Here is a 55,157-nt window from a genome sequence, read left to right as displayed (position 1 = left end):
TTGAGTATAAATGATGAGGAACTGGGTTGATATAAGGTTAGATCTTAAGTTAAGTTTGTAGTTCTCTGAGTAATCCTGTGTTTGTCACCGAAAGTCATTATTGACCGTTCGGTTTTCCTTTGAGCATTCGGTCTGTACTGGATCCTTCCTTTGGGGAGAATTTCAGTTGATGACTGATCGGTTTTATCTTAATATACTTGTAAATAAGTGTTGGGTCTAAGTGTAGTTGTCCCTTCTTATTTGGTAATAAGTCTAGGACAATATTCAATATTACTTAAGCATATATTAGTATATTTATCCTCCATTAAAAACAAGTTATTTGTATCTATATTATATATATACAAAACCTTTATTCTATAAGTTCAGTAGTGCTTGGTCATAAATCAGGCGCTCGGTCTCGTTAAATAATCTACTATTACTATTTTGGAATAAGAGTATTCGGCTAAACTCAATAGTGTTCGATCTCTACAGTGCTCGGTCTCAGAGTAGCACTCGGTCTCTTCAATGTTAGTCTCAAACCAAAAAGCTAAGTATTATTAGTGTTCGGTATCATACTAGCTCTCAGCTTCTTCATAGTATCTAGTCTGTTACTAGTATTCGGTGTCAAACAGTATTGGTCATAATAAATGGTGTTCGGCTTAGAGTCTTAGTATTCGGCCTATGCTTAGTAGTATTCGGTTTACACTATTAAGAGTGTTATTCCATTCGGTCTCTTTCATAATCATGATAAAAAACTCTTTCGGTTATGTTCTGTGTATAAGTGGAAGACCGCTCGGTCATACACTAAGTGTCCAACTGTTTTAGTTTAGATAGTATTCAAAATGTTCAATTTTGGTTTCAGATGAGATCTATTTGTAATTGGTTCGGTTTAATTATATTATGGAATATGAATGGAATGGTTTTGAAATGAAAGAGTATTCCAGGGAGGAATATCTCATGAGTGGTTATGGAATGGTAGAGTATGAATGTGGTTATGCTTAGCTGACGGTTATCCTGATATTCTGTGATTACTCATTCTCAAGTAGAGAGGAGTAAGTCATGTGTGAGAATGACAGAAGGTCCTAGTCCATAAGGTGAACTTGGACGGAACGAACTAACCTCGGATGACAGCTGTTGAGGGCATCCCAGCTATTACATCACCCGGATGCAAAAACGTCGTAGTTACACAAAATTCATACAGTTCGCACAGTCAGAGTAAAGTGGTCGGTCATTGCATGCTTTGACTTGAAATTTTGATTGGAAGTGTATGATTGGATGTTACATGATTGTATATTGAATTATGTTAGATTTATGTGAAGTATAGGTTTTACTGAATTAATTAAATTATACAAGCTTACCCTATTTTTTCCTATCTTGTCTGTATTGTCGTTCGGTTGTCTGTTCCTGTTGCAATGATCATCTTGTGGATGTGAGCAGAAGGAGAAGAACTGTTGGAAGAGACTTTGGTAGAAGTGGAAGTGAAAGTGAAACCCTAGGACCGTTCGGTCGTTAGGTTGGGTTTTATTTTGAAACACCGCTCGGTGTAAGCTTAGTTTCATAACCGTTCGGTCTAGACTTTGGTGGTGATTTTTGTAAATCTTAAATTTTGTAATATTTTGTAAGGCTGTTCGGCCATGAGTGTATACTCCCTTTTTGAACTTATATGTACTATTGTTAATATGTGAGTATTCTATGATATAGTTTTATACTGTATTTTTGGGATGTTACACTTATCCAGAAGATTTAATTTTGTTGAAAAAATAATAATAAAAAGTATGATTAAGATTTAATAAGTGAACACGTGGTCTAGACCGGTATATCTCAACTTTAAAAAATATTATTTTTTTAAATTATTTAAATAAACCTATTTTCAATTTAATTCTTAGATCAAATTTATTTTATGCTCACACCTTTCCGAAATTATCTAAATGAACTTTATCTTCATTTAATTTCTAAATTAAAGTCGAATTCTTAAATATGAATAATACTATTAGATTTGTTTTTCAAAATTCAAAAGAAAAATTAAAATACCATGTCAGAGTTTGATCTGGAGGATCGAATCAAAATCTCTAACGTACCACTTGCGCTGGAAATTCAAATAGAATTTGATTATTGAAAAACCTAATTTTGACATATTTTTCCAAATTTACTTTCAAAAATTGGAAAGAAAAGAAAGTGAAATATTCAGAGTTCTTTCGATTCATCAAAACTGAATTCTAATAACGACAATATTAAAATGAAATTAATTTATTTGGATAAAAATATATTTAAATGAGTTTATCGTGGAAACAAATTAATTAAATACACAAAGAGAATAAGAGCATATACCAAAAAGATACCTATAGACTAGAGACTAGAAAATTGGAATTAAAAGAGAAAAAAAATATTCTAAATTCAGAAGTTACAATTATTTTTATAAGTATTAGTGTTTTGATAAAGTAATTAATTAAAGAAGGAAAAGGTGATAAAAAATCATAAAATAACAAATAATAAAATTAAATGACATTCATGATGGTGCTATTTTTAATAAGGTAAAACTTAATAATTTCTAATATATATACATGTAATAAAATGAGAAAAAAGTATAAAGATAATGATTTGTTTCTCCTATCAAACTTCAAACCTACACTTTTGTACTATTAGGATGACAATTGATATAGTGAATGGCGATTTGAATTTTTTATCTGTATTTTGAGATAAAAAAAAGTTATGTTTATTTTTATCTTAATTTTTATATCAAATTAATATGAAATCAATATGAAGTTTTTTTCTTATTTTTATTTCAACGAAGAATGACTATATTTGTATACATGTCCATATTCCTTTATTATTTTAAATATTAACTAAATAATATTTTATAAAAATAAAAATTATGATAAATAAAATATGATTTTATCACATATTAATACATAATTTTAATGCCAAATATCAAGAAAAAATTATAATTATATAAATAAAACTATCAAATAACAATTCAATTATAAGCTTAATTAACTTTGTTTTATTAGTTTATTTTACGCAAAAAAATTACGCATAATAAAATTATAAAAATGAATTTATTTTTAACTTTTAACTATTATTATGAATACATTTTTAATAATTATTATAATATTTTTATTTAATAATTGATTCTATTTTTATTATAATAATTACCATAAGATAAAAAAGTCAACACACACACACACACACATATATATATATATATATAATAATATCGTTATTATATTTATTTTATTAACCATAATATGAAATGTTATTAACAAATATTATTAATATTATTTCAAAATATATAGGAGATATACCCGGGTGCTCAACCTAACCCAAATTTGAATTTAAATTCTCACATGAAATCATTAATAATGACCATTTTGCCTCCTGGAATATTACTCTTCCTCTCATTCACTACAAAATTATATTATGTCTTATAACCTTCCTTTGAAGTTTCCTCTCTCATTACCTCCTTCTACAGTGATACAATATTTCAAAGTTATATAGAATCCCTAGTTCGATTTAATCACAGGACATTTTATATCTATTACAACTTAAAGTATAATTATCGGTAAAAGAGGTTAAAAAGTAGACTTTAAGCCTAATTCAACCCACAAAAATGACTTATAAAATGAGGTTTGCATCCATTTATATTTTCTAAATTGACATTATCTCTAGTCGATGTGAGACTTTCAACACACTCTCTCACGTTCGAGGTATAAACATCTCAGCGCGAGACTAAACATTAATGGATGGTCCAATAGCGACCCGATAACGGGTGGAACAATATGCCCAACAAACAACAAATATCGTTAGGATAAGCTCTAACCATAGCTCTGATATCATCTTAAGAGGTGGACTTTAAACCTAACTCAATTTCACAAAAGTGACTTGTAAGGTAACATTTGCATCCACTTATATATTCTAAATTGACCTTAGTAAACATGAGACTTCTAACAAAAGACTTATTAATTGTATAAACTAGTAGAACTCTCTTTAAACTTCTATCTCATTTGTATCTCCTAGTAAATTGTAAAACAAAAACATTTTGAATTGTTAATAATTGTATATTCTTCCTTTTGAGATTAACCGTATAAATATTCTATATAGTTAAACACCCTTTATCATCCCATAAATATTTGAAAAAGAAGATGAATAGAAGTTGATTAGTTTAATGGTGGATTAATTGGCCAGATAGATGCAAACCAACTATGATATCTATTTATTTATATTGTTTTTGGACCGACTTGAATTAATCCGTTAAAGGTGTCATCAAATGAAAATTTAAACAATTTTTTCTGTCTGTTTATTCAACTTTAAACATTCAGCATAGGCTCTTATTTTCTAAAATAGCGTTGAAGTTCTCTCAAACCTCTTACTTACTATGGGAATATCAGAACAATATTCACATTCTTAAATAAGATTATAAACTCCTTAGACAACCTTGATTCGGTGATTTTAGAACAAACATGAAAAGGTTCTTATTACATGACAACATCCGATTGCTGATCCTTTGTTTAAGATGAATGGTATCAAAGTTCCTATTTAAAGACAATTCATGACTTTGTTCCTAACGTTATTTAGTATTCTTTGACTGTTTCAAATTTGAGCTATCACCCTTTTGTTTTGGTAGTAAAATATTGTAAACAAAAATAAAATTCAAAACTGTTAACCTATACACTCACGTATATATAAATTAAACAAAAAAGTATATAACAAATTTAGTTTTTTTTTTTTGAAGTTAGGGTAGGTACCCTTGAATGGCTCCATCTAACGTGAAATAAATGTTGAACTGGTATATAATAAGGCTCAACAAAATGAAAGAATGGCCATGAAAGTTTCTCGTACGATCCAATCTGGAACCTGAGATATCAAACATGATTGAAGTTTTTAGGTAAGAAATTAATGTTTTAGGGTTGACAAGAGCACTACTATCCTAAATCCTAAATGAGATCTCATCAGCCTCAGTATTTACTTAAAGTCATTCTTTACATTGCAACTCATCACATGAAAACCAAAGAGAAATTTATTTATCAGGCACTATATAATCAATTCATACACATGTTTTAATATAATATTTTAGTTGATATATAATTTAAATATACATTTCATATTATATATGATTTTCCTTTGCTCACTATAAAGTTTTATAATGTAATAAATAGGAGTGCATTGAATTGCAGGTGCATATACCAAAATAAGTAAAAACATTTCCGTTGCAATCCTTTATTATAGGTTTAAAATATAGAAAATTGAGACTTCCGTTGGCATCCTTTCTTATAGGTTGAATAACGGTAGTATAATACATTTTTACATTTATTTAATACATAGTAAAAGATAAAATAATTATCAAAGCATAAATTTTTGTATATTTTCGAAACAGAAGAAAGTAAAAAATAAATAAAAATAGTATTAAATAAATATAAAATAATTAGGTGTCAAAATTTTAAACATGCATGTAAAGTGGTAAAAGTGTGTAAAAGTTTGATTTGCATTGTTTTGGTGAAAAATTGAAAGAAGGAAAAACATGAATGAGGAGCGAATGAGAAGCCATGCATACACTCTTTCTTTCCTTTCGCCGCCGGACCGTTTCTGCCCTTCGTTTCCTTCCAAGTTCTAAACACATTCTACAATCCTCATCACTCGTTACTCTTTATTTCAAACTAATTTATATTATTACAATCAAATTTTACTTTTTAATTAAATCTCTAATTTAGGATAACACGTTTTTCCTAATTAAATTTTACTTTTTTTAAAAACTTAAAATATTTAAATTCCACCAACCTCAACGTAATTTACCAGCTAACTCTGTCACATATAGTTCAAATTTGCAATGTGAACATACTACGTGAGTGAATTCTTAATACTGTTCACTCAAATTAACGATAATTATACAATTGAATCAATTTTATATAAAATAAAAATCTAATTGAGAAGAAAAATAACTAAAAGACTTATTCAAAACATTTTAACAAAAATAAAAACCTGAGAATTATTATAATCAAATTTATCATAACCTTTCATTATTATTATTATTTTAACTCTTCTTCTTATTTTAATTTCAATAAATCACTTAAATTCCTTTTTCACACAATAATAATTAATATTAACGATATACAATAAATTTCAATTAAAATAAATCTGTTTGTCACACAGACTAAAATACTAGTAAAAATACAAATGACCTAAAATAAAATCATGTAAGAACTGAATTGATCCATGTTAATAACATAAAACAAGAAAGAAAGAGTGAGGAAGGAAATAATGTTGGTTAAGAATTAATTATGCAAATCAAACTCACTTTTAATTATTATCCTACTAAATTGTTTAACTAGATTAAACTAGTTATGAGGGTTACTCTTTATACCACCTCACATTGCTCCTTGCATAAACATATTTTTTTTTAAATTTCAAAACTATCCTTCATATTTTAAAATATCCTACACCCCACCTCTTTTCTTAAACGGATGTCGACATCCGTTGAAGAAAAAATTCTTCAACGAATGTGCGACATCCGTTGAGTTTTTTTCATTTTTTTTTAGGTTTTAATATTTTAATTTATTGTATTTTAAATTAATGTATAAGTATTATTTAATTTTTTTAAATTTATTAAATAATTATTTATAAATTAATTTAATTTAATTTAATAAAATAATAATTATTAATTTAATTTATGTATTATTATTTAAATAATAATTAAAATATTTTTAAAATTTTTATTAAAACGGATGTGCCACATCCGTTGAAGATTTTTTTTTTAAAATAAAAACAATAAACTAAAATATAAAATATGTAAACGGATGTCAACATCCGTTAAAGGTGAAACAGATGTTGACATCCGTTTTAGAGCAAGGGCAAAATAGGTATGAGGTGGTGCAGGAAGCATTCGGTGGTGGTGGAGGGAGCAACTGTCACTAGTTATTTATTATGTCATCTTAATGTTGAAATGTTTCATCTATGAGAGAGTATTCGAGCCCAATATGACGGTGACATAAAAATGGTCCCAAATTGGAAGGATGGATTCTTCTTGCACCCACAAATTTCTTCCTGCACCCCAAACTTTTCCATATCTCTAAATTATCTATATAAACTTTTAGGATTTGACTTTGACTAGGATTTAAAACCTGTTTGAGACCCTTCGACATTGTCTCTCCTTCACCTACACCTTCGTTTCATTTGCGCTCAAATAAATACTTCGAAATGAAAAAAAAGTTTAATTATTTGACATATCCCAATTTTGGGTGGAAATATCAAATTAATCCTCTTCTTTTTCGACATTCCAATTGAGTCCTTAATTTGTAAAAAATTGTATCAATTAGACTTTTACCGTTAAATTGGACCTCACGACGTTAATGTATACTTAACGTGGCACGATAGACTATATTTTTAATTGATGTGGCTGAATGATGTTGATTTGAGTTATTTTAAAATTTAAAAATTGAGAAAAATTTTGGACCTTCTTTACAACATCATCATCTTCAGTAATTTCTTCTCAACGATCCTTACTTGTATGCTCCATCATATTATCATCGTAATCATCATCCATTCTCCTATTATCCTTATTCCAACATCTTGAATCTCGACCATGTCCTCCAGAGGCATGCCCAAAGTTAAGGACTTTGTTTTTCTGTATCTGAGGTACATTTGTAAGAAAATCAGAATCGCTCCTTAAATCAACACCGTCATCGCTATTGTTACTTACTTCTACAACATTAATTGACAATTTTTAAAAGCCAGAAACAAACTAAGATAAAAAAATAACAAGAATAAAATGAACTTTGAAGCTGAAGCAACAACAAACATTTGATTATAATAGATGAAACCAAGAACTCAAGCCCAAGCAACCGTTGATGTGGTGCAGATCGTGGGCCCCCATTCTCACCCTAAGCCTTTCCATTCCCAATTGCCTTTGCTGAGTCATACCATAACAATGATGCACACACACCATTTTTGTTTCTCTCTCTACCCACCACCACTTACCCAGATGCTCATTTTCCTCTAAGATTCAAACTTCCACATTTTGGTGTGCTGAGATGTTGTAGATTTCAAGTGGGTAGAAGGTTAAGAGGAGTGTGAAACAAGCGATGGAAGACCAAACTTGATTTTCTTGGTGCTTTGGAAAAACAAAAATAGGCGATGAAGGTTGGGTGAAGATGATGATGGTGATTTGGTTTCGCAGCGGCGATTTTTGCACGAGTTGCGTTTTTGTGTTGTGGTTGCAGGTGGTGGCTAATGGCGGCATGGTGGCCTCAGAGAGGAGATTATGTGGCAGCGACGCATAGTGTTGAGAAGGTTAATGATTGATGAGAGGTGAAACCAACAATTCCTCTAATTTTTTAATTCAAAAATTAAAAATTACACGTCACAATAATCTAATTACCATATATACAATGCCACGTCATTTTAAATATTACTGTCGACATGTCACGTAAGTCTTCTTAAACGGCGTTTGACGGCAAGCCTCTATTTGATTCAATTTTTTAAAAAATAAGGACCCAATTGAGACATCGAATAAGTAGGGGACCTATTTGAGATTCTGGATGAAGAAAAGGTATCTACCAAAATATTAAACCTAAAAAAAAAACATCTAAAATCGAATTTTGAAATATGATTTCTGAAAATTTAGAATTTCAAAATTGGATGATATCTACAATTAGATTTTAAAATTTAGTTTTCAAAAATTTAAAATCAGATTTTGAAATTTAATTTAAGAAAATTCATAATCAGATTTTGAAATATTAGAAAATCTAAAATTGGGTTTCAAAATCCAAGAAAATTTAGATTCAAATTTCGAAATTTGAAAAAATTATAATCAAATTTCAAAATTTGAGAAAATATAAAATTAAATTTCAGAAAAACTAGAATTGAATTTCGAAATTCATTTTCTAAAAATACAAAATTGGATTTTGAAATTTGAGAAAATCTGGAATCAGATTTCAAAATTTGAAAAATTAAAAATCAAATTTTAAAATTCCGAAAAATTCAAAATTGGATTTAAGAAAATTCATAACTAGATTTTTAAATTTAGAAAATTCCAAAATTGGATTTTGAAATCCATGAATATATAATTTGTAGGGTTATAATAGATATCACAGTGAAATTTTGAAGTGCAGGAAGAAAGCCCCAATTTCAAGGGACATAGACCGAGCCCAATCTGGAGCAGGGCTTAGGGCTTGGCCCATTTGTTTGTAATAATTTCAGATTTATTGTCATGTGAATATATTTTGGGCTGCGTGATTTAAATTCTAAAATATAATTTTACATTACAGATAAAATTATTTCAAACTTCATAAATTCAAAATATTAAAAATATAGTAATTCAAAATATAGTTTTAAATTGATTATAAATTTTCATACTTTTTTTTCCGTATAAGGTAGTTGAAGAAGGTATTAAAGTATGAATGTACAGAGAAAAGTCCAAATTCTGTAATACAGCAAAGTAAAGAAAACGAAAGGACTAAAATTTATTTCGTGTAGTCAATTTATACCCAAACTGAAAATTGTAATTAAGAATTAAATTTGCCATAAACAGAAAAAAAAATGGAGGAAAACCAAAGTGATATTAGCTATAATTGAGATGTTACAAATATAATTAAGTTACCATTTATTGCTCATCAGTAATTGATGTGAATTGAACCTTAATGAGACTGTTTTTTGTGTTATGTTTCTTTAAGTCTTGATTTTTTTAACTCCTAAATAATGGCTAGATATCCCATTAACACTTATATTTTTTTCTCTATTATTTTTCGTTATAAATTATCATTGATTAAATTTATTAAAAGTTATAAAATCATGAATGGCTAATCAAATAAGGAGAGAAAAAATCACTAATATGAATCTTTTATATAATTAATTAAAAATAAAGCAATTTTTAATGGTATTATTATATAAAGCACTCACTAGTTGTAGTATAAATACATGCCCCACTATTTATCACATAGAAAAAATAATTACCAAGGGTAACTTATAGTTTTTTCTATTAGTAGAGCCTTTCTATTACTATCTGTACTAGGTAAATTTCTACATTAAATATAATTATAGAACATTTTCAACAGTCCTGTACAATTAACGTACATTTTTAATTTTTAATAACAATAATACAACACTTCAATGATAAGAAAAAAAAAAGAATTGCAACAAGTATTGAACTCCATAATTAACACATTGAGATGAATGATAATATAAGAAAATGAGAGTGAAGAGTGTTATTATTATTTGCAGATGATACTCATGTCCCTGTGGAAGAGCAATGGGAACTAAACAATAACAACAACAATGTTCCAAACGATGATGTTATGTAATAATTATGTCTGAAAAACATGATACGGGGAAACTTTTGTGCTGGATATAGCTTATTCTCAGGGTTGTTGCATGAAGAAGTTTATATCATTCGCTATATTTTCAGCATCTGCAGCAGCTCCATAGAAACCTCTTCTTGATAGGCCAACACAGTACAAACCATTATTTCCCTTCCAATGCCTGGGGTATTTTGGCTTTGGAAGACCATCATCATTCAGAAGGTAATCATCATTCTGCACAAACATAATTTAATTTCTTAAACACAATAATTATATTTCAAATTTTTAATCTTAGCTATTAAAAATTTATCATATTTAGTTGGTGTAAAACTTTCGACATAATTTTTATCTTTTTCTTTTCATACAATTAATTACTAATTACTTCTTACCTTGAGCCACTTGTTGGTTGATCTCTTGAAGCCTGTGCAGAAAACAATGGAGTCAAATGGGTGTAACTCTCCATTCTTAAATAGGACATCCTTGCCTCTTACGCTTTCTATTTCTGCTGCCAAAACCTACATATATCACACAATATACAGAATGCTGCTTCGTCACGTCACAGGAAACAAACATTATGGTGTAAAATTGCAGGAAAACATCATGTGATGCAATCCAAGGAAATGAAACAGTTCACCTAACTATAAGGTGTATAATATAAGAATGTATTTGATATGCATGGAATAGAAGAACAATGAAAAAAAAAACAAATGATTGTAGAAAAACAACACTAAAAACCTTCCCTATTCTGCTGATTATTGGATTATTGGTCTAATTGAACATTTTAATAAAATATATTAATAAATATGAAAGTCACAAAAATAGGAGTGGTTTAAAGAATTAAAGAAAGTTGGCAAACCATGTATGCAGGTATTTGACAATTTTAAACTTTGAATGTTTATGGATTCGTTTCAAGGTTCCTATCTATAACACGTACCTTTAATTCTTGAGATTTGATCTTATTGTAGGTTCCAACGTCAATAACTGGATATTTTCCATGATTGACCTTCATGGAAAAGGGTCCCTCGGTGGGTCTTCTAACCCCATATTTAGTCACATCACCGTAAACCATGGTGCTCAGAATCACCATCAACGAGTCCACACTGCTCAACGACAAATACTTGAGCAGAAACAACCCTAAACTCACCATTCCCCTTGATAGAAAATGAACCTGTTCCTTTCATTATTATTCAATAATTTCCATCTATTAGAGTGCGTAACAAGCAAACCATAACTCACCCTTTATTCAAGTCAACACAGCATCTAACCAAATATCCATAATCGTCATAAATACGCCTACTTCTTCTGTTCTTTTCACATCAATTCATGACCGATACAAAGCTTAAAAAAGTCAACTTAACAAGCTATCGTAAACACCTTATACCAATCTAGTGAAAATGACTCTTGACATTTTAACTCCTTTTCTAAGCTTTATTCTAACATGGTCATTAATTATTATTTAATATATTAATGCATTGATACGTCAGATAAAGATTGGTTGGAGTGTGAATTCTTTGATGTTTCTGTCATCAATATTTAAATTAAAGTAGAGTTAGTCTAACAACAAGTCTACAAACATTAAAGCTTCGGGTCCACTAAATTTTTAAGTAAATAAATAATGTGCCAATTATTTGTACGGAAAAAAAAATCTAGCATGGTAACATGTCTCATAAAAAAAATATCATCTTTTAAACCATGTAGTTAGCTATCTGATTCTTGTAAGAGAATATATTCATATTGAAGTATTGATCTTTAACTTCCAAACAAGTAATAACCTTAGTATGATATAACACCAACATAAGCTGTTTGGAAATATAGAAATACAATAATGAAATGAAATTGGTAAACAATAGAAATCAAAGTTATAAACTTTCTACCCAATGAAGTAATTGTTTGTCTAGAAATAGCTTTCATAAACGTTCATTATCTTATTTTTTAGTTGACTTGCTTCTTTTACTTCTTCTTTTTTTTTTATTAGCACAATTAATTGTTATTTCTCTTTCAAAATATGATAATAAAAAATACAATATGGTGATGAAAAAAAATACTAATATAACATCATATTTTTTTCCAACTAAACAGCATACTAACGTATGTATTCTCAATCAAACCAACTTAATCTTCGCTCTAGTTTTTTAATTTTTTTTTCTCCAAACCAACGTGGTGCTAAAGTATTTAACAAAATGGACCTTCATTTTTTTAAGATCAGAATTCCATTTCTGAAAAATCGAATTTTTAGCATAATTTGATGATGAATTGGAAAACAAATACATTTAAATCGATGTTTAATTTACTATTGAAATTATAATAATATAATATAATTATCATCAATAATTTAAAAATGCTTAATAACAAATCTAATTTTTAAATTTAAAACATGCTATAATTTTTTAAAAAAGATTTTAATTCTTTCTAAAATACATTTGTTTTAAAAAGAGCAAAAAACCGGACCAATGAATTCAGCTCGAGCGGAACCAAGTTATGAACTTAATATAAAAATAGGTCTCTTTTAATAAAGGACCACGATTGTTTGACACATTCTTTTATACTCCCATTCTTTTATTCTGATATACCAGGTTGGATTGGAGAATTTTTTATTAGATTTCTTTGAGGGAAAAAAATCGTAATTCTCTCCTATATATTTTTCTATTTTTTTTTCTTTCCTTTTCTTTTAATTTATCTCCTCTTTGAGAAAAAAAAAGAAAAAAAAAGAGAGGCTAACTAAGAATAATAACCTCGTATCTTAAAACATGCAGTAATACTATAAACTTTTTTAACCTTAATCCTAAAAAAGCATTAGACGATGAATATACTTATTAACTATAATAGAATTACCGGGCTTCGAACAAGAATGGAGGTTTTGGCACCATGGTTGACAAGGTCCAAAGCGATTTCCATGCCGGAATTCCCAGACCCAACAACAAGAACATGCTCGTCTTGGAACTCCTTCCCTGACTTGAACCTAGTGGAATGAATCACCTTCCCAGGGAAACTACTCAACCCTTCCACCGCCGGCACAAAGGGGTCGCTAGTTTCCCCAGTAGCCACCACCAGGAATCTCCCGCAGTACTTCTCCACCTCGCCGGATTCCCCATTCCGGGCCTCCACCCTCCAGCAGCGGCGGGCGTCATCGTACTGGGCCAGCTCCACCGTCCTCCGATAGAGCGGCGCGATGGCGAAGTGGGAGACGTAGTCGTCGAGGTACTCTAGGAACTGGTTCTTGGGAACGTAGGAAGGGAAAGTGGGTGGAAATGGCTTGTGGGGAAGCTGGCAGAACTGCTTTCTGAGATGGAGGTGGAGACGGTCGTAAGAGTATTTCTTCCATAGAGAAGCGAAACAGTCTTCTCTCTCAAGGATTATGAACGGAATGGAGTGCTTCCTCAAACATGCGGCGGCGGAAAGGCCTGAGGGTCCTGCTCCGACCACTATGACTCCCTCAGCCTTCTCTTCCTCCTGCATTCTCACTCTTTGTTTTCGATCTTAGTTATTTCTTCTGCCTACAATATTGCTTTCTGGTTTCATCTTCTCAACGTATTATATAGGGCCCTTGCTTCTGCAGAGAAATCACACATAACAAATGGAATAATTGATGTCGTCTTAATATCATAGTGACACATACAAATATTATAGTGGAAATAACTATAGTGGCATTTATATATATATATATATATATATATATATATATATATATATATATATATATATATATATATATATATATATATATGAAAATATTTATATTTATTGAAAATTACTTTGTTGTTAATGATGGTTAACATATTCAAAGAAGTGTGGAAGAGGTAGAAAGATTATTATCCTATTTAACTTATTAGAATTGACCTAATCTAGTGTAATTTTGTTAAATGTGATTATTATCCTATTTAACTTAGTTAAATAATTATTGGTCGGTTGAACAATGTTTAATCTATGTATATACATTGTTCGGTACACATACATTATATAGTAAAAAAAAATCAAGTCTCATTTTTTTTAATGCATTAGAAAAATAATTTGCAATTGCTTACGCATATAATTAACATAACATTTGACAAAGAGAAACTACTTGTAAGTTTTTCAACATCTGGTATTAGAATTCAGAAGGGTGACAGTGCATTATTGAGCATGTGAATCCATAATCAAGTTATCTTCCAATGAAAGAAATAAATGATAAACACATTTGCTTTTGGGAAAAGTAAGTTGTGCCTTTGAATTTTTGGGACAACACATTTAAGGGTTTTCTCACGTAGCTTTTTACGTTGAAAATCACATCAAAGCAAATCTGAGCCTTAGAAAAATCGAAATTTCTTTATATATTGTCATAATGGATAGTGATATAATGAACATTTATATCATATATAATATTTGCTTTTCTTTTGTCATTCTACCACAAATTAACGTACAATTAACACATTAGTCTTATTAGATATTCACAAAGCAAGAAGACGTGAACTTGGAAAGTTGTTATTGTTCTGAGAAAAAAAAAAGAGAGAGAGTGATAAATAATATTTGCTTCTTTCTGGACAAATGATCAATAGTGATAGCCAATTAAGTCAAAAAAAGTTCAAATACGAATAAATACAAAGTAAAATTATTTTTTTATTTAATATAAAATACGGTACTTTCCATTTTTACTTATTTTTCATAAGTGCACGAGAATCAAAATACATCTATATCTATATACAAGCTATCTTAAACCTGTCTTCCCTATATACGCCAATTTTAATTATATTACTATTTTTTGTTCATAATTTATGTGGCTTGTTTTACAACATTTATCAAAGATAAATTATATTACCGATGATACTGATTCCATAAATAATTAACGAAAAAACTATAAAATGTTAAAAAAAATAGTTGTGGTCTTTGATTTTTTACCTTTACAATGTTAATTATTTTACAAAAAAAAAAGGTGCTAATGAGATATATTAGTTTAAGGACAATGGTAAGATAACACATTGCATTCATTTGATATATGACTTCTAATGAGGGAATGATAAATAATGTGTAAAATGAGTGTAGAAGTGTATCAAAATATGTTTTTTATTAGTTTAAACTTGAATTATTTGCACGAGTTGGGTATAATTATATTCTTGGATGGATGAGTTATTTCTATTATTACTTAATTCATTAAAGGGACCAGAATTGAATCTAGCTTAATTTAATAATTCAATCAGTTTAAGCTACTTTTGTGAGCATCACTCTTATTTTATTTGCTTAAAAAAGGCTAGTAAATGAAGAACTACCTAAAAGAGAAGTCCACTTTCCATTTTCCATGCATGATAGCAATCAAGAAAAATAAGACGTTCATTAATTTGCCTTCCTAACTAGTTTATACATTAAATTTCATTCAATTAATTCAAAGTGAGAAATTTTGTATTTGCATGATGAGTGTAGAAATTTAACTCTGATTCGATATTATTTGCATTTATTTATATAATATAATTTGATTATATTTAATAGAAATCCTTAAACAAATAATCGTCAAACAGAACGTGTGAATATTTTTAAATGGCATAGACCATAGATACATGAATAGCATGGAAGGTGTTTGTTAAATTGTTAGATCATAGAAACCTTTAGCTTTCACTGGGTAAGATCTTGTTCTCAACGGACACACCAATAATTGATAATATTGATACCTAAAAAAGTTACCATCAAAGCAAGTGTCTTCTTCACAGCATGGTGGTAACTAAAAGCAACATCATGGTCCTTGCTAGCTCCTTTATAAGCAACTCAAAAGCTAAAAAGTTATGCAATATCGATGCTATGCTTGAATTTCGAAAACATGTCACACTCAATAGTGTTATTGTTAAAATGGGTTAAACTAGTTACCATAACGAATCAAAGATTTATGAGAGAAAGACTATATATACTGTGACGTTAGTACAACTTATATAAGAAATAATTTACACAATTTTTCATTTAAAACTTATTAAGTTTATATTTTCTTTTATATAATCTTTAACTGTTATTTTTATCTAATGTCTCAAAGTTTTAAATGAAAATTTGTGTTAATTATTTCTTATATAAGTTGTGTACACTTGAATTATTCTTAACAAAAAGAATGATTAAAAGAAAACAAAAATAAAAGTCAATTAAAATAAACGTTTGCGGCTTAAAGGTGATTTTTCTTTTGCAAATTTTTATGTAAGAAGAGGTCAAAATTCAAACGCAAAATTTGATTTTCGTGAATCACAATTTAATGATTTATTCATTAGTTGCTTTTCCATTACAAAACTTTATTACTCATAGTTGGTTCCACCGAGCACGAAATTCACAATGGAAGTGTATGAACACCACATTTTGTCGAGTTTTTTTCCATTAAATAACACCACATTTTGGTCCCTCTACCACCACACCTTTCTCTCTCCATCTCTCCTTTACTATTTTGTTTAAAATTTTATTTTTAGTGTTATTATTTTTTAATTTTACTCATTCACAACCTATTTCATTAATAACATATTCTATTCCCGTACATGAGTAAAATAATTTTCTTTCATTTTAACATTATATTTCTTCCTCTCTTTCTTTCGTCGTTGTGAGATACTACAAGTTGCAAAGGTTGGTGGTGGTGGAAAGAATTATCAAGCAGTCTCCCTCTCGTGGTGCAGTGCGTGGAGTGGTGCAGTGCATGGAGTGCTTCCTCGTATTCGAATAAACCTTGAAATAAAATCCTAAAATAAAAAACGTAACATTTAAACGGAGGTGACATCCTTCAACGGATGTCAACATCCTTCAATGGATGTCAACATCCGTTTAAAGGTTACGTTTTTTATTTTAGAATTTGTTTTATTAGGTTACATCTCCGTTGATGTATACTTCCTCACGCTGGTTGATGCTCTGGACGTTTCTCGATGTTCCTCCACACCACGACGACGATGCTCCTTCACACCACGACGGCAATTGAAGCTTTCAAACCAAAAAAAAAGAACTGGGAAGAAAAAGGAATGGAAGTGCGGGAGGTGGGAAGGTGAAACGAAAATGGAAAAAGGAAAAGAGAGTTCCGTGGGTGAGTGATGGGAAAGTAAAATTAGGGTTTTAAATTGTTTAAAATAGGATAAAAGTAAAAATATTTTTAACTTAAAGATATAATTGTATTTAAAATAATGTGGGGAAGTGAAGGAAGTATAGGGTGGTGGTAGAGGGAGAACACCCCCACCTTTTTATTGTGTACTGCAAATTGGAGGTGGAAATTCAATTTTCTAGAGGCCGAACTTCTAATGTGCACAGTAAAGAGAACTATTTGGAAAATTATTTTGTCACTGGATATTATTTTGAAAATTTTCTTTTTTAAAATCTTATTACTTGAGAAATAAATGTCTATTTTGTGAAGTGCACAAAGAAAAAACATAATTGTTTTATCCATTTAAACTTTTTTTTTTCATTGCCACATTTTTTTAATAGGAAAGTTAGAATAAAGAAAATTGGAAATAAATTATTAAGAGATGTTATATGTTTAATTTAATTAAGTTAAAGAAAGTTGTTGTTGAAGCAGTTTTATGAAGAAAAGGAAATGTAGTAATGAGATTTGACAAAGGGGGTGGAGCTATATTTTCCAACCTTTTTAATTCTCTGCTTTGATTGGTAGTTGAGTTTCTGTTTGAGGCAACCTAACCTAGGAAGTCAATTCATGAATGCAAAGCAAATAAAAGTTGTTATGTCTCATGTCGCCAAAATTCAATCGTTTTATCATGATGCCGCATTTACCCCTTCAATGTCCCAATTGCTTTCTCACTATAAATAATTTTATGTCCATACTCAACTACAAAACTCATTTCACGACTTTAATAATTTTCACAAAAAGCTATTAAAAATCCTAGTTACTATAACTTTTATTTTTTACTTTGTTTTTCTTATATGATAGATGAAAAATAAAAGGTTGTGAAAGATGAATTAATGCCATTAAAAGAATAGGTGAACAATGACATCCCGAAGAAGACCTTGAGCAATCACAATCACTTATCTACCAACAAAACTAGTATGAACAACGGTAAGATGATTAAAAAATTAAAAACAAAAGTTTCATTTTATTTTGATTATGTTTAAATTTTATTCACGTTACGTTTGAATTATTTATATCTCCAAGTTTTGGATTTAGGATTGTATTTTAGTTTCATTTGTATTTTAAATTATGGTATATTTAAATTTGATTCTGATTGTGATTAATTTCAGTAGTTCTTCAAATTAATTTTGAATTATGTCTTATGATGGGATAATATTATATAAAAGATGTTTAAATATTAAAATTATAATATGTAATTACAAGAAATAGTATTCAATTTTAAAAACAAAAAATAATTAGTCTGATTAATTTATATGTTAATTTATAAATTAAAATTTATTGATTATTTAAAATAGTCTTTATTATAAATAAAAAATTATAATTGAATTAGAAACTAATTTATATATTAATTTTTTTCGTAGTCAAAATCTTGAGAACCAATGTTAGAAACCAATTTAATGATGAATTCACAATTTAATTATATTATTTTATTCATAAGAGACTACTTAAATACTAAAAATTATTGATATCTAAATTGGTTAAACGACTAATTGTTTTTTGTCTTTGTAATTGATTACTATTTAAGTATTTTTCTTCTAGTGTGTACTAATGCATATTATAAGTATAATAATGACAGTGAATTTGTGCATGATTTAGTAAGAATTTACTTACATGGTTTGGACATTTTAGCAATTAAGCCAAATATTAATGTTAGTTTTGGTCATTATCTTCGTTTATGTAATCTTACATTCATTAGGTTCTGAATCTACAATCCAAATTTATTAGAAAGTTTCTAAATTTATTATAATTAACTTTTACAAATATTCCTTTTCTTTGTTTATGGATCTAAGGAGACAATATCATTTGCTATGTTTTGAGCCTGAGCATTGGCTCCATAGAATCCTGCTCTTCCCATTCCAACGCAGTACAAACCGTTCTTACCCTTCCATTGATTTTGCGAACAAGGAAAACCATCCTCGTTCAGAAGATCTTCACCTCCCTGTTTAAAACAAATCAATATTAATGCTATTAATTATCAAAATAAGTTAATCCTAATAATCAGTATTCATTATCTAAATTGAACACATATTAATACAAAGTGAACAACACAAAACAGAGAAGACTGCCTGATTTTTATATCAGAAACAACTAACAAGAAAGATATGGCAGATGACATTTATAACAACCAGAATAGCAAATAGTAACAGTATGAGTATGATGCATACCTTGAGCCACTTTTGAGTGGTTCTCTTGAAGCCTGTGCAGAAAATAATTGAATCAAAGGGGAACGATTTGCCACCTCGAAACAACACTTCGTTCCCTCTTATACTCTCTATTTCTGTGGGCACCACCTACACAGGTAGCGTCATACAATGAAATTCACTCTGTGTCTGTCTGTATCAGCGTTACTTTCCATTCAGATTTTGTTTTCCTTTTCTTGACAAAAAAGTGTAAAAGTTGTGATAGAAATTTATCATAATGCTGTTACCTGTATCTCTCCAGATTTGATTTTCTTGATTGTTCCCAAATCAATGACCGGGAACTTACCGTACTTTCTCTTCATGGTGAAAGGACCTTCACTGGGAAACGGCAGCCCATACTTACTCAGATCACCATACACAATCCTGCTAACTATCGCCAACAGTTTCTCCACTGTTTCTGTTGACAAATACCATAACAAAAGCGACCCATAATTCATCATATTCCTCGAAAGAAAATGAACCTGTTCAACCAAATCAAAAAATCAGTCTCAGTCCTATAAATAAGAAAGTTGGCTTTAAGATTTTGGATTGATCTTCTCTTAAGACTTTCAATTGACATTCTCCATTAAGGTTGACTCTTCTGTCATTCTGGTATATTTTGTCGTGGTTCCCGTACTAACATAAAAAAAGAACATATTTTTGTAAGCAATTTAAAAAATACGATGAATGATTAGAAAATATTTCTCGAGGTTACTATCTTTTTTATGTGCCAGTTCATAAGCTCGCGTTTATGAGTGAATAAAATTATGTAAAAAAATTATTAGTTATTATAAATCCGAAACTAAAATTAAAAAATTCAGTCTGTGATCCAAAATTCGGTGTACCGGAGTGCGAGCAACGATGGAAGGCTTAGCACCAAAATTGGCCAAATCAAGCGCAATCTCCATGCCAGAATTCCCAGATCCAACAACCAGAACATGTTCATCTCTGTACTCCTTCCCGTTTCTGTACGAAGTTGAATGAATCGCTCTTCCTCTGAAACTCTCCAACCCTTCAACCCTAGGCACGTGAGGCTTATCTTCGCCACTTGCCACCACCAAAAACCTTCCACCGTACTCCTCCACTTCACCAGTACTTCTGTTCTGAGCCTTCACTCTCCAGATCTGTTCCGCTTCGTCATACTCCGCCAGCACCACGCAGCGGTGATACAAAATCTTCATGTCGAAATGCTTCTCGTAGGTTTCCAAGTATTCGACGAACAGCTTCCGAGGCACGTAGTTAGGGTAAGAGTTGGGAAACGGAAAGAACGGTAACTCGCACACTCGCTTGACCAAATGGAGATGGAGACGATCGTACGTGTACTTTTTCCACATGGAAGCCGAACAATCTTCTCTTTCGAGGATGATGTAAGGTATTGATTGCTTCGTTAAGCATGATGCTGCGGCCATGCCGGAAGTTCCGCCTCCGACTATTATCACCTTCTCTCTCTGCATTATTTGTTTGTTTTTCTGTTGTATTCCTGATCTATCACCGTTTTGCTTTTTCTTAATAATCGTATATTCATAAAGAGGCACCGCTACACTGACACGTCTACCTGTTATTGATATTTATTTTAATAATGATACAATGACACACTCTACATTTATTTAATACATATAGTAACAAAATGGTTATAAAAATAAAAAAAATTATCTTTTGAGAAAAATAAAAATAAAAAATAAAATTATAATATTAAAATGTAAAAAATTTATATGTGTCAAACGAATTATTTTTCTATTCATTTTACACTGTGTTCTCCTGAAAGCTTACTGTTTATCTTCCAAAATTACCTGTGTAATTTGAACCTAAAAGGAAATAATAAAGTCAAAGTATTATTTTTTATTCATAAATACATGACAAGTTCATTAACTTCTATAAAATGCTTTAAATTAAATAAACTTTGGTGGTTAAAGGGTTTCCACGTGGAAAAACCTGCTCCCTACTTTTTTTTCATGAATGAATAACAAGGAAAATGGAAAATTGCAATTTTATTTTATTTAGGTAATTCTTTTTTTCATTTTTATTTTTTTTATGATGCTTCTAGCGCTGTGTTTTATCTTTATTTTTGTTTTGTTTCCAAATCTTGATGAATAATTCACAAGTCGCCTAATTGTTGGTGAAGGTCCTTGCTAACGTAGAAAGGGGTCGAAAGGTCTCCCTCTTACAATAGTTCCTAGAGTTTTTTTCTTATGTATTATTAGTATAAAGTTGTGATATCAAATAATTAAAAATTAATATAATTTTAAATTAATTATTATAAAAATAAATAATTTTCCGTACCTTAGTAATCAATAACATGTAAAAAATATTTTGTAGCGCATTTAGATGAGACTATTTTTGTTTTTGTAATTTATTACTTAAAATATTATATATGTTCTAATTTGTTTCTCATAACATATTTGAATAATCCTTGCAGAGCATAGACGTATTTGGGAACGCAACCTTTCTTCGCACATTTTCGTCTCTTCCGCATCTGTGGGGCAAAAGTAGCTTTCGGTATTATATGATTTGTGTGATATTTTGTCTGAAAGTTGGCCTACTCGTCTATAAAATTATGAGATAATGAAAACATTTTCATTAAAATTTTCAATTTCTACTTAAAATAAATAATGATTTTACTAAAATATACGAAACAATTAAAGAAAAAACTTAAATGAAAAAACATTTTAGTAAAAATATAAATAAACATATTATAAAAAATAGTAAAAATTATTTTATGTTTAATCAAGTTTCAATTTTCGTTAATTTTGGTCACTTTTTAGAACGTGTTTAAATCCTTAACGAAAAGTAAACCATGTATATTATATATTAGTTTGTGATTTTTTTTGTATTTTTTAATTTAAAAAAAATTGTTCATGTGTAAATCAATATTGTATTATGTAAAAATGTTACTACTATGTACCACGTGACAATGTTACTATTATGTGATAAAATATTAACATGTAAACATTTTTTTCAATTTAAAAAAACAAAAGAATTACTGACTAACATTTAGAATATATTTTTCACTGATTTAAACGTGGTTACCAAAAAATATAAAATTAAATAAACTTGATAAAAATAGGAACAAAATAGTATTTAAATCTAAAAAAATATTAAAATAAAATCTAAAATTTTAAATAAAAACTTACAAATAATTAATAATTAATGGAGAGGATGTTGTGCATTATTGAAAGCAATTATTAAAAGCATGAGAGGGTAACAGAAACTTGGATATGTGAAAGAAAACAAAGAAATTGATACTAGAAGGACCATGTCTAGAGCGTGGCAACAACAATTGACATGATGCGAAGCCATTGTTGTTGTTGTTGCATACATGTCATGGTCGTGGCTCAGTCCAATGGATAATTTTTGTGTTTTTTGTTTTTAATTGTTTGGGCCTGGACTTCATTTGTTATTATGGATAAAATACTCTAGGATTGAGCAAAAGGACATTTATTTTCGGGGCGTTGCTCCCTTCACCGTCTCATCTTTCTCCTTCTATTTTCCTTATGATTATTATTTTTTAATTTTACCCCTTCACAACCTATTTAATTAATAACTTATTTTAGTCTCGTAATGAGTAAAATACTTTTCTTTCATTTTAACATTATATTTATTCCTCTCTTTCTTTCGTCGTTGTGAGATACTATAAGTTAAACCTTGAAATAAAACCCTAAAATAAAAAACGTAACCTTTAAACGCAGGTGACATCCGTTGAAGATGTTACCTCCCGTTTAAAGGTTACGTTTTTTATTTTAGAGTTTGTTTTATTAGATGACATCTTCGTTGATGTATACTTCCTCACGTTGGTTGATGCTTTGGACATTCCTCCACACCATGGCGGCGACGCTCCTTCACATCATGGCGGCAATGGAAGCTTTCAAACAAAACAAAAAACTGGGAAGAAAAAGGAATGGAAGTGCAGGAGGTGGGGAGGTGAAACGAAAATGAAAAAAAGGGAAGAGAGTTCTGTGGGTGGGTGCTGAGAAAGTAAAATTAGGGTTTCAAATTATTTAAAATAGGGTAAAAGTAAAAATCTTTTTAACTTAAGGATATAATTGTATTTAAAATAATGTGAGGAGGTGGAGGAAGTATAGGGTGGTGGTGGAGGGAGCAACACCCTTATTCTTGTCCCTCATAATTTGTGCCGATATCTTTATAAATTTTTATATTTTGGAGAATATAATTCAAAATATAAATATAAATAATTTTATACATAAAAAAAAACACTAAGATTAGGGAATCGTAAAAGCGGGTTAATAAAACAGCAAATCGTCTTAATTTTTCCTTTGTTTTCTCCTGTGGATTAACCTTTTATCCCTCCTTTTGATTTTCATTTATATGGCATGGACATCTTGGATTCACTCTCTCCAGAAAGCAACAAGTAGGTCCTAGTCATCAATTAGCACTGACAATTGGAAGCCCACCACCATTTCTGTTGAACCCTTTTCATTTGGATGCTGCTTTACTTTCTAAAATACTTAATATACAAAACAAATAAAAATTATGTGTACTTATCTTCTCAACCAGAAACATTTTTTTCTTTACGTTGTTCTATACATCAATCATGCACTTTCACAGCTTCTCCTGTAACAGTTTTCTCTTTCTCATCAAGATATATTTATTAAAGTTCATCACAAGGTAATATATATTTTTCCCCCATCACTTATGGCTCCCTTTTGGTCAATCTGGGCAATGTTGATGGCCATGTTGGCGTGTAATTGTTCATTAGCCTCGGCTTCTTCTTCTTCTCCCACTATCTCAGCAGCAGCAGCAGCTAGTGATCCTGTAGTTTCTCCTACTCAATCACCAGATACTGAGCCACTTTTTCCCACCCCAGTTGCAGGTGGAGTTTCTCATTCTCCATCATATTCCTCACTGCCCACAATTCCTTCAAGCCCGAGCCCTCCCAACCCAGATGTCTTGGGCACTCCAGGCACTGCATTGAATCTTTTTCCATCTGAGGCTTCTGCTTTCCAGTATACATATCAGCCCTTATGCTCAATGTCATTCTTTATTTTACCTGTAATTTACACAATGTGGCTTCATGCCTTGTTAATACATTGATGTTGGTGTTTCTTTTTGTGTAGTTGTGTTAAGCATGTTATTTCAACATTTAAAGTCCATCAAACTTAGTAGTAGTTGAGTTCAATTCAGTTCAAATTCTAGAAATGATTGCTTTAAATGCTGAAAGACAACTTTATCTTTCATACCCTCAATACAAACAAACAAAACAAAGATATTAACTTTGGAATTACAGAACAGAAGCTGGGAAACTTTCCCATCACAGATTCAGAAGAAACATGGAAAATTCCTTCCTTTGCCTTCACCAACCTACATTAACTTCGGCAAATTGATCGAACTAAAGAGGAGTTAGTCATTTTGCCCTAGGACCACTATTTACTCTTATGGTGCTTAGGACCACAAATCACTTCCCGTTAGGAGGGAGAAGAATGCAAAAGACAGACAAGAATTCGAAGGGACTTCTTCATATATAAAGGAATACAAAATACACATCTGTAACGATTGAAATGAATACAACTGCTATAGAGAAGACTGCATATGTAAAAGAATATAATGAATATGACCAAGCACACACACTACGGAGATAGAAGGAAAAAAAATGTAAGATTTTGGGAATAAGTTCCTAACATGAATATAAACATCTCCATAAGATCGTTTGAACATAATTAGTTAGTTATTTGCGACCACATGTTGAGAGCTCAACGCTGGGCTGATTCCTCGGAGCACCACTGAACAACTTCATCGAAAAGGCTCCCACAAGTTTGTTGATCTCATCAAACGGTTTCTTCCATTTCTTGGTAGACTCCTTGGTAATGAAATTTCTCATCTTCACATTCTCCTGCTTCAGCAAATCTATTGCTAAACTCAACTGTCTTATCACCTCTATCTTCTCTTCATCCTTCTGTTTGAGTTGTTTCTTCTGTTCCTCATTCTCATCTCTAAGCCTTCCTATTTCTTCCCTCAACATCTTGACTTCCTCACAAGTTGTGTTCTTCTCCTTGATTTGATCTCTATGAGCATTGTCCTCTTCATTGAGTCTTCTGACTTCGTCCCTCAGCTTCATCAATTCATCACTCACGGCCACTGATGAAGCTTTCTCCTTTTTTGTACAGCTGTGAACAAACTCGGTCCCCTCTTCCTCCTGCTGAGGATCATCTACTTCAGATTCCTCAGATTCGTACACATCACAATGCTCAGAATAGGTGTCGTACCCATTATCTGAAAAACACATCAACTTCTCTATCTGGTACTTGGCTGAAGCAAAAGGTGACCCCCCAGTAACGAGGTGTCCAATTCCAGTGGTATCAGGTTTAACTTGATCATAGCGCTCAGCTAGGGAGCGGTGTGTCCTGTAGAAATCCTCAACCATGCTCACAAGTTCTGGTCGCTTCTTGTAATACATCTCTGCACGTTTGGCAAAGGAATCTGCATCTTCTTCAATTAACTTTAGCATTGCCCTTGTCTTCACATTTAGCTCTGCCACAGATAATCACATAAATTTATTGCATATTAGGAAAAGAAAAAAAAAGGAAAATCACAGGCAATACTCGTGAAACGATAACACAATATCACAGAGAGAATTAAAACGTAGAGCCTCAGATTAGCATTTTGGCACATTCTTCATCGAAACGACAACCCGTGAAAATAAACAATCACGGTGCGCAGAAGTGTTGCCGATACTCGTACCAATAATACTTTCATCATCAGCTACTTCTCAAAATTCAATTCAATTCACTCATTCTTTTTCTAAACAAAACAAAAAAAAAAACCCTGGTTCCTTTTCCAATTTCATAATTCAATTCAATTAAAACAAAATATTAATACAAAGCTTTAACTGAAGAACAAGTGCGAAACAGAACAGAACACGAAATTTTCAAATCAAAGTCTCGCAACAATCGCTAATTGCAAGTAACGGCTAAGCAATTAGGGTTTGGTGAAACAGACCACGGAGAGGAACACACTCCCTTTTAAAAAGAACAAAATCATTGGGCCTCTTCGGCCCATCTTTTGTAGCACTGATTATGGGCCCTCTTAGTGGACTCACTGTAATTTCCATCATATATTCTATTTCCTGAAGTTGTATCTAGGTTAGGAAATCCAAAAGAATGTGCACAAAAAGGTTCCATGGGTAGCTCCAACGGCTAAATCCACAGGACAAAAGGTAGAGAAGATAAAGAAGTTGAAAAGTAACACCCAGATAAATCATAAGGGTGCCCCCATGACCTTTTTATGCTTCATCTTTTTCTATGTTATTTATCACTTGTCAACTGAAAATAAAAATGTAAGAAATTGATGATGCAATGCATACCAGAGAGAGTGGATTGAAGCCATGGGGATCGATTAGTAGTGTTCTGACTATCAAGCCACCACCACTGTGACGGTTCCTTCTTCATCGTTTCACCCATATTCTCCTTCTCTGAACAAACTTCTCCCCTAACAAAAATTGCTCAAGCTATGAAAAAAATCAAATCACTTGCACAAAAAGGAAAAATACTGGTGCCGTATAGATTTTTGTGTTTGTTAAATAATGTATTGCGGTTACAGAATATATCATCTAAGTCACTTCTTATGATTCCGGAGCACAGGAAATAAGGTAGTTGTAAAAGATATTGTGAAAATTCAAATTATATTATATGTATTTTTATCTATAAAATAATCTTTAGAAAATTTCTCTTATAATTTTTTTCTTTTTATTGTAGATAATAAACTAATTTTATCCTGAAGAGAAGTTTTTTTTTCTCTAATAGAGAGAAGAAACCGTTCAAACATTACATCTAGAAGATAATGGAAATTCAAATGCAAGAGATCATTCCGGTAACTTCAAAACTGCTACCATTACTAAGCTAGCTAGCATAAACTATTTAATTCACATCACAAAGATCTTTAACCTGATCTCCCTCAAGGATTAGATATCTCTTTTGCAGGATTTGAATTACAATTAATACCATCTCACAGTTTAAACTTATATTCAACATAACCTTAAAAGCAACTCATAAAAACTGCCACTCTCTTGTATAACTTATTTTATGGTATTATCGGTGAGATGCTAAGAAGCAAACATTCAACTTTCAAAACCTCCAAAACTAAATGAAAGAAGGCAGAATAGAAAATAAAAAAAATCAACAGAGACATGATAAAGAAAGAGGCAAATGAGATGAAAACAGAGAGAGATACAAGAACTTGGACATTTGAGGTTAACCCAGTAAATTAAAAATGCAGCAAACCATGAACAAAGGGACAAAAGACTCAAACTTTAGAATGCCCATTACACAAAACGAATTTAAAAACGGAGAAAGAAGATGATACCAGATATAGGTGGTTGTTTTAAGGCGCATAACCTTCGGTTCCTCACGTTTTGAAATCTGAGTCTTGTTCTTTGGTTCTGCTCTGTTCTGCAACTGTGGTGGAGTAGTCTCCACTCAAGTGTAGAGAGGGAGTGTTGTACCATAAATACCATGTTCTTTCTCATTTTGAATTTTTTGTCTCATTCTGAACTCTCCACCTATCACAATCTCCCACGTGTATCAAATGACTGGGCCCATCCGTCGCCTCAGGCCCATAACACTGACCCATTCAAAGCCCGAATTTCAACTTTATTTTCTGAGGATGATATAAAAAATGGTTTTATCATAATCGAGCTTATACTTATGATTTTATTGATCAACCTGAATGATTAGACTATGATTTGTGTATAATAAATGAGTAATAACTCATCATCAGTATTTATTTTTGTGTAATTATGAATATTAAATCATGTTTGAAAAGCATGGAAGTTTTTGTGGATCTAGAAAACGTGATGGAGCGTGTGCAGTTAGCAATTTTAAAGAAAAGTTTATGGTGCAACGGTCAGAAACTGTCACACACTGCAAGTGTTTTATTTCCTCTTTATGGTGGCGATTTTAATTCCAGGTTGTGGACAAACTTCAAGACACCATAATTAAACCTATCTTTAAGTTGATTGAAAGAAATTGGTTTGTAAATTATTTTCCAGAAAGAATGTCAACGTGCCTGTAGAGTAGGGGGTATATTACTAATAAAAGAAGAACTTGCATTTTTAACTACAGATGCATATATTAATCTTGTAGTTATATTAAATCTTTTTTTAATAGTCAGAGTATCGATTGATATTTTAAATACATTCAAAGTTAAAAAATCTTAATAATAGAAACGGAATACTTTTCTTATAGAAAAGTCAATATATTTTCAATATTTTCATTATAATTGTTTGAGATGTAAAATCGAGATCTGTCTAAATTTGATGAGTCATTTTGAAATCTGAAAGTTATATTAAGTTTTGGGTTTAATTGCTCATTCAAACGGTTAAGAGATACAAAATAATATATTCTAATGTTATAATCAGTTTAACATTAATATTTAACGAATAATAGTGTAATAAATGTAAAATCACATTCTTTTAAATTTATATTTATAAGTTTTAGAATGAATTTTTATTAATATTAATTTAATCACATTATAATTTTAAGTAATTATACTTTATTTTTAAATTAATCAACATTAAAGTTAATCCTATTAACTTATAATCGACCTATTGTCATAACTGATAATTTGTTAAATGGTTTGAGTTGAGATTTTGAAAGTAATATATTTGAGTAACATAGGATACAATAACAAATTTCATTCATTTATTATTTATTATTATTATTATTATTATTATTATTTTATATTCGTAAATATATGGAAAAAAAAAACAGCGTGAAAATTCTGAACCATAATCTTTCTTTGGCAGTTGAAACACCACAATATTGTTTCTTCAATTATTGGTTAAGCAACAAACCTTAATAAAAATTCAGTTTTTAAATTAAATTTTGAAAAAGGAAAGTTCAAATGGACAAATAGTAACACACAAAAAGAAAACCTAAATTAAGTGTTTTTCGATAGTCGTCAGTTTTTTTTCTGTGCTCATAACATATACTTAAAAAGGAATGAATAAAGATCCTTTATTTTACAACAACTTTAATTATGGATAAAAAAACTAATTATTATTCCACTGTTCACAATTACTAAAAAAAATTGTTGAAAAATCAGGTTTAAATGCATGGATCAATCAAGTTTATCATAAATTCGATCCTAACTGAAAAAGTAGTTTGTTTTACTTTTACAAATTTTTAATAAAATAAAACTGAAATCATTAAGAAATGTGTCAATCTAAATTAAACCTGTAACGAATCATGTTGACGTATCAATCCACCTAAATAACAATGTTATAATTAACGAGGATTAATGAATGAATTAGTAAATAGTCTATTAACTTTAATCCATTGTGTATTTTGTAAAATCTTTTAATTTTTTATATCATGGAGTCCTAATTTTTTTTTCTGTATAATATTTTGCTAAATATATAAAATAATCTAAAATTAATTATTTTCAAATGCCAGGTGGATCAGTCTTTTCAAGATATAATGACAATGACTATTTTTTATTTTAATTAAAAAATATCTTTTTTATATAAATTTATTTAAGTTTTAAATAATAAAATTTTTATTCTTGATATTTTCGAATTCTTTTCTATAATAACACTGTTTGAATTTTTTTTTATCTGATAACATATCGTGCCTTATTTTTACACAGTTAGCGTAATTTCTGATTAAGTACACAATTCAATTTCCGGAAAGCCAAATTCTTAATGTCGTTTTACAATCCTAAATTGGAATATTAGTGGGAATTCGATTCCTGAGTTGTTGTTTTCCTCTTTTCATTTTTCAAATTTTTGTATAAATGTGGGTGGAAAAATAAATTAAAAAAATTATGAAAATGAAAAGTTATTTTAGTAATATTTAGTGATTTTTGTAATTCTTTGAGAAAATAAATTTAGAAAATGTATAGAATATGATTAAATAATTGAAAGTTAAAAAAGTAAAATTATTTTAACTTGTTTTGACAAAATATTCACTAAGTAAATTGTTTTAACTAAATAAAATACATTTACAAAATATATGTTTACTCCAATCACAATTATTTCATCTTGTTTATACATTTTTCTCATAAAAATTGAAAAAAAAAACCAACAACTCAGTTCGGTTTTTCAGAAACCGAATTCCAGTATACGCCAAAATCAAGACTAGAATTCAGCTCCCGAGACCGAATTCTAACAAATTTTCATAACTGTGTTATTTATGTAAATAAAACATACATTGTGCCATTTCTGTAATAAAATTTGAAAATATGCCATGTACGAAAAAGTTATGATATTTTGAGAATAAATTAGAGTTGCATTACTCAAAGTTTTCTCACCTTGACATCTCAATTTTTTTCAATTCTATATAACTTATTTTTATATTTTATTTTAAAACATCACATTGGCCTTCTTTTCTTACATTTTATACATCTTCAAAATTTTCAAGACGAGTGAAATACTTCAGAGATTTTTAAAACTTGTAAATATTATTCCGTATTTAATTTTTTAAAGTTAGACCCCAAATATTTATTTTAGTGAGAAGTTAGTCTTTCAAGCAGTGGATTAATAAGAGAAGTGTAAATTAATAATTAAGTTTGAAATTAATACATTTCTCAATATCCACGTCCACAAATAAATTGATGAATATACAATTGAATTGACACTAATGTTATATGTATATCTTGCACATGTTATTCATAAATTGAAATTTCAAAATGTTTGTTGTTATGTCTGGTGCCTTATGTTCTTCACTCCTTTATCCTTTATATATATGTGTGCTTCGAGTTTACATAGTTTACTATTGTCTGTTGAGGTTTTACATTTGTGTGTTTAGTGTTTACCGATTAAAGATTAAAGATGCAGAAGATAGTTTATTCCATACCTGAAATCAGCCCAAAGTAAGAAAACTGGAACATAATAATTATATTATCCTTTTGCCATTATTTTGGTTTTTTATAAATGGATAACCAATATAAAAATTTATATTAAATAGTGAAATCAGTGAAAAAAAAATGTATTATTAAAAAAACGGTGAGCTATTAAATATCAAGTAAAATAACAATAGCTAAGGCATAAAACCTTATTTGAACGACTAACAACGTTGTAAATGAACAATGGACAGACATGGCTCGACAGATTCGTGGGTTTCTTTTCAAAACGGCGGAGGTGGCATGCCTTGGCCTGGGCCGTGTCGGCCGAAGAAACAATCTCGAAACAAGCAACAACAGCACAAGCAGTAGAAGCTGCATTTCCCAGTCACCATGAATTAAAATTTAGAATTAGAAACCAACTACACCATATAAAAATCATTATTCATTAATTGATAAACTCTATCATCATTTTATGCACCGTTTTCTTTTTTTTTTCTAAACAATGATACTCACCATGAAGATAAAAGACCGCATATAGCATCTGCACAGCCACCAGGCCCAAAGAAACCAGGTCCTCCAGGACCCCAACCAGGACCCCAACCAGGTCCCCAACCAGGTCCCCCAGGCCCAGGACCCCAACCCGGTCCCCCAGGTCCACCACCGGGCCCAGGACCCCAACCCGGTCCCCCAGGTCCACCACCAGGCCCAGGACCCCAACCCGGTCCCCCAGGTCCACCACCAGGCCCAGGACCCCCTGGTCCGCCAGGTCCCATGTTAACTGGCTTCCTTTTTACAATAACACAATTTGCAGAGGCACAGAGAAACAACTTTAGCACCGCAATGAAGGGAACGAAAACTAAAATTTGAGACGAAATCTATAGCTCCTGCCCTATGGGTGTGAAGAAATAGGTGGCTCCTATTTAGAGGAAGTAACATTCAGCAACTTTCCTTCTTATCGAAGCGAAAGAAGTGCATGTTTTACCAATCAACGTGATCTTGCCAACAAATATCTAACTATACTTCCAAACAACTAGTCAATGCCATTCTTACCTACCTCTCAAATCTACAAATCAAACAACAACAAAAACTACTAATGTGGCCATATAAGTAGTGTCATCCATCTTAGCATTTAAAATACAAAAAAGTTACTTAGAAGTTTTTAAAGTTGTGTGATATTCACTCCTACAGTTTCTCTGAAACTATTTCAAAATCCACAAAGTGTTAGGTCGAATGCTTTAAATGTGATTAGATCTTGTCCTTTTTGTCTGATACGTATAAGTATTTGATCTGTCTTTTTCAGAATAATACATCAAATTATGTTTTTTTTTGGAACTCAAAGTAACCCTGTTCAGTTTGATATTAGAAAAGACATTGCTACATAAGACTTTAATTTCACATAACAAATATATGCATGTTTTGTTAGTTGACTTATCATTTATAAAAATATTAACACGAGTTATACAAATCAATGATAATTTTGAAATACAATCGATTCCAATGATGTCCCATCCCTAAATTCATGTATGACAAGAAAAAGAGTGCTGCAACTCACAATTGTAATCAACAGAATCGAGTATAAGATTGTATTGTATCAAGTTAGTGTCAAACTTCGACTCCTTTTATTCTGTCATCGAATAAATGTGGGGCTCTTAAGGCTTAATTGATATGGCAAAAACAGAGACTTCGATATACTTTTCGAAGAAATAATACTTCTAATTTAAGATTATACATTTACATTTCTAAGTTATCCCAATCAATTGAAAATGAGAAATCAATCGTTGGAGATTCACAACCCCGAGTCAGCTATCCGAGTCGAAAAGTGCGGAAACAAAGAAAGAAAAAACCATTGAAAACGATAAAACAATATCACGGAAATACAAAAACCTATATGGGAAAGAGGAGCCTCAGATTAGCATTTTGACACATTCTTCATCGAAACGACAACCCGTGAAAATAAACTAACACGGTGCGCAGAAGTGTTGTCGCTGCTCATGCCAATAATACTTTCATCATCAACTACGTCTAAAAATTCAATTCACTCTTTTTTTTCTAAACAAAACAACAAAAATGTTTCTTCCTTTTCCAATTTCACATACCAATTCAATTAAAACATAATAGTAATACAAAGAACAAGACCAAAGCAGAAAAGAAAGTTTTCAAATCAAAGTCTCGCAACAATCGCAAATGGCAAGTAACAGTGATGCCAATTAGGGTTTGGTGGACCGGAACTTCCAGCATCATAGACTCCCTCTTAAATGATCGGGCTTCTTCCAACTCTCCGACCCATCTTTCGTACTACTGATTATGGGCCCTCTTATAGAACTCACGGAGGCCCAGTAGCTTTATATCAGTGATACTTTTTATTGTTCTCTAAATTTTTTATATATATTCATTTAGTAACATTTTTTTTTATCGAAAACCAATCCCTAAATTTTACACCCACATTTCTTAAGTAAATAAATATATAATAAATTAGACAATGAAGCAATGAGTTTATTTACCAATGACGTTAATTAGAATGCTAGTTTTATTATTCAATATGTAACTGGTAAAACCATCATATATATATATATATATATATATATATATATATATATATATATATATATATATATATATATATATATATATATATATATATATATATATATATATATATATATATATATATATATATATATATATATATATATATATATATAATTTGTAAAATTGATAGTTATACATTTAATTTTTGTCAGTTCAAATTTCCTTGAGCAGATTCATCGTACATTTTTGAAATATCATTTTATGGTTGCTGAGGATGTCCAATGGCCTTAGCAACAGATAGGTACATCTGCACAATGTGGTTTCGGATTTTTCCAGAACTTGACTACAACACCGATTCATTGAATAGAGAGAGAGAGAGAGATTCAAGAATTGGGTGATGAAAAGGATGTGCAAGGAGCAAATAAATAAAATATAAATGGCAATTAGGAGTTCCTAGACTTGACAATGAATGTCCCACTCCAATTGAAAGAGAAGATCCATGAGAGTTTTGAGAAAATGAAAGTGAAAGTTCTTGATGTGTCCAAAGAAAAAATATCCCATTCATCATACCAACAAAGATTTATGGTGACACTTGGGGTTTCCCAATTAATATCAAGTAGTTGTTGTACTGTGACCTCAAAAATAAAACAAAAACTGAAGTTGGAGCAAATCTATTAAGGATTATTTTGGTTGTTCTAGTTAAAGCAAGCTATATTAAGAACAAAATGATGGCCTAGCTAGGTCATTGAATCTGAGTCTGAAAGAAACAGATTTGGCAATGTAATTCTGGAAAAAGTTGGGTTTACAAAGAAGTCAATGTCGTTCGAATTGGTCCCCAACAGACAAAGGTTAATAGAGGTTGACAGTGTAGTCCTTGGATTAGTGGTCCTCTTCACCAGTGGTCCATAAGATGTCCTAAAGTAGCTTGGTTCATGAATCATGTCTAACATGGTAAACCAGCCAACTATCAAAACCATAATAAATTAACTATAATACAAAAGATTTGAATTCATCTCAGATATTCGTATACATGATACACAAATCTCTTTATATATAGCACATCTGTCTCAACTTAGAGTCAAGGTAGCAGAATCAAGAAGAAAAAAACTGTGAGAACCAGGAAAAGGAAAAAAAAAAAAAGTGCAGGAAAAAAGATGTTATCAAATGACATTCTCACTAGTAGTTTGTTTACATGCTTGAACACAACTTAGCCTACACTCAATGGCTTGATGTGAAGCAATGTAGCAGTTAAGTTTTGAAAATAACTAAAATAATAAAGTGGCATGCACATTAAATCCCATGATCTGTGTTGGACCTTATATGGACCACAGTGGCCTTTCAATGAACGGAAAGCTTCAGAAGACTTTGATAACTGGCGCAGAAAATCCACAAACGAAGCTGATAACTCAAAGATAAAAATTTAAATCTGTAACATGCTTCCTTTTCATGTTTTGTTTTCTTTATTTACATTCTTTTGAATATTTGTATGGAGGGATGGATGTGTTGTGACGGGAGATTTGAGAGTTGCTTAAATTTTGTGTGGTCCCAACACATACAATTTTAATCAATGTAGTCAAGCATTATCACTTTATGTACCACGTTCACATGTGATGTGGTCAAACCAGGAATATTCAATACCATTTCTCGGTACATCTTTCAGTTCTTCAAAGTTATACATGTACAATTGCTACCAACATACTTATCTTTCACTTTTGAATTTGTTTGAACTGTGGGGATGGAGATGAGAAGAAAAGGTTAAAAATGTAGTTTGATCGCTGTGGGATATGTTCAGGGGAACTATATATATATATATATATATATATATATATATATATATATATATATATATATATATATATATATATATATATATATATATATATAAAAGAAGAACTAAGAAGAAAAAAAGAAAGTATGGTATAGAATGAAATGGAGTTGTGGTGAAGTAAGGCAAGAAATCAGGTAAAAGTGAAGAGTTTGGTGTACTAGATGATGCAAATTGTCAAAGAATGTGCAGAAGTATTGACTAAGGGGTGCATTAAACGTGCCAGATTTAAATTTGTCACGTAGTGGACTAACTAGGAATAAGTTTTTCGCCTTTTGGAAAAAGACCATCCACGGAACATGGAAAGGGTAGAGGCATGGTGCTAGTTTTTTTTGAAAAATCATGTTGCGGAGGTTGGTATGATATATCATAGAGAGAGAAATAAGAACACCAAATTCCGAAATCATAGCTTTGATTTTCCAGCAAGTGAGCTAAACCTGATTTGATGCAAAACATGTTCGGTTTTTGTCAGAGTATCTATGGTTTAAGAGGAAATCACGTAATTGATCCTGAGCCACTTAGTTGAATTGGTTGCACCAAAAGATAGCACAATTTGAACGTGTGATTGAAGTTGTGTATGTACATGCACATTCTTCCACTATGGTTATCACCGTTGGTTTCGATTCACTGCACATACCAATTATTCCCGAGCTTATTTTATTCCTTTTTACTAAAGTTGGGGATGGAGTGAGCTTGTTTTAGGTTAGGTATGTATGCATGCATAAAAATTGAGTTTGAAAAGATATTAATATTTTATATATTAGATAGCATGTATATTATATTTTATATTGTATTTTTCTGTACAGTCTCTAATCGGGTTAATGCCACAGTTGTATTGTATCTCCTTCCTTAAAAAAATCTATCTTCAAAGAATAAGCTTCTACTTTCAGGCACTCGTTTCAATAAACACCAACTAAAATTACAGACAGGGTAATTTTTTCTTTTTTGTTAAATTGCGACTTTAATTCTGTGTCAAGGCATTTTAATTTACAAACAAAACTTAAGTGTAGAGAAATAAATAAATTTAATGTACATGGGTAAGGATGTATTAGATTGAAATGGAGATAAAGAGAAAAGACACTAACTAATGATCAGATAGAGACCCTTCCACTAATGAAAAAGCTAATTGACATATACATAATTAAATAACATAGCTTTCAATCACGTGCACCTAATCTCCATGATTGCCTTCACTTTCATTTGAGCACCAAATTATGGTAGTCCAATACTTCTTCAATATTTAACGCAACTATTTAAAAATGTCTTTTTCTTCATATTGTCTTCATATTCAATCCCCACCCATTTTTCTTTTTATTACCTAAACAATACAAAAATGTGTTTAAATAAATTTGCTAAAATATTTATAAGAGAAAAATTATAAATTAAAAAGATTAGAACTCTGTTCAACCTTCCTAAAACTACAGCTGAAAATACAGAATAGAATTTGTGTTTGATTTGCTTTTTCGAACAAAAGTTATGGATAACTAACCACCACGAAATCGTTTACCATACCAAGAATTTTTCTTGCTTTCTTTTCCACAGCAGAATTTTTCGTGCCATATCTAGTGGCAGACTTTTTCAGAGCCATATTAAAGATACATTAATTGTGCGTGTGTTTTTTAAACAGTGGAGCTACTAGTATAGGAGTGTAGCTGTTCAATTTTTCATTACATAATTATTTAAATTAAAAATTTAATTTAAGATCAAATTTAAATAAAAACAATTTAACTATATTTGTAATGCATGAAATATAGTGAATTTTTCTTTTTTGTGTTTTTTTAATTCAAACACTGAAAAACTAAAATGAAAAGAATTTTTACTAGGCCTTTTATGTTGTAGTCAAACTTATATCATGATTACTTAACTATTTTAGTGAAGTGTTTCAGGTTTGAATCTTTTCTTAAAAAGTAATCTGAATTTATTATTATAAAAATAAGCTTCATTTAATTTTAATGTACAATCTAAATCAAATCAAAGTAATGTTTCACGGGTGGATGAGATTATTTATTTATTTATTTGTGTCGTTATAAATTTAACAATATTTAAAAAAAATAATTAAATATTTTAAGATTAAAAATGCTAAATAGTTTACAATAGAAGAACTCCATAAAATATTGTTATATTCATATGTTCGTAGTAATTTAGTCTTTGTCAGTTCATTAACAATGGCCATGGTTTATTGATGAAGATCATTGGACAATTGGTGCATACCCAGGACACTTGAGACGATCCATTTTTCTGTCACATTAACTTCACCAGCACCCGTTAAAGAAGTTTCAAAATTCCAAAACTGTGTGGCATATTATAAATCTAGGTTTTTGTAAACTATATATTATAACTAAATAATTCATAGATATTCTAATAATTTGAGTGGAGTCAATTTAAAAGATAATTTACATACTTTTATTTTTTATTTTTTAAAATGATTTTAAATAATAAAATCTTAACAAAATACGGAAAATATTACAATTACTAATAATTACATTGTGTTATTGTATTATCTGCTGCGCCAGTTCGTTGTTGAATGTGACTTTGCCATGTATGATTTCACCGGCATATGTTCCGCCATGCTTTCCGCTCTATTCCCATGGATGGATCCAACCTTCATTATTGGATGAGCCACTTCACGTGTACCCACTAACACAAATCATCTAATCTCAACATTTCTCTCTGTTCTTATTTTCAATTATTATTATTTTTTTCTAATTTATTTTCTCCTTTATCTGAAATCAATATTATTGGAGGGTACTTAAACAGTAGCACCATGCGATGAGGGCGATTTAATTCCACTCCATGAAGAGAGAGAATTCTGGAGAACCGAGCGTGGACTTATTATTAAACTCGTTAATTATCTGAATTCATTAATGCGTTTTTAAAGTTATGAGCTTGATTTATTAGGAATTAAATAATGAAACTATACGTGCAAGACAACTCAGGTCTTGCTTTACCATTTTAATACTGCAAATTATTGGAGTTCATAGTTCAAACGGATTAATGAACTCCTTCTTTAGGCAGCATTAGCAGAAACCAGTTTCTGATTATTTTAAGCAAAACTTTTCGGTGTTTCTTGAAATAATAATAACAATTATTTTTGTATTTTGAAAAGAGCGCGAATAGAGACAAAGAGAGGTCGATTAAAGATGATATCTTGACCGTTGATTCCACCCGTCTGAGTCTCTCTCTCTCGTTTTACTGTCTAGTCTCAGCTTTTCGACACAAAAGGGACAGCTCAATGGAGTCCATGCCCAGCGAGCGAAACCCCATACTATCATGTCGTTGTCATCTCCTGACCACAATACCCTTTTCCCACGCTACAAAAACAACAACAACGAAGGGTACTTAAGTCATTTTCCAAACCCTCGCCAATAATATGGGTAGTGCTCCTCTCTCATACGTGCTATAGATTTACCAGCTTATGACTGGCAGTGAAGAAAACCAATTAGCGATTGTTGTGTCTGTGATTATCAGAAGAAAGAAAGGAAAATGGGGGCAGCCAGGGTTTAGGTTTTGTTGGCATACGTTTAACTAAACTACAATATACAATACACCCGCAGACCGTACACTGTTGAAAAAGCTTCTGATGAGGGAGAAGAAGAGAACTTTGATAGAGATGCAACGTGCAGCTTGTTTGTACTTTAATCGATTCCTCACCAGAGCCAATGGATTCCTCTGTGCTCCTCTTCCTCTTTTTTCTTTTTTTTTTTTTTTTTTTTTTTACTTCAACGCACCGTTTTTAGTTAACCAGTGGAGTGGTTAGTGTATGCTTTTGATTAAAAATATGTATTTATGTGTAATAGTTTTTAAAATGTAATTTTTCGGGGAAAGCAGAGTGTGAGAGAACGCGAATTTGATACGTAATTTGTGAAAAAGGAGAAAGGAAGCGGTTGGTGCATTGAATCGTTAATTTGGTGGTAGCTTGACACGATGGAGTTCTTTCTTGCTGTCTAGAACAAAATTTGACTGAATATATACCAAGGATGAAAAGCCAATCAATTCTCGCCTTGATAAACTTGTTCATCTACTTGTTTTCTTATTGGAGATTGCCGACACTCTTTAGAGAATTTCTTGTCACCTTGAACTCAAGATAATAATATGATTTAACTAACCAAACATCTATGATCGGCATCTACCAAAACGGGGGAAAGGAAGATTGCTAAGCTAACCAATGCCGTAACTCAACACATTTATATGCTATTCATGCCTTTGCTTTCCTCTACTTAGATTCTTTTGCACCTTTTCGTTTTCAATTCACCAACCTACTCATCTACCAACCAAAACTACTTTTAATTTTCTTTTTTCACTCAATACTGTAATTATTATTTATTAAATTTTATTGATGATAGCAATTCTGTGATTCTGAAATTAAATCTCACCTGTATTGTGTGTCGTAGATGCTTAACCGAGCTTTCTCGAACAAATAAAATTGATTATTGATAAAAGAAAGAAAATTATAGCAATTATCATGATAATATAATGATTAGTGAAAGAAAAGCGATAAAGTTAGAATTAAGATGATTTCATTTGGTAAGGTTAACGAGAATAGGTTAATTGATGGTTGTGTGTATTTTGAGATTTGCACGATAAGGTCATTAATGCAGGGTGATTCGTACTGGTACCACCAGCATATGGTAAACAATGGCATAGATGATTAGATTAGTGTGTATGGTGGCATTAATAAAGTGGACCTAGGTTTCTTTTGAGGGGAGAGATTGTGTGAGAAAAATAAGTTTGATACGAAATGTGTGAGAAACCGGAAACAAATATCTGACTGTTAGAATCATAGAATGAAACAGTCATATATGATTGGACGGCCGTGATGTCATGATTTCCAGACTCCACTTCATATCATTCATTCCTTCAATAAATTATACAATCGCAACCTTTCTTCTTTTATTTTTCTTTCAGACTCAACTCTAGATATAATATCATGCTTCCATCACCGGTGGTCCCCACCGTATCCTCCCCCATCCCTTCAGATCCAGCCGTGCAATTCGAATCATGAGATTCCCTTCCACACCCACTTCCCTACACATCATAACACTTTATCAAACCCCTCCCTCCGCGATAAAACCCTGTCGGTCTTCCCATCCCCACGAGTCGCGAGAAAATAACGACACTAACAAAATATCGTCCCCATTTGGTCCACGCCTTTCACGTACACCCGTTTTCTGCGGCTCCTCTTCCATCCTTCTCAACGGATAAGATATTATGATCACCTCTTCGCATCCCCATCTAACGGCTTTCATTTACCCACGTGTCACCTTCGCAGTTGCTCACACAAAAAGAAAACGAAAAACCATCCATCACCTGTCACCAGTTCACCACCACCTATTTAACCATGGTTAATTTCTAACCTTACCCGGCACACACATACACACACAGCATAAACATAAACTCCTTATCCTCTCTCTTTTTCTCTCTCTCTCTCTCTCTCTCTCTCTCTCCGTCTTTCTCTCACTCACATCACGTTACACATACTACTCTCGCTTCTTGTTAATGGCGTCTCAGATCTAGCAGTACGAGCGCTTCGCCGTTTCTGCTACTTTCTCATCGTGGAAACGACACCGTCTGGGTGGCTGTTGTTAGTGTTTCCCTATGCAGAGAATGGCCTACACGTTCTCGTTTCCGGAGGAGGTGCTGGAGCACGTGTTCTCCTTCATTGAGAGCGAGAGGGACCGGAACGCGATCTCTCTGGTGTGCAAGTCGTGGTACGAGATCGAGCGGTGGTGCAGGAGGAATGTTTTCGTCGGTAACTGCTATGCGGTGAGCCCTGTGATGGTGATCAAGCGGTTCCCGGAGTTGAGATCCATTGCGCTCAAGGGGAAGCCGCACTTCGCGGACTTCAACTTGGTCCCCGAGGGTTGGGGCGGTTATGTCTGTCCCTGGATCGCCGCCATGGCCTGCGCCTTCCCCTGCCTCGAAGAGATCAGACTCAAGAGGATGGTCATCACCGACGAGAGCTTGGAACTCATCGCCAAGTCCTTCAAAAACTTCAAGGTGCTTGTTCTCACTTCATGTGAGGGTTTCACCACTGACGGACTGGCCGCCATTGCTGCCAACTGCAGGTTTCTTTATTTCCTTTTCTCATTTGCTTATAGCTGAGCGAAACGGTACATTGCTCGACTTTGTGGATTATTATTGTTAGTGAAAGCAGCCAGTAGGTAGTTGTCTCTGTAACTAACTTGTTCTCTTGTCGCCGGAAGAACTTCTGGTTCGGATCTTCGCTATTGAGGGATGTTTTGCCTTATGGTTAATGTGAACAAGGGCTCTCGTTATTTTGAAGCTCAGATTTGACTCATTTAAAAAGAAACGTTATATATGTTGAAATTTAATTTCATCTTGGACTTGGGGCTTTAACAGCTGAAATTCTAATTGAAATTTTGTTCAATGGGTTTTCTAGTTTTTAGTTGATATGTTTTTGGAACGAACATCGTTGTGAATTCGAGGGACGTGTCGTTTTTTTTTTCGTTTTCTCAGGTGTATGTTAGATCTTTTCTCCTTCCCTTTCAAGCCTTATATCGCTTATGGTCTGGGGCTATTTGTAAAAAATGTTTGAAATTTTGACACCGTGAGTATCATTGATTTGGATGTCTAATAATTTGACCCGTGATGTGATTTTGGGGTTTACCTTTAGTTACGTCTTGGTTTAAATGACTGTTGTAGTATCCTATTAGATTAGATGCTTGGTTTTTGTTGTTATTATTATTATTATTATCACTATAATATTATTATTATTTTTACTACTGTATTATTATTATTGGTGTTGTTAATTATTAATAAATAATAATAGTAATGGTAATAGTAAGCCAGCCCCTGCTGTTAATTTCACTCGCGAGCCACGGGAGTACGCACTGTTGGGTTGTTTACATTATTATACTTTGGAGCATTCCTTTTTCCTGCATGTCGATTTCACTTGTATCCCCTATTTTTTTTTTCCTGCTACGAATTCAAGAATTTAATTTTTGATTCACGGATGACGTGAAATTTTATGATTGGTTGGCGAGATAAAGAAAGCTTCTTACTATCAATGCTTATTAAATAATTTATCATCGACAATCTTGCATGGTTAGAGGAACATTTTTTACTTGATACCGGATGAGAGGGGTTTGTGTAAACCATGTGAGAAAAAATTATTTCTCTCTTTTTCCAAGCTTTTACTTTATGCATGGCGCATCTGTGATGAATAGGATGATATGTCAATATTGGGGCATTGACAACAACAATGTGTTAAATATTTGGTGTGGACCGTATGGTTCAATGTACTACATTCTTTTGTCAGAACCCCAGAGAATGCTAATTTCTGAACTGAAGTGTCTCGATGCTGTCATTGATAAACCCTCTGTCTGCTTATGCGTTGTAGGAATTTGAAGGAGTTGGACCTGCAAGAGAGTGAAGTGGATGACCTTAGTGGGCACTGGCTAAGCCATTTTCCTGATTCCTACACGTCACTAGTGTCACTGAACATCTCTTGCTTAGGCAATGAGGTCAGTTTATCTGCACTGGAGCGTCTGCTTGGGAGGTGTCCCAACCTGCGGACCCTGCGCCTCAATCGTGCTGTGCCCCTTGATAGACTACCCAATCTACTTCGTCGTTGTCCTCAGCTGGTTGAGTTAGGCACTGGAGTCTACTCAACTGAGATGCGACCAGAGGTCTTCTCAAACCTGGAAGCCGCATTTTCTGGGTGCAAGCAGTTGAAGAGCTTGTCTGGTTTTTGGGACGTCCTCCCATCGTACCTCCCAGCTGTCTACCCCATCTGCTCCAGGCTAACATCGTTAAACTTGAGTTATGCTATTATTCAGAGCCCTGATCTTATTAAGCTTATCAGTCAATGTCCAAATTTGTTGCGTTTGTGGGTATGTCTTATTTGTTTGCCTGCCAATGTCTATATTACGTCTCCGATTCACTGGTCGGAGTCATACTTTTAAATTCTTTTGCTGATTAAGGTGATTGGTACAGGTTCTGGATTACATAGAAGATGCTGGTCTTTATAACCTTGCTGCATCATGTAAGGATTTAAGGGAGTTAAGGGTGTTTCCGTCTGACCCATTCGGTTTAGAACCAAATGTTGCATTGACAGAAAAGGGCCTTGTCTCTGTGTCTGAAGGTTGCCCCCGGCTCCAATCAGTTCTATATTTTTGTCGTCAAATGTCTAATGCAGCCCTGTTCACAATTGCGCAGAACAGGCCTAATTTGACTCGTTTTAGGCTTTGTATCATCGAGCCTAGAACGCCCGACTATCTTACGCATGAGCCACTTGATTCTGGTTTTGGAGCCATTGTAGAACATTGCAAGGATCTTCAACGCCTATCTCTATCTGGTCTTCTTACAGATCGTGTTTTCGAGTATATTGGGACTTACGGGAAGAAGCTGGAGATGCTATCTGTGGCTTTTGCTGGAGAAAGTGATCTGGGACTTCATCATGTGCTGTCTGGGTGTGATAATCTTAGGAAGCTGGAGATCAGGGACTGCCCCTTCGGTGACAAGGCGCTTTTGGCAAATGCTGCAAAGCTGGAGACAATGCGATCCCTTTGGATGTCCTCCTGCTCAGTGAGTTATGGAGCATGTAAGCTACTGGGTCAGAAAATGCCCAGACTCAACGTTGAAGTCATTGATGAAAGAGGACCTCCAGATTCTAGGCCGGATGATTGTGCTGTTGAGAAGCTTTATATTTACAGGACTGTTGCCGGGCCAAGGTTGGACATGCCTGGTTTTGTGTGGACAATGGAAGATAATTCTTCGCTAAGGCTTGAGTGATTACGCTGTGGATTGAGTCGAGGAGTCTAATGCCACTTTGATTTGGGAAATTGTCAATGACAGGTACACGCTCAGTATGCAATCTCTAGTGAATTTACTGTTGCCTGGCTTACATAGATGCAGTTATGGCTTGTCTTTGAGCTAGGTACGTGAAAGAGAGTACGCCGACGGCTTGAGCTCGAATGCCATTCATTTTACACTGGCTGAGCTTACGAGATGCTCATTTACCGATTAATAAATAGACTGAAACTGTTGTATGTGCGTTAGATACTAATTATATTATTCATCATACTAATATTCGCGGCCATCAATTTATTTGTATGCTAATTTTGTCCTTCGTTAGTAGGATGTTGGACACATTTGTCTTTCTAATTAAGCATTCTCAATTTATAATATTCGTATTGTAATTCCTGCGTTATTAGCCCTTCGCAATTTTTGATGCATTTGTGTCTAAAACTGAAGAACAGAATCAGGATGAACTATCGATCATTGTGGGAAACAAAAAATGGTCCTATAGTTAAAAGGGTTTTTGTTGCCCAATAAAATAGTAGTTTCTTAATTTGTTTGCATCGAACTTTTTTTTATCTTAGATCATATAGAAGCTCTAAATCCATGTTTCTGGGCGGACTAAGTTCGTTATTTGGTAAAGTGTCCCTATGTAAACATTAGAAAACTATGAATTGTTAAAAGAAAAAGAAAAAGATGTGATTAAAGTAAAGGCAAACTTGTTCAAGTAGATAAACTAAAAAACACGGTTGAAACAGCTTTGTTAATAGTCCCTATAAACCTATGAATAACTTTTACTGTACTTTTAGTTGCTTCTGTTTTATTCTCAACAAATTACCCAAAGTATAAAATCATACATAAAAGAGTCAGGTTTTGTTTAAATATTTAAAGTTATTGCTTTTCGTTTACATATAGTATAGTATTATTTTATGCTACTGAATCGTAAGGTATCTAGTTCGTACGCCCTCTACACATTTTAGCTGAAAAAAGTGATGTAAACTCGATTCATTTTATTGCCGGATAATGACAATGTGTTGCCTTGAACAGCTTGCTAAATCGGAATGAAAGCAGTGTGTAAAAGGCTGCAATGGATCTTTGGTGGCCTCACCACCCTGAGAAGAGGATGGGATGAGTAAGGTTTAAAAAGTTTTGCTTGCGGAGGAAAAGAATCAGGTTTCAGGTGGCTTTGGCAGGCAAATTAGTGAATGGCCCAAATTTTGTGGCACTGGCATTTTGAAAAAGCAAAAGAAAGAGGAAAGGCTAGGGTGGTAAAAATGCCCTCAGGTGTGGTGACATCTGCTTTTTCATTCAATGTTTATCGGGGAAAGAGAGGAGAAGATCCTCGACTGGCGAGCCACGTGATAGATTCGGTCACATTGGATGGTGTCCCTTGCTTTTTCTCCTTCATTCAACTTCTCTTTTCTTAAACCATCCACCGAATACTGTATTAATCTAACAAAACAGATCCGTTCCAAAGAACACATCAATTACATTTTTGTAGAAGAAGAGGATGTGATTGTGAAAAACTTTTGTTTATCAGAAAAAGAAACTGAAAATCAGGAAAAAGAAGAAAAAAAGCAGGCAAGACAAGAAGATTATGTTGCAGGGAGAGTTTGGTCCCCACCACAGTTATCCAATCAAATAAAGAAAAAGCAGGAAAAAGAAAAGGGCGAAGGTGTGCGAGTAGTAGTGAGACCAGGTTTCATTACTTAATGATGGCCGCACGTTTCATGTTCATCACCATCATCATTTTTATTCTCTTATTTTTAACTCTCCCATATCCTTCATTTTCATTTTACCATTCTATCATTGCATTATTCCAATTTCACCCTCCCTTACTTTTCATTTCACCTTATGTGATTAACTATTTTACATCTGTCTCTGCTACTAATTCAACTTTTCAATACCATGTTTCTTAAGTAATCTGCCCAATCTTCACATATATTTTCAAAGCCCATGTTATGAGGGTGACAGTAAAATTAGGGCAGCTTCCTCCTGCACCTCCATATATTTGAATTCACACTTTTATACGGCTGTGAAATGACATATTTATCTCTATCTTTTTCTTTCCATCTCTATCCTCATTCATCACATACCTTTCTCCCTCCTTCTTCTTCCTTCACCGGCTCACCCATTTCAAATTTCAAAATTAAAATCTAATTTTTCAAATTTCAAAATTAAAATCTAAAATTAGAGGATCAAAATTTTCAAGGATATGAAGTACAAGATGAAAATTATGGAGCTGCAGGAATCCAGTAAAATTAGATTAACACCCACGTCTTTAATTCTATAACTAATGCCTTATATGTAACTATATTGGTATCGTAGTATTAATATGTCACAACCCTTAAATGCTGTAGTGGAAGTCAGGTGGAAGGGTGAGAATTTAGAGATTCAGAAAGTGGAAGACAGGTGTGAACAACAAAATGGACCGATTGGTTTTGACAGTAGTACTTAAGTAAAAATTTTAAATCTAGTGTTACTTTTTGCATGCATTTTCTTTCCCAACTTTCTGAACTCTCATTTTCTCCTCATTCTCTCTTACTTCTCTCTAAACTATCATCTTTTCCTCCATTGATTTTCACGTTTTCCTTCATCTGATCATTCATCAGAGAGTGTGAGGGTTGCTGGTGGCAAGGGTTCTCTTTTCAAACGATCAAATTGTGGTTTGAGCTGGTAGGTCTTTCTACTTCTAAGAAAAATCTAGTTTACGGTACATGCAAACTAAGTTTTTGTTTGCATGTGTTTATCTTCGTATTCTTCTTCAAATCTGATTACATTTCTGGTCCTTTGGGTGGTCTATTTTCCTCAAACAGTGAATATTGGCTTTGCGTGCTTGGTGGTGGGCAGATTTTGTACTATGAGCGGTTCGGTCTGTTAAGAGGTAAGGAAAACTATTTAATTTAATTGTATGTGATATGATTGTGTATGGAATGAATTGATTTGATGATTGGTATATGATTGTATGAAATGTATGTTTCTGGGTTTTAGGGAATTCTGTATAAGTTTATAAGAGTTCTGCAGAATTATGCAGAAATGCTAGGTGTTCGGTTTTGACCGTTCGGTCATGGTTAGTTAATAATTTATCAGTAGAGTTAGCATTTTAGTCTCAACCGTATAGGACCTTTCGGTTTAGGGAGTGATTGATATATCAAGTGTTAATGGTTATGTCTTTATGATCAGTCTTATTGGAGTATGTATTCTGGTTAGTGATAGTTCCTATATTATTATTATTAGACCTCGTCCTTGTACTAGGCTTAAATACATTGGTTATACTGAGACAGTTGTTCCTGTATATGGTTGGACCATATTATCCTAACGATCGGTTTCTTAAAAGTGTTAAGTTTTATTAATAGAATTTGAATTAAACATTAAGTGTTCGGTATATACTGTAACTATTCGTCTTAGGTTATTGTGATTTGTTTCTTGTTAGTATTTTATTTTTAGTTCTATAAGTCAATTATTCTCTCATCCTTACTTAGTATGAAATATCGTTCGGTCTTGCTTTGAGGATAGTGGAATACCGTTCGGTCTTACACTAAGTATTAAATCCTATCAGAGTATTAGGCTTTAGGTGAGCATTCGGTTTTTGGAAGTATTCGATTTAATTATAGTGTTCTATCCTTAAATGTGTGTGGCTCATGTTTGAGCCTTACTTGTTAAATGACCGTTCGGTCATATTTGTAGGTTGTATTGATCCTTTTCGATTTGGTTGTAGTCAGGGGTTGGATTGATTAACGTTCGGTCTTCTTCTATGGAATGTTATTTGATCTTCCAATGCTGATTTTATGGTTTAGTTTTGGTTCCATATTATAGTATGGATCTATTATGTATGAGAAATATTATTGGTATTCAAGTAAAAGTTGATATTTCAAGTAATGTGGAAGAAAATTCCAAGGAGGAATGTCTCAGTGTAATGTGTAGTAATGTGGTAAAGTATGAATACGAATAGTGAAATTTACGGAATTCATCTTGATATTCTGATGATTACCAGTTCTCAAGTAGAGATGGGTAATTCATTGTGTGAGAATGGTAGGAGGTCTTAGCCCATTGGTTCTTGGGTGAGTTATAACGGACTGGCAGGAGGTCCTAGCCCATTGGTTCTTAGGAAGTTTATGTAAAGTTTTAAATTTTATGGTTATTTTGTAATAACCGTAAGTTTAACTTTATTATTTCAGCAACTGTTCTATTATATTGTTAAATGATGACACATGTGTATAGTTTTATCTATATTTTTAGTATACACACAGTTATGTTACCTTATTATTATGTTATATTCAAAGTTATATATAATTAAACATTCATTATAATAATAAACAGAAAACGAACTTTCTTTCAATAACACATTAACGTAAATAAACAACCTTTTTTTAGTTAATATTTCTCATAAAGTTAATTTCGAAGTAATAATAGCTAAATCCTTTACATTGATATTCAATCACACATTATTGTAAAGTTTGCTATCTTTTATAATAATTATTTTACAAATATTATAGATGATGGATTTTTTTACTAGTTAGTAATTTTAACAAATTACATCAATAATTCTGTTAAAACAATTTCAACTAATTATCATAAATCAAAAAATGAATTGGTTTTTCAAAATTTTAGTTCATTATAAACTTTAAAATAATTTTCAAAATTTCTTTAATCAATTACCTGGTGTATAGTAGAATACTGAACTTTTGAAATCTTTACATCAAAATACTAGAAGATGATAAAGGACAGAAAAAAAACATCAAATTTTATACTGATTCGATTTTTTAAATATCTACTTCCAGTTTCTATAACTTGAATTAGAATTCCACTATAATATTAATTAATTAATTAATTGTAAAACCAAGTTTTGTATTTATTTTTCTTTGCAAAAGAATGGAAGAAGATGATTGTCCTTCCTAAACTAGAAATTATAACATAAACTGCAGTTGAATGGGGTCCAGGATGAATTTGAAACATAAAGAAAAAACAGTTGTATTTCACGATGAAAAAAAATATAGAATAATTTTATATATTATCTTTAGTTTGTAAGAAAAAAAGGATAGCTAAATGAAACTTTTTTGGAACCTAACCAGGCACTTGTCTCCAATGGGTGGTTAAGTCATCAACTATAGGTTAGGCCCAGCTAATAAGAACAAAACAAGTACATAAGATTTATATATAATAACTTAAGGAAAAGAATCTTGACTACGTAGTACAATTTAGATTATTGTTGCAGAAACAATTTATTCCAATTCAATGTAACCAAGCTGATTTCGTTTCCTAAAGAGTTTTTTTTTTTTTTTTAGCTTTTATTCAGCCTCCAAGGCATAATAAAGACCAAATACTTTGAATTATTTGATTTTGGAATGTTTTAATATGGATGGATCCAACGTCCGTGCTTTTTAGACTCCACAATTTGAAAGATGTTGACAATTGACTTCTTAATTTATGGTGTTTCTCCTTGTAATTCAACACACTTTTTTATTTTTATATTTTTTTTAAATTTTAAAACTATCTATGATTCAAAAAATCTTACGCCTTATTTTTGTGTTTTAATAGATTTCAAAAAAATTTGTTGAAGGATTAATTTCGAAATTTATTAAAAAAATCTTTTAACAAATATAATCCTGAAAGTATTTTTAGAATGTGAAAATATAAAGAAATGTATGGAAAAACAACCCTACTTGTGAATAAGTTTAGTGACGAGTTTGGTATGGAATTAGAGTAATCCAGAAGATCTAAAATGATAATTTCACTGAATTTTAGGGCATAATTTCTAGAAAGTATTGAATATTCTTGATTGATTGAAAATTGAAAATTGAAAATTGAAATCGAGCGTGAGGTAGGGTTCACCAAACTTTGGTACAGGAAGTCAGCTGTCAAAAGATGAAACTTTTGGCAGAGAGGAATGATCCAGAAAATTTACAATTTGTAACTACCTCATATTAAAACTAGAGAATGGAGAAAAGTTTGGATAAAAGGACATTAAATAATGGTAAAAGAGAAAGACCTGATGCACACCCTTTGCTTGGGTCAACGTTGGTGCAACTCAACTCAACCAACCACCATGGAATGGCCCGCCATGAGAAAGGTCATAAATGATAGTTAAATAGAGTTGGGGCTGCCTAATTTGCAAATCAAAAGAGACAAAGTCATAAGAAGATAAGTGGAATTGCGTGGCCATAGATGAACTTGTTTTGCCTTTGATTACTTTTGGAGAAGAAGAGAAATCGCAATAATGGCTTGCGTGGAGTTGTGTATAGACTTCATGGGACTTCTGATGGCGCTGGTGATTGCTCTCACTCTTATGGTTATCTGCTCTTCCCCCAAGAGGCAGGTTGTGGTGTATCGCTGGTGATTCACCTTTCTCTCTGCTCACAATATGTTTGATTCTTTGCATCTGTTAGGTCAATTTTCATTTTTTCTGGTGTAACTACTACAGCTTGAAGCAGATAACTGGAGATGTATGTCTCCTATTCATCTCCTCTGCCTCTCAGCTGCATAGATACTCTGTTTATAGAATTCAAATGAATAAAATAGAAGCTTGGAAGATAGCCGCGCAATCTTTTTTTCTCACATATGGCTTGATTTATTGAAGAGTAAATGGTTAAGATATTGAAATTAGCGATGAGATAAGTCCCAGTTACGATTTTATTGAGGATCTTGTCATGTTTCCCAGCCATAGTGAGTTCATCCTGCTGGTTTTCATGTTTTAGCAACTTCTTAAACTTATTCACATTCTTAGCATTTTTGTTTTTACAGATGACAACAAAGAAATAATTACTCTCAATTTTTACATTCATTTAACATTACATCTTTCCGCTTTTTACTTTTTCTTTTTTTAAAAAATATAAAAAATTATTTTTTTGTAATTATATAACTACTATTACTCTTATCGTAGAATGAAAGTTACATACGGTAAAACTTAAAAAACTACAACTCTGTATGATAAAGGATGTAATAAAAATTCAAGCTTGTTTACTATCTTATCATGAGGTCCAGATTCTCTGTACTAGACTTTTTTGTTGCTATTCTGTATAATGTTTTTTGGTGTTTTAAAAGCATTTTTAATATATTTTAAAATGTTAAAATAAGTGGTTTTATGTATTTTAAAAGGAGAAGCAACACAGACAAATTTAATAAAGAATCTAAATTCTATCATCATCCGAACATGTCTTAAAAGATGACATGATAGAAAATGTTGGAACCCATTATTATTGAGAAATACAGAAAAAATAGCACTTTGACATGTTTTATGAAGTTTCTAAAGAATGTTTAAATATTTAAAAGTACCATTAGTATTGGTTTTTAAGTAATAAATACATACTAGTAGATTGCTGTAATGTTAATTATATTAAAGACATAATTAAAAAGAGAAAATATCAATGTAAAATGTCATTTTAGCTAATATAACTTAGTTTTATTCATAACTTAGTCTTAATGGCCTTACCTTGATATGTGTAATTTCATTAACAATTGAAGCTAGTAATGAATTCAAGGTTGATGAAATAAAATTAATATTTAAAAGAATAAAAAGTCAATATTTATAAGGACCAACAAACAAAGAGTTATCTAAATTTAAAATGCTGGCAGTCAAAGTACAATGTAATTAATATTCATTATTGATAAGTATATTACTGCCTTAATTACCAACAATATCATTATCTAATATTATATGTAAATTTCATACTATATATATATATATATATATATATATATATATATTGTGATACTTAAAAATCATAATGAAATACTATTACTTTAAATTGAAGTACTTTATTTATTTTTTCACTATTACATATTATATATATAAAATATGTTATTCTAAATTGTATGCAACATTTGTACTCACGCATTATGCACTGTATTTTTTAATTATATTTAATATTTTACTGTAAAAATAATTTTCATAAATTAATTAATTTTATATTTTATATTTTGAATTAGAATAATAATATTTTTAAAAATTACAATATGAAATTGTGAGACTGTGCTATGTCCCAAGTATTCGTTCCTTCAAGAATTTGGATAAAAATATACTTTTAGATCTCATATAAGTTTACTTATAATTCATTTACTCGTTACAGTGACTTGGTTTTTAAAAAAGTTAACAGTGTTATAAAAATCTTATTTATTTTAATGATTAATTTAGAAGAATATAATATAAAATAAGCGAAAAGATTATTTATTATTTTTAATCTACTATCTGTTTCTTTTTTAATCAGTTAAAAAGTATTATCTGTAACATTATTTCAGTTTCAAACTAAAAGTGATATCATGATTTTTATTTATTCTCACATTATTTGTGTTAATATTCAGGTGTATTTTCTATTTAGAACTAATATATAACTTGATAAATTATTATTTTGTTGTAATATTTTATCTATATTTGTTATGATTATCTTAATCTAATATTTATTAATAAAAGTAATTGTAAGGTAGATGTATTTGAAAAAATAGTTATAAGAAAAAAATATTATGTTTCATGTTTTCTCATTGAATGAATTATAACAAGTTAAATCAATTGGAATATAAAAAAAAATAGTTTTTTCCACAATATATAGAAACATAACTTTTCCACAATGTAAAAAAATAAGAAAAAATCTCAATTTGAGATATTTTTTCCACCATATAAAAAGATAATTTTTGGTAATTATTATATAATGTAACACCCCGAATTTGGCGTTACAATTTATGTTCCATAAAATACATATATAATTTTTTTTTCAACACCAACAAAATATTACGTTCTTTATTACAACACATGTCTTCTGAAAATAAAATTCTACACCGTTCATAAACTTCTTGAATTTAAAATTTCACACAGTTCGGAAATTCAAACATAGATTTATTTTAGAAATTCCCCATGTCTCCTTTTCCCCACAGATCTCTCATCTTCTAAGCAAGTCCAGAACCATCTGCTAATTTATCTGAAATAGTTTCTGCTCCCGTATAATATCACACATTATACGATCATTGCATTTACATACACAAACACAAACAGTAGGGTGAGCTAACCAAATCAAGAAATATACATTATTCACAATCTTACTAACATCACAAGTGTGGCAATCAGTCCAATACATGCATCTCAAACATACTCAAAAAAACACTATTACACTGATACTTTATAATATTTCTCCAGTCAAAATCATCAGTCGATTTACTAGAATTAATACAACATATTATTAATATGCCTACTTACCAAAGCACAACAGTCAACAATCCTTCTGTCTACTTACCAAAGTATTATAACCATTACTTACCAAAGTAATCTAACAAGGTGATTTTTATTATCTACTTACCAAAGTAGTACAACAAAGTGATATTGTCTACTTACCAAAGTAGCATAATAAGGTGATATCGTCTACTTACCAAAGTAGCACAACATGGTAATATTGTCTACTTACCAAAGTAGTACAAGGAGGTGATATTGTCTACTTAACAAAGTAGCACAATAAGGTGATATTGTCTACTTACCAAAGTAGCACAATAAGGTAATATTCAGCCTACTTATCAAAGTAGTATGGTTTATATTAAATTCACCTCTCATTTTCCCACCTACTTACCAAAGTAGTGTCCGGCTTCAAACCTTTCCCCTCTCGACTTACCAAAGTCGTAGGAAAATAAATAAAAATTCAGATTTACAATTATGGCAATAATGCCTATACTACCCATCCAATTTTTCCATCAACTTATTTACAATTCATGATTTAACTCAAATAATTATTACAACTCAGAATGTTCAATATAATTAAATTTTGTAATATAAAATATATTATATTACTCATCCTCCAATCTCCAAAATACAACTACACATACAATTTAAGAATATAGTTATCCAAGTTTTTACCCAATACAAATAAATTTACAATTTCGTGTAAAGATTATTCTTCACTCATATCATTAATTACAGATCTGAACCAATCAAACTAATAACCAGCATGTTTAACTCATATGGTAAAATTTTCAGTCCAATCCAACGGTTAATGAGGCGGAAATCATAATTTTTGTATAAATGATCCAAAAACATAAATTAAGCCATATTAGGATCCCTGAGAAGATACGAAATTAATATCTCTAAATCTGTAACTCCGATTTAAAATCTGAACGGTCCACGTATGTCACTATCTTTTAGGAACAACATATTAAACTTTCAAGGTAATCCAACGGTCAAAGCAAATTAATATGTCTTATGTCCCATATATCAAATATTTGGCTACATCTAACGGTAAATGAAGTAGAATTGGACAGTGCACTGAGGTAACTCGAAAAATAGAAAACAATAGGAAACTAAGATTCACAAAAGTAGACAGATAGCTATTGTTAATAAATTCCAATATGCTCCTAATTAGATTCATGATCATGAAATATGAAATTGTAATATCTAAGAGATGGTTTAGCTTCCCCTACCTCTTCTCTTTGCAAGAAATTCTTCACTCTTGATACTTCTAGACCACCACCTTTGCTTGTTTTCACTCTCAATTTCAAAGAAAATTCTAACTTAAATCCCTCTTCTCCCTTCCTCCTCTCTTTAGGCCTTAATAAGTTTTTATAAAGAAAAATGAAGCCTCCCCGCATGCTGCTTGCAATAATACAATGCAAAGAAAAAAAACAACAATTGAAAGGGATGGGTCCCCTTTTACCAAAACATGCACCCATGTTTTACGAGAAACATCAACGTCCATGATTCAATATTGTCTTCTTCTTTCCATATTAGTATTAATATTTTTTTTTTATTATTAATTTATAATTATGTCCCTCCT

The 55,157-nt window shown here is 31.5% G+C and overlaps 6 protein-coding genes across 12 annotated transcripts; 2 read left to right on the top strand and 4 right to left on the bottom strand.

The window, feature by feature from the left end:
- Positions 1–10,149: 10,149 nt before the first annotated feature.
- LOC108328453 (probable indole-3-pyruvate monooxygenase YUCCA10) lies at positions 10,150–13,849 on the bottom strand. Of its 2 annotated transcripts, none has more exons than XM_017562323.2 (4): positions 13,098–13,849; positions 11,200–11,439; positions 10,655–10,780; positions 10,150–10,499 (listed from the first exon to the last, which is right to left on the bottom strand). In XM_017562323.2, exons 1-4 carry the CDS (start codon positions 13,719–13,721, stop codon positions 10,326–10,328), a joined length of 1,164 nt encoding a protein of 387 aa, XP_017417812.1. In that variant the 5' UTR covers positions 13,722–13,849; the 3' UTR covers positions 10,150–10,325. The 2 variants fall into 2 exon arrangements, with proteins under 2 accessions (XP_017417812.1, XP_017417813.1); XM_017562324.2 differs by having other exon boundaries at positions 11,200–11,433; positions 13,098–13,846.
- A 5,192-nt stretch (positions 13,850–19,041) lies between these two features.
- On the bottom strand, positions 19,042–21,045 carry LOC108328157 (probable indole-3-pyruvate monooxygenase YUCCA10). The gene is made up of 4 exons (XM_017561974.2): positions 20,351–21,045; positions 19,754–19,987; positions 19,491–19,616; positions 19,042–19,264 (listed from the first exon to the last, which is right to left on the bottom strand). The coding sequence occupies exons 1-4, from the start codon at positions 20,957–20,959 to the stop codon at positions 19,103–19,105; spliced, it is 1,131 nt and encodes a 376-aa protein (XP_017417463.1). The 5' UTR covers positions 20,960–21,045; the 3' UTR covers positions 19,042–19,102.
- A 3,008-nt stretch (positions 21,046–24,053) lies between these two features.
- On the top strand, positions 24,054–24,564 carry LOC108328836 (classical arabinogalactan protein 26). Its single transcript, XM_017562721.2, has one exon. The coding sequence runs from the start codon at positions 24,156–24,158 to the stop codon at positions 24,552–24,554; it is 399 nt and encodes a 132-aa protein (XP_017418210.1). The 5' UTR covers positions 24,054–24,155; the 3' UTR covers positions 24,555–24,564.
- A 388-nt stretch (positions 24,565–24,952) lies between these two features.
- LOC108327920 (protein NETWORKED 3A) lies at positions 24,953–27,924 on the bottom strand. Of its 3 annotated transcripts, none has more exons than XM_017561651.2 (3): positions 27,819–27,924; positions 26,821–26,964; positions 24,953–25,988 (listed from the first exon to the last, which is right to left on the bottom strand). In XM_017561651.2, the coding sequence occupies exons 2-3, from the start codon at positions 26,915–26,917 to the stop codon at positions 25,186–25,188; spliced, it is 900 nt and encodes a 299-aa protein (XP_017417140.1). In that variant the 5' UTR covers positions 26,918–26,964; positions 27,819–27,924; the 3' UTR covers positions 24,953–25,185. The 3 variants fall into 3 exon arrangements, with proteins under 3 accessions (XP_017417140.1, XP_017417139.1, XP_052729875.1); XM_017561650.2 differs by having other exon boundaries at positions 26,821–26,945; positions 27,819–27,920; XM_052873915.1 differs by lacking the exons at positions 26,821–26,964; positions 27,819–27,924 and adding an exon at positions 26,457–26,680.
- A 3,501-nt stretch (positions 27,925–31,425) lies between these two features.
- LOC108328721 (uncharacterized) lies at positions 31,426–32,232 on the bottom strand. Its single transcript, XM_052873914.1, has 2 exons — positions 31,812–32,232; positions 31,426–31,670 (listed from the first exon to the last, which is right to left on the bottom strand). The coding sequence occupies exons 1-2, from the start codon at positions 32,069–32,071 to the stop codon at positions 31,580–31,582; spliced, it is 351 nt and encodes a 116-aa protein (XP_052729874.1). The 5' UTR covers positions 32,072–32,232; the 3' UTR covers positions 31,426–31,579.
- An 8,740-nt stretch (positions 32,233–40,972) lies between these two features.
- On the top strand, positions 40,973–48,640 carry LOC108329057 (protein TRANSPORT INHIBITOR RESPONSE 1). 4 transcript variants are annotated; one of them, XR_008247365.1, is made up of 6 exons: positions 40,973–41,717; positions 43,013–43,505; positions 43,609–44,469; positions 45,460–46,111; positions 47,025–47,088; positions 47,229–48,628. XR_008247365.1 is itself a non-coding variant. In XM_017563045.2 (3 exons), the coding sequence occupies exons 1-3, from the start codon at positions 41,248–41,250 to the stop codon at positions 44,404–44,406; spliced, it is 1,761 nt and encodes a 586-aa protein (XP_017418534.1). In that variant the 5' UTR covers positions 40,973–41,247; the 3' UTR covers positions 44,407–44,813. The 4 variants fall into 4 exon arrangements, 1 of the variants encoding a protein (XP_017418534.1); XR_001832185.2 differs by having other exon boundaries at positions 45,460–46,087; positions 47,229–48,627; XR_008247364.1 differs by having other exon boundaries at positions 45,460–47,088; positions 47,229–48,640.
- Positions 48,641–55,157: the final 6,517 nt, after the last annotated feature.

The sequence above is a fragment of the Vigna angularis genome, chromosome 2, assembly GCF_016808095.1.
Source record: "Vigna angularis cultivar LongXiaoDou No.4 chromosome 2, ASM1680809v1, whole genome shotgun sequence".
Classification (NCBI taxonomy): domain Eukaryota; kingdom Viridiplantae; phylum Streptophyta; class Magnoliopsida; order Fabales; family Fabaceae; genus Vigna; species Vigna angularis.
The sequence above is the reverse complement of the archived record's forward strand: the minus strand, read 5'-3'. Positions and strand labels throughout refer to the sequence as shown.

What these genes read in the sequence shown, in the direction of transcription:
- LOC108328157 (XM_017561974.2), bottom strand. Translation starts at nt 20,959, where the DNA reads ATGCAGAGAGAGAAGGTGATAATAGTCGGAGGCGGAACTTCCGGCATG. An exon ending in TCAAATCTGGAGAGATACAG is followed by an intron (nt 19,617 to 19,753) that starts GTAACAGCATTA and finishes CTACCTGTGTAG; the next exon opens with GTGGTGCCCACAGAAATAGA. An exon ending in CCACTCAAAAGTGGCTCAAG is followed by an intron (nt 19,265 to 19,490) that starts GTATGCATCATA and finishes TGTTTTAAACAG; the next exon opens with GGAGGTGAAGATCTTCTGAA.
- LOC108328836 (XM_017562721.2), top strand. Translation starts at nt 24,156, where the DNA reads ATGGCTCCCTTTTGGTCAATCTGGGCAATGTTGATGGCCATGTTGGCG.
- LOC108327920 (XM_017561650.2), bottom strand. Translation starts at nt 27,847, where the DNA reads ATGCGCCTTAAAACAACCACCTATATCTG. An exon ending in AAAACAACCACCTATATCTG is followed by an intron (nt 26,946 to 27,818) that starts GTATCATCTTCT and finishes AATTTTTGTTAG; the next exon opens with GGGAGAAGTTTGTTCAGAGA. An exon ending in GCTTCAATCCACTCTCTCTG is followed by an intron (nt 25,989 to 26,820) that starts GTATGCATTGCA and finishes TATCTGTGGCAG; the next exon opens with AGCTAAATGTGAAGACAAGG.
- LOC108328721 (XM_052873914.1), bottom strand. Translation starts at nt 32,071, where the DNA reads ATGGGACCTGGCGGACCAGGGGGTCCTGGGCCTGGTGGTGGACCTGGG. An exon ending in TGCGGTCTTTTATCTTCATG is followed by an intron (nt 31,671 to 31,811) that starts GTGAGTATCATT and finishes TGGGAAATGCAG; the next exon opens with CTTCTACTGCTTGTGCTGTT.
- LOC108329057 (XM_017563045.2), top strand. Translation starts at nt 41,248, where the DNA reads ATGCAGAGAATGGCCTACACGTTCTCGTTTCCGGAGGAGGTGCTGGAG. An exon ending in GCCATTGCTGCCAACTGCAG is followed by an intron (nt 41,718 to 43,012) that starts GTTTCTTTATTT and finishes TATGCGTTGTAG; the next exon opens with GAATTTGAAGGAGTTGGACC. An exon ending in CAAATTTGTTGCGTTTGTGG is followed by an intron (nt 43,506 to 43,608) that starts GTATGTCTTATT and finishes TGATTGGTACAG; the next exon opens with GTTCTGGATTACATAGAAGA.
- LOC108328453 (XM_017562323.2), bottom strand. Translation starts at nt 13,721, where the DNA reads ATGCAGGAGGAAGAGAAGGCTGAGGGAGTCATAGTGGTCGGAGCAGGA. An exon ending in CCATTCTTGTTCGAAGCCCG is followed by an intron (nt 11,440 to 13,097) that starts GTAATTCTATTA and finishes TAATAATGAAAG; the next exon opens with GAACAGGTTCATTTTCTATC. An exon ending in CAACCAACAAGTGGCTCAAG is followed by an intron (nt 10,500 to 10,654) that starts GTAAGAAGTAAT and finishes ATGTTTGTGCAG; the next exon opens with AATGATGATTACCTTCTGAA.